Raw genomic sequence first — 72,089 nt, 5'->3', positions numbered from 1 at the left:
TCAGACAATTTATCATTAAGTATATATGCTTCATTATTCTTTGGTATACGTTGGTAACATGTAAAATGCAAAACGTGTTCAAAACACACGTTTAATTTAAGTAAAATGTAAATTTAGATGAAGATTACTAATTAACAAGAATAACAGAATAATTCTAGGATGAAATAATTTGTTGAAATAAATTACAAATCCGTGAATTAAGAATGATATTTTATCACACACGATTTATTTTAAGCTTGGATAAGATTAAACAAACAGAACAATGGAACGATTATAAAAACCGTTTAAATTTTACGAATAATTTGATACTGGATGTAGAAGCTAAGAGGAGAGCTACCGACATTGCTGAATATTTTAGTTGAAGGGTCGCGTTTGCCTGTTTTATTAAGGCCTGAAAAGGTTGCTCGCTCATGCTTAAATTTACAAATGTTTACACGAATTTCAGTGCTTTTAATCTTTTATTATTCACTTTCAAGAAGTTGAAAATGTAGATTATCATATTTTTCTTTTTGATGTTTTATTTTACTATATTTTTACGCCTTTGTCGCACTGATAGCGTTTATGATTCAGTTGTTAAAACATGAAAACGCATATATAAACAGAATTTCGCATTCATAGTATTATTAAAGATATAGGATAGTAGGTGCCCCATGGACCTTTCTCAATAAACATCATGCAACATTTTTTTTCTGTTGGATTAGTATTTCTTAATATTAGTGCGTTCGAACAAATAAAGTTCTCAGTTGAAAACGTTAATGTCGATTGACGTAATTTAATTCTAGAACTTTGTCATAGTTAAATGAACTTTGTTAATTTTTACAAAAGATTTTATATTGATGTACTATTAAAGTAAAGTAACATCCCGTAAATGACCTGCTTCTAGCAAAGGGCTTCTATTAAGGAAAATGATTTGAAAGCTTTATTCCATCAAGATACCGCAGTTTGATTCATTACATAGTACAATATTCAAGTCCCCTTTTTTAATTTAAGTATTTTTACTGGGCTCCATCTCAACTATATACTAGTTCGTGGGTATATATGTATATGTCACCGTAAGATTACAAAATTCGTTAGATTACAATCTGACGCGACAGAATTGTAATTTGTCGAAATATTGAGAACTGTGAAATATGATTGCAATTTAAAGTATTATTCTTCGCTATATTGTAATCTAACGAATTTTGTAATCTTACGGTGACATATATAGCCGAATTTTATTTGACATATGGAGATGTAGGTTTCCTCGAGTTGTTTTTCTTCACCGCTGATTTCAAGATGAATAATAAATTATGAAAATTCAACGGCACTAGTCCGGTGCTGTGCACTGTTTTAGGCCAGTCGACTTCTAAAGACTTTTCATATATTAGCGAGTAACCCTAGCCTCCGATAAGGTGTTGTGTCATTTGGTTCTGTATTATTGATTGTATTGGATTTATTTTATTATATTAAATTATTATTGTAAGTAATTGATCTATAATTTGTACAACTGTCATTAATATTATTTCATATGTCATAGTATTTAATACTGGCATATAACACTAATTCTTATTTTAAAAATGATTGTGCTGTCATTAGAAAACAATTGGATGATTGCAGAGCATTGTAATAAAATATAGATAGTCTGGAGCATTATTATAAAACGTAATTTTATTTGGCCATCCTCACAACAATAACAATAACAGCCTGTAAATTTCCCACTGCTGGGTCAAGGCCTCCTCTCCCTTTGAGGAGAAGATTGGAACGTATTCCACCACGCTTTTCCAATCAGGTTGGTGGAATACACTTGTGGAAAGAATTTCTATGAAGTTAGATACGTGCAGATTTCCTCACGATATTTTCCTTCACCGCCGACCATGAGATGAATTATGAACACAAACAAAGCTCATCAATATTCGTTGGTGCTTGCCTGGGTTTGAACCCGCAATCATCGGTTAAGATGCACGCGTTCTAACCATTAGACCATCTCTGCCCTCACACTCCGAACTACCGAAATTACACATATTAAAAATAGAAAAATAGAATCCTCTTGTACTAAACTTTTTATTAGATTCACTTCTCAAGGGATACTCTTGCAGTAAATCATCTGATTAGCTTTCAGGTGGTTGTAGCGCGGGATAATCTGTTAAAGCCCTACTCTTATGTAACCGTTTTTAACTTGATATATTATTTTAAAAGGGTACGTCAACCTGAACCCTATCCTTTTGTGGGGCAAAGGTAACATTTTTAGCTGACTATATATTACATTGCTTATAATTGGGTATATTTAAATTAACCTATCGAAATAATATTCAGGTACTCATTTTATTGTTTTATTTTGACGTGATTTTAAACATTTTGATATCTTAAAGTGTCTGTAATTAATTCTCAGTATTTCTCAGTATTGTATTGTTCCAGTTTGAGGGGTGAGTGAGCCAGTGTAACTACAGGCATAAGGGACGTAGCATCTTAGTTTGATGTCGGGTATAGTTAATATTTCTTACATCTTCATTGTCTATGGGTGATGGTGACCACTGACCTTCAGGTGGCCCATATGCTCGTCCGCCAACCTATACCATAAAAAAATGTATTTTCATGTTCACTAATGCTACCAATAATTTTCTTAAAGTCTCCTTTGCCCAAAGGAAAGTGTAAAAATTGTAATGAAAATTTGTGTAAGATTTCATTGTTTTTCTTTTATATAATCTTGTTTTTTTTTTTTTTTTGTGATTTGAAAGAACGAAATGATAACCAACGAATTGCAAAACTTTTAAAGCATAGCACTAGCTTATACGAAACTTTTCCAGTTTTGAATGGGATCTTAATTTTTACGTATCTACCCTTTTGCAGCAGCCGTGTTGATTTGTTCATTGGGATTCAAACGGCTTGTCAAACTTTTTTATATCAAACATCGTGGAATACGACTGTGATGTATAGGGATGATTTAGTAAAGTAACAGCCTGTAAATTTCCCACTGCTGGGATAAGGCCTCCTTTTCCATTAAGGAGAGGGCTTGGAACATATTCCACCACGATGTTCCAATGCGGGTTGGTGGAATGCACATGTGGCACAATTTCGATGAAATAAGACACATGCAGGTTTGATGAATTATAAACACAAATTAAGCACGTATATATAGTGGTGCTTGCCTGGGTTTGAACCCGAAATCATCGGTTAAGATGCACGCGTTCTAACCACTGGGCCATCTCAGGTCAGGGATGATTTGCATTGACATAAATATTATTATTTTGAATTATATAGTTACATAAGATTTGTTTTATACATCGAGTCTTTAATTATTAACAAATAAAAGATATGTTGTTACATAAATCATGATATTTGACAAGAATACTACCAACATTTCGCCGTTGAATCGTAATTACGATTATTATCTGGGCCAAAAAACAAGCTTTATGGTCATCAGCGTATTTTTATCCCATTTGCAATTAAAAGGCTAGGCATATATTTTTTAATTTTTATTACCAATATATTTCTTGCTTATTATTTATTGTTAATTAGTTACGAATTTCTCTATTTCATTATGAAAAAACTTTTTACAGTCCAGGCATATCTGTGATGATGAGTCCAGTCTAATCTAACTAGTCCACTTTTTTTTTTTTAATATGAGACAACATCACATACATTACTCTGATCCCAATGTAAGTAGCCAAAGCACTTGTGTTATGGAAATCAGAAGTAACGACGGTACCACAAACACCCAGACCCAAGACAACATAGATAACTAATTGTAAACTACATCGACTCGGCCAGGAATCGAACCCGGGACCTCAGAGTGGCGTACCCATGAAAATCGGTGTACACACCACTCGACCATGGAGGTCGTCAAACTAGTCCACTTGATACTAAATAAGTAGTAAAAGATTGTGATTATTCTACATTTTATGATAACCTTTATTTTCACAAACAAATCCTGTAATCCTTATCATATAGTATTCAAAAAGTGTAAAATATGAAAAATATATTTTTACCGATATTATCGGTAAAGTAAAGCCGTGAAAGCAAAATATTGCGTCGTGAAATGGTAATTTTTATTGCCTCAGGTGTATTTATATTTTAAACCATGTTTTCGGTACGTAAATGCTTTTGTAAGGTACTAGCGATCGGCCCCGGCTTTGCACGTGTGATACTAATGTACCACAAATTTTTTTTATTTACGACATTACATTAGAAACTTCTCAAATTATAAGTATTTGGTAACTATATTGGTCATGTATTATATAAAAAAATCTTTCTTCGTAAAACACTCTATGTGTTAAAAAAAACTGCATTAAAATCCGTTGGGTAATTTGAAAGATTTAAGCATACACAGGGACAGACAGCTGTAAGCGACTTTGTTTTATACTATGTAATGATTAATAATACGTATAGGATTAATTCAAATGGACTTATAACAACACAACAGCGATCTCTTCGTTGTCACATAAAGTACTCAAAAATAAATTTATGACATTTGTAGTTAAAATTTCTTTGATCGTTGATGCAACTAACGTAAATATTCGTTGTGTTATTTTGTTTTTGTGGTTTGCCATGTGAAATCTTTGCCATCAACGTTAACTCTATCTATAGTATAATAGTTACTGCTTCGTTGATTTTGTGGTTGGCTTATAAAGCTGCAGTTCTTGAGTTTCGTGGCTTAACATATACAGTACAGTTAATGGGTTTTATGTCGCCGTGTCGAAGTTTGCGATTGTCAGTGTTGTCTCGCCTCGAAAAGCTAATAATATTCGATGAACGGGTTGGATTGTTCTGCTGGATTACGGAAGCGATCAAATAGTGTAGTTGTTTTTGCGAACATTGTTAAGCAATATAATATCTCATGCACAGTTGGATTGTCCTTAAAGATTAGCTGATTGAATTAAGAACAACTTCATCACCATATCAATGTATGTATTATTAAAGTCCTGGATTTTTTTATTGTTTAGAAAGTTATTGTAATCGGACACTTTGATTAAGTATTACGTATGTATTAATTTTGTATTGTAGTTTCATTAAAAATATATCATAATATATCTTAATATCCACATTTCTGGTCTAGACACTCGATTTCTCAAAACAAATTATGCGAATCACCCACCCTAGTAAAAATGTCATACTAACTCAATATTGTATGTGTTCCCCTTTTGTTTTGAATTACGTAAATTTTAAACTATTCGTACTTAATCGGATCGGTCCACTATTATAGAAACCCTAGGGCTATAACAGACATTTGGGGACTCAATATATTGATGGTACATTTAATGGTAGGGTAGTTTGTTAATGTGAGGCATAATTAATGTATAGATATTTTACCCTTTTAGAATTATGAGTTTTTAAAATCATCACAAATATATGTTCGTATGCTGTTAAATACATACATAGGCTACTTTTTTGCTTAACACATGATATTTGGTTTGGTTCAGGCTTTGGTTCAGGTTGCCTGGAAGAGACCGCTGTGTTAGCGATATGTGATTTATTCACTGGTGTACAATAAAGAATATTTTGATTTGATTTGATATTCAACCCATAAAACGCTAGCGCAGCCGCGGGCGACAACCAGTTGTATATATATATATATATATATATATATATATATATTAAAGCTATATTCCAATATTCATAACAATAGTTACAACGTACTAAATCTCTCAACATAACAAGAAGTTTATAATAGTATATAATGAATAAAATAATATCGTATATAATTAGTAAAACTACAAAAACTACGTCTCCATATTGTCATAAATTGTCAAGAATAGGGAAGTGCCTCTATTTATTATTGACTTGACTTTTATCGATAGTCATTCGATACAACTTTTTATAATGAGTTAAAGTAACCTGTACTATAATTTTTAATTAAAGTAAATAAGTAACGTATATAATGTTGTCTTAAATTTTCGCGATTATTACACATTTAAATAAAACTAATTATGACGGATTTGAATCGCGTATATTAATTATTTTTTAACATCCCGACGTTTCGAGAACTTTGCAGTGTTCGTGGTCACGGGTAGACTAAGATGACATTTGTCTATTTGAAGAACAAAGGAAATATTATTAACAACTACCGCCAACGATTTCTCAATTGATATCTTGAGTAACGTTCCGGTTGCACGCAGAAGGCACTAACTGTATCTTTAGGTCTTGCAGTCTGTTGGATTTGGGATTTTAAATTTTTAATAAGTGGATCCCAGGTGTTAGAAAGTCTCCAACCATCTTCTCTATTGAAGTTCGGATGTTTTTGAATTTTAATAGCCTCGCATATCATTCTAGGAATGAATCTGTGTTCTCTAGCGAGGATCTGTGGTTTATCAAATCGGATAAAATGGTTAGGTTAGGTTAGGTGATTCGAAGTCTACAGTCTGTGAACATGCTCTGGATAACCAGAGCATGTTCACATACTGCAGACTTCGAATCATACTGAATTAGCTTAATTAGGCTGATAAATAGTTGTTAATAATATTTCTTTTGTTCTTCAAATAGACAAATGTCATCTTAGTCTACCCGTGACCACGAACACTGCAAAGTGCTCGAAACGTCGGGATGTTCAAAAAATAATTAATATACACGATTCAAATTCGTTATAATTAGTTTTATTTAAAAGTAACGTATATATTTGTACTTTATTGTAACTGTAGGAAGATGCGATATAATACGATTTACGATTAATGTTATTAGACAATGATCGGTCTTTATATTGATTTAAATAATGTTTATTGTGAATCAAAGTTGTGTCAGGATATCTTGTCAATTTACTTAGTATTATATAAACTTGAAAAATACACCCGTTTTGATTGGAACAAGATTTTAAAGCTAAACTACTCAAATAATCAATAGTTTGTAGTAATTTGGTTTCACTTAAGTAGGATTTTTTTGTAGTTACACTGGCTACATCAAGTAAAGAATACTTTAGAATAATTATTTACCGCCAGCATGTGATGTATTATACAAGTCTAGCACGTGCACTTGTCCGCAGATGAGCTTAAGAGCCTTGATTTAAGACCGTGTAACTATAAATGTAAATAAAATGAAATAATGACTATTTATTTGTATGACAATTGAACAAACGATCGAACTTGAACGACTTCATAGACGATATCACACCTTGGGAATAAACCGATCGACTCCTTTCAAATATGAAATAAAATGATTGTTGATAAAAAAATGTGTATCTGAGTTTCTTTCGTCGGCTCTTTTTAAATCTCAATTGTGGGGTCTGGTTCTATAATGACTAGTGCTAGATTTTTAATGATCGATAAGCAAATGTAGTTATTTGAAGACAGATTTCGATTAAATTTTGTAATGTTATAACGTTAATGATGTTAAGCAAAATATATGGTATATACTTTGCTTGATTAACAGACACAAGTGGCACTGGATTGCTCACGTTGGCCGTTGAAGCAGAAGAGTGGAGTACGCAGATCGGCAAACGCAGCGTAGGTGAGTCGATGACTTAAAGTAGGTGGCGTGACTCGACTGGATGCTAAAGCCGGAAACCGGTCGAAAAGCTGTAGCACACACACACGCATTTGGCTGATGATGATAAAAACATTCATTCATAAAAAAGGCATACATACAGAATGTTATTGAACTATACATATTCCTTAAAGCTGAAATTTATGGTTTAGATGGTACCGCAAAGGCGAAATACTATAAATGAAATGCTTGTTTTCTCTGACAGACTTGTGCTGTATATGTCATTAGAATAATATAAATAACTTTAACATTAATGATTTATAACAATTTATAACATCTATATTTATACAAGCAAAATACCACTGACTGATTTGTCACGAGTTCTCCGAAACTATTCATCATATTGACTTAAAATTTAACACAGTTACTCTTTCGACGTAGATGCTAACTAAGAAGAATTTTGAGACCAATAATAATAATAATTTCGTATGAATTTTGTCAGATTGGACATTAATATTGTATAAAACATATTCCAGCTTAATTACAATCGTCTGTAACCATCTAAATGGCATCTATGTGATTCAAAAAGCGAATGATTACTTAACATAGCCAACCAAAGCATTTCCTGCCGCTATATTTCACCCTAGCTAATGCCGGTATACGTTGAACGGCCTCTTTATTTTTTATTCTTTTGTAAACAATCCGATACGACTCGCTCGCCTCCTATTGTACGTTGATTGGACTATTTCAGAGAGAACCACGTCGGTATCAACAAGAACTTGGCTGTGAAAAGTTTAGAGAACGAAGCTTCTTATCGCATACTTGTAACCTTATCACGATACTCTAGTTAGTGTGTTTGTGTTTTTACAGGAATATATTAGGAATATATCTGTATGTAGAAGTTAACTTCTACATACAGATATTAGATATAGTTAGATATATTATTAAAAAGTTTAATTATGTTTTTTTTTTATTGTAGATGTTGACAAGTATGACGTAGAACATATTACAGCCAAAATCATCATGTCTGATAACGAGTAGATGCCTAACTCTTATAGATATATATCTATATATATGTATCTAACATTATATCACACAGGCGTGCTTCATTTCATTACTGTTCGTATTTTTATAATGCTTAAAAATAAAATGTTTATTATTACTCACAAATCTGTATTAATTTAATTGTGTTTGTAATTTAATACGTAATATCTAGCAAAGCGGAAGGTTGTACAGACAACAAAGCGTCCCGCGACACCTTTATTTTTTAACTCATTCGGATGAATTGTGTAGGCATACGGGATAAACAATGACATATATTTTTTATGTACAAATATATGTACATATGTGAGTTATGTTTAATATGTAGTCACAGAGTTTATAAAAAGCTTCTATTTAAATGCATTAAAATGAATAAAAAATTGAACGGGCTGTTATAATAGAAAGCATTAAATAGTTATTACATTATGATGAGAATATATTATATCGTATGTTGTCCTTTAAGGAGTCTGCCTATCTGGAACCAATACGTAATCAAGTTAGGTATACAACAACAACAACAACAATAGCAGCCTGTAAATTCCCACTGCTGGGCTAAAGGCCTCCTCTCCCTTTGAGGAAAAGGTTTGGAACATATACCACCACGCTGTTCCAATGCGGGTTGGTGGAATAGGTACACATGTGGCAGAATTTCTATGAAATTTGTCACATGCAGGTTTCCGCACGATGTTTTCCTTCACCGCAGAGCACGACATGAATTATAAAGACAAATTAAGCACATGAATCAGCGGTGCTTGCCTGGGTTTGAACCCGCAATCATCGGCTAAGATGCACGCGTTCTAACCACTGAGACATCTCGATTCAGAAGTTAGGCATATCTGAGGCAATATATCAAATTTCGGCTCCGTAGATAAAATAGATAAAAGGAAGTAAACTTATTTAACTTATAAGATTTGAACTAAACAATCTTAGACTTTTTAAGAAAACGTTGGTTTCAAAATAAAAACGACAACAGACCATCAAATAATTTATTAAATATATAATAGATACATTCAGATATTCGGGTACACATAAACGTTTAATTATTACAATAACATGAAACAATTTGACAAAAATGCAATCACTGCTTACATTGAAAACTTTAAAGAAAAAAAACATCGTATTTTTCACATATCTTAAATTTTATGTACAGACGATTAAAATTACACACGTATTAATATAACATATTAGTGTATATTTTATACGAATTTCGTAACGATATGCTATATATTATAACTATATAATAGCGTTTTGTTTCCCGATTTTCTTACACATTATCTATTATAAAGTTAAATTCTACGTATAAATATACAAAGCTTTGGCATTTAGTAACAGATATAGATAGATTATAATATATGAATAGTTTATAAGATGTATCTAATTAAAAATATACGGCTTTAATTATCCATTCCACGAAACGAGCTCCCAAAGGAATTTCCCTAGTGTGTTCATTGGCTAAATCATTTCTTAGGATTGTCTTACATGTTGGATTCATCTAATTTATCTTGAGATGTGAGTGCTTCGCTAGGAGTTCTATTCGTGGAACAGACTACAAATCTTGTTTAAGGGGTGATTAGTTACATAGTTAGACAATGTTGTCTCATTCTTTCGAATGTGTAATAAATGATGATAGAAAGAGATAAGGGATAAAATTGCATTTAACTAAACATCCGCTAAATGACGTTTGACGATCGATTACATACCAGTAAGATTCCGTACCCGTAAAACATTTAACTAATTGATTGTTTAATGATAAAATTAGTATATTTGACAGAAAATATATATTTTTTTGTATTCAAATATTTTAAATATTCCAAGCACTTATTTAATTCATTGCCTATAAATATTTAATAATATAAATATTTTTATTCTATACGGAAGAATATTAGAGGTATATGAATTTATTGATAATATTATTCACAATATTCTGCGGTAATATTACTTAGGTTCATGTACAAAATATTATATACTATTTATATGGTAAATATGATTTTTATTAACGATGCTCAAAATAGATAATGGCGAAATATGAGTGCGATGAAAACTTACCTATGTACTTTTAATACAGTGCGACAGAGAAACAAAATAAGATAATGGTAAATGCAAGAACGAGACAAAAAATACACTAAAGATAATAAAACTTTTATGAGTTATATAGAATTTAATACCAGCTATTTTTTATTTGTACTCAAAATAAATGCCGTCGGACGTATTTTTAATGTATTATAAAATTTCGTTCGTAAAAAATAATAAAATTAAGTCGTTGCAATTATCAAAATTTCATTTAGAAAACATGATTTAGTTATTAAAATAATAAACATATTTATTTTAAATTCATATAGCATTAATATATTATATACAATTACTTATTATTTTAAACATTATTTACTATACACAGATAACCAGGCATCGCTTATTTAATTCTTATTGAACTACATAAATTTGTTTAACACTTAGTTAATTCACCTTTGATAAGGCAAAATAAATAAATCTGAATGTTATCATGAATCTCAATGTAAATGTCATATTATTTTTATTAATTTAAATTCTTAAAAATATTTAGGAAACATTTCAAGGATTAATGCGATAGTCAACATACAATCGTTGATATCTCGAGATGAAAAATATGATATATTATTTTTTCCAATATACCCCACCAATACGTATAGTCTATTTTAATGGCAGAAAGAATATAAACACATCTAAGATTTACGTATTCCTTGGTATTTGCTATCTCTTTACTATTTACCTACAAACACTTTACTTGATGATAAGGCTTTGTGCAAGCCCGCCTGGGTAGGTACCACCCACTCATCAGTTATTCTACCGCGAAATAACAGTACTCGGTATTGTTGTGTTCCGGTTTGAAGGATGAGTGAGCCAGTGTAACTACAGGCACAAGGGACATAACATCTTAGTTCCCAAGGTTGGTGGCATGTTGACGATGTAAGGAATAGGTAATATTTCTTACAGCGTCATTGTCTATGGGTGATGATGACCACTTAACATCAGGTGGCCCATATGCTCGTCCGCCAGCCTATACCTTAAAAAAAAATAACATAATTTCGAAAAGAGCATCGTGTGCGTTCAAAGAGCTATTATTTCGCAATTATGTATATTATAGATTATACAAGCTATCGGCCAATGATGTCGCGTCTTATGCGTCGATTTCACATGTTGTTTGTTTAGCTTTTGTCCTGTTGTGGTGTGAATATACCTGGTAAGGCTCTGTTCAGATTTGCATATTGAGTGAGATAGTGTAATTAGAGGACAAGGCAATCGATCCCGTTGTTTGAAGGACAATTACAGTGTACGAATTTGTTTATAATTTTAACTACAAGGTCTAAAGCATAGGTCATCATCAGGTTGATCATTTGGTAGCACGTTTTTTTTTTTTTTGGGTAAAATTTATAAAGTTATCTTATTCTTTACAACAATCTCTAAAGTCTAAAGTGAAGTTAGTTGTTTCACTTTTCTGTATTAGTTTAAAGTAAGATGAAGATGAAAAGTAAAAGAGAATGTTATCAATGATTTATAATTGAATTTATGTTTATGCGTAATACCGACAAAAGTGTGACAGTTAATTATATACATAGATTTTATATATGGGAAATGTATTAGTCCATTATTGGTGAAGTATTTTTATAAGTTAAGTCTATATTTATAATGCATATAGGTATATAATATGTATTCCAACAATGGAATACAAGTTATACACCGTTGTTCTGACATTACACTGGCTCGCTAACCATATCAACCAGAGCTTCATCTCCCACGGAAGTAAATGAAATTAAAAAAAATATGTTTAATGTTTGTAAATGTGTGATATAAGAAAATACATTATTACACATATGTCCTTAGATTATAAAAGTTGTTGGTACAATTTCTTTGTGTTTTTTATTTCAGGAAAAATAAATACTAATCTTAGATAGAATCATTATATTAAGTCGTATATAATGACATCTGTTAAAATAAACTGCGAGATAAGTTGCGTTAAGTCGTGGATATACGTGAAAAAGCAAAATTTGAGTTAAATTGTTTTTTCTCATTAACTGACTAAATGACTTTAGAAGTCATATAATTAAAAAAGAGGTATTTTTGAAAAAAGTCTGTAAAGTACCTCTTACCTCTTATTTCGTTGTTAGTAGTTTTTTTACTAACCTATCTATCAAAAGTTGTTTTATTTTAATCTGAACATTATATGAGCCGTCGCCTTATTTTTGCAGGAACTAATTTTGATTAATTTGAAACAAATTAAAATCAGCTTCTTCTTATGTGATATACATATACGCCGTAAAATTATGAATATCGTTAGATTATAATCTATCTCGTTCAATTGTAAACCATCGAAAGATTGTGAACGTTTATTCAACTTATAATAAAACATTTATGTTGGAGTTTAAATAATTTAACTGAAATTAATTTCGACTAGTAAAACTATCGAATAATAATGCGTTAAATTGTAGCAGTATTTTATGGTTCACAATTTCTCGTTAGTTCACAATCTCGCGAGATAGATTACAATCTAACGGTACTTACAATTTTACGATGTCATATATTTTCCTATCTATAATGGCAGTATGAGCAAAAATATATCATATTTGTCAGGACAGCGTAGTAGTACTCAAATAACATATCATATGTTATTTAAGGAAACAAATGGTAAGATATTATTATATATTTTCTTATTGTATTATTCTAATGCTAGAGAAAATTATATTTCTGAGTACACATTTATATTTTTTCATAATTATATTTGCCATAACCACAACAAAACTACTTCGAGTATGTATATATATTTTAATGTGTATATACAATGTGATTATATACATAATTATTATTAAAAATGATTTTAAAATCATATGAAATTTTAGTCAAAAAATACAATGTTTCGGAGCGTTAGCTTAGTAAGAATTTAATTATTAAAATATTGAGGAGTAATTAAAATATATTTTTCATTTGTTAAATGCTATATATTGGGTTAAAATATTGTAAATTTCAATAAAAATAAAAAAAATTCATCACTGAAATAAAACCTCTTTGTTGTCAGTATTTACAAATATTTAGATTAGATATATACATAGTTATTTTTCGAACGAAATATCGACCTCATGCTTATATATACACATATATCTTTTTTTTATAATAAATATTTTAAAAGCCAACGTACAAAGGTTTTATGAAATACCTTTCACACTTAATGTATCAGATCATTTATTTCTTAACGCAAATTTTATTATAACCTCAAACTTCACATTATATTCGATCAACACTCATCATGGGTCCATTTGTCATAGAGAAGTCACTCGATTTGATATCGTAGGGGGCGGAGGCGTCTGCATTCGCGTTGTGAAACGTAAGAGCTTCGATATAGGCTGAATTCTGAAAGGTCGGCGTGTTAGCCGAGGAGTCGCTGGTTGACGAAATCGGTGAAGTTTTAACAGTTAATAGATGCGGCAGGGAGAAGGCGGGAGAGGCGGGAGGGGCGTCCTCCTCGGGCAGAGTGCGCAGGCGCGAGAGCCTCCCCCGCCCCCCGCCTCACACAGGGGACTGCTCGCCGCTCGCGCTCCCGCTCGTTATGTAATCCTGCGCACATTTCTTCAAGTAAATACGTATAAAACTTCACGCTAAATTAATAAAGTTAAGAAATTAACATTTTAATAAGAATTCGTAGATTAGATTTAATAGAATTCGCTTTCTCGTAATCAGTTGACGTATAAACAGACTAACTATCAGAATAAATTTCGCGTTTATATTACGAACGCGGATTTAACCATGACACAGAAGATATTACGTCTTAATTTAATTGAAAATAAAAAATGAAAAGCCTTCAATAAAAACAAAAATAAGGGGCAACCATTCCCGAAAAGTACGTTCGTTTAAGGTATCATACTTCATATATTGACTTATTTTCATTTATATTAGAAGTAGATTCCTAAATTAGTATGTTTCAACGGTAAACTTACAGCATGGAGATGTCTCCCATCATGATGAGGTGCAAGTGACATTCTTGGTACCAGAAGCGTAGTCGTGGTCGTCTCTGAAGCTGCCGACTCCCGTTTTGAAGGGTGACTATACAACCTGTTCCATACTCTTTTTATTAATAATATTTGAATAGCTTAAAAATAATAACCAAGCCATTAATAAACAAAACACTTGAAGTTAAAAAAAATACCTAACTCTTTAAGAATTATCCTGAGAATACCGTTTATTATATAGTCTATGTATTGTGATTTATAATAGTTTATTATCAAATTGTAATTAATCTATGGTTGTAGTTTTATTCAATTAGTTGTAGTATTAGTTTTTGAAGTTCAATTATTCAAGCATCTACAAGCAAATTTGAATACGTAACATGCTTACCTGAAATGAAAGTCTTGCATGCAATATTCCGTGTTGCGAAAGTAGAGAGAAGCGCAGGCAGAAAAAAAGTCAATTATAAAAGCATATAACATTGATTTATTTTGTATATTATTTGTAAAGTGTAACAAAGTATAAAGAAATTTCTCTCCAAATCCACATTATGTACATTCTATAATAATTCTCTTCTTAAATGCAAAAAGCCCGTTTTCGAAAGCATCGCTGAAGCTAGCCGGAATGGGGTCCATGAATCTTCATACCGTGAGCCTAATGAGAAAAAATGGCTGATCAAATATGGATTTGGAAATGGACGAATAAATCTACACAACTATTAGTTGAAGAAAAAAAGATCAAGATACATTTATGTCTCGTTTCCAAAATTAAATTATGAGGCCTGATACTAAAGAAAAAAGAAAATCTGAAAGTATGTGACTTTTAGAAATGTTTTTAACTGCTTGTTACTCGTAATTTTCAAAAGATCGGTTACTGATATACAATTTGCTACATACAGGTCCCATGTATTAGACATTCAATGATCAACCCTCATTTGAGAATAATTGGAACAAAATAAAAGACGATGTTTTAAATATTATTCATAAAAGTAACCATTTTTTTCAATATCCTTCTAGGCTAAAACTTCCTCTAATTTTGATGAGACTGTTTTGGAGCTTCGAACATGTTTTTTCCAAGCGATTTGTTGGATACACATACTCGGTATATATTCATTAGGCACGTGTTGGCCTTATGGCCATGATTTTCCTACATCGCTGAGCGTGTGATAAAATATAAACATGATCAAGCATATGGAAATTCAGAGGTGTCTAATCCAACCTAACCACTGGGTCATCTCAGCCCTCTACGCATACTCAATTGAAAATTGAAAGGAGATGAATACAAGCAGATATAAAATAAACAAACGGCGATAGCTCTAAAAGTTCTGATATCATTACAATGCCCAATTGGCATGCATTAAGATGGAATTTTTAATTAAGATCTTAATGGGAATTTATTATAAATTCAAACTATTTATTACTACCTTTTAGAAAATAAGGGATGATTACATGTATTTATAACTTTTAAGATACATTTTCGATTTGAATTTCGATCCAACTTCGACCGAGTAGTAACTTAATAATAATAATAAATAATAAATATTGGAATGTTGTCCATACATTACTCTGATCTCAATGTAAGTAGCCAAAGCACTCGTGTTATGGAAAATCAGAAGTAACGCTGGTACCACAAAAATCCAGACCCAAGACAGCATAGAAAACTAATGAATTTTCTATATTGACTCGGCCGGGATCTGGGACCTCAGAGTGGCGTACCCATGAAAATCGGTGTACACATTACACGACCACGGAGGTCGTAACTGGATCGTTTTTTTTCGATTGCAACAAAGTAACAAATTGTTAGCAGTATTGGTCCCTGTACTATATTTGTTACGAGTTAAATGTTATAATGATTTTTTAATAACCTAAAAATGATTTAATTACCGAAAGTAAAATCTTAAAAGCATGTCAAACATCGTTAGCGCTTATTTAATTTTTTTATTAGATTAGGCGAGGCTTTTTCCGAGGTCCGTGTGAATTTGATTTATTAATGTTTCGTAAACAAAAAAAGTTTTTAGGAAATATATTATGATTCTAAATTATTCTTATATAATTAATGAAATTATTATAATCACTAAAACACAACAACAAATTGTTTAAAATTAGTATCTAAGGTGAATGCAATAATCTAAAATTGTCGAACTAAAAAGCATAGCCAAGTTTGCAGTGGTTCATGCACATGTCAAAAAAAAAGAAATGAAAACATTTTTGTTTACCGTATGCTCTCTGTCCTGGATCTTGGAGACCAGTCCTTTGAATAGGAGGCACCTCTTCGTCGTCCACCGCCAATTGTCCGTCCGGTTTTCCACCTCTCCACGTGGTACCGTATCGCGTGACGCACCTCTGTGTTCATGAAGCAGTAGAACAGAGCTACTGTAAAACCCTTGAAAAAAAATCATATTTAATTCAAAAACACTGGAAAAAAGATATATCGAAAATCGAAAGTATTCAAATAGTCACGCACACTCAAACACGCCATAATTCATTTGGGCTACTAAATAGAACAGACATTTCACCCAAAATTTTCATACTCGTTATTAGATAAATAATATTTACTACTATAAATGCTACTTCGGTACACGTAATCATTATGGGTTTAACATTTTAATGATATTAAAGAGGTAATAAGCTTAATAATGCAGTTTTTTTCTTTCATATATCAAATCAATGATGATAAGCAGAGAGAAAACAGTGTTTAACTAGTATCTCGTTAAACATTCATAAGAGAGGTCGTATATATGTATAACATTTACTTAGTAGGACTTCGAGCTAGTGAGTCTATGAAACAAACGAATTCTCAAAGTATGAGAATGTTAAATGATGAGCAATATTATAACTAGACCATTTTATTGAGATAAATAAATGTAAATTGATATTTTCCTCATAATTTGGATATTTGAACATCTTCGGCACAAATTGGGAACATAAATGTCCTCTATTTCAAACTTTTGTAAACAAATGGTTGACTTTGTAGATCCTTTAGTATATTTAAGATAGCGTTTTCTAATTTAGGGTGTTATTTCTAGATTTCAAAATAAAGCATCATTATAGCTATTCTGAAATATGATGGAATGTAGTGAAGAAACGAATCATATTCTTTTCAAATAAATAAGGCTCTAGTTGATCTAGACCGTTATTATAACTGAAACAGTTAACATTGAGATCTAAATAGTCCTTTAAAAAACGAATTCAACAACAAGGTTTTTGTTAATGGGAATTGAGTTCCCAAGATACTCCAAACGGGCAATTTTATCCGTCCTCAAAAATTGGGGATACCTGATAAACCGAATTCCCATAGGACAGCGTAAAATGCATTAATCGTGTCGACAGCATTTCCAAGTGGATATTTCCACTGTCTGTCACATCAATCAATAAACAATTTCACTTGAATTTTGCAATTATTGGTTTAATTTTTTTTTATCCTTCATTGATAGATTTTAACGACTGATCAGTGAAATGGGTAACAATTTGTTAGGAAGATTCATAAGGTTCATTAATCTCAATATGTGATTGCAATAGTCAAACAAATTATTCACAAATCTAAATCTGAATAGTATTTCAAGGTTTGAAAGCTAAAGGATTTTATCTGAAAAATGGAAATTGTAATATTGGATAAATAATCATTGTCGTGTGCTATCTAAAGCATTATATGTGAAATACGAAACGAGAGAAACGAATTTGACGCCTTTTATAAGTCTGTATTATTTACAAAGATTGTAAATAAGATACAATTAGAGGACATGTGGTCCACAAGATGACGCTAAAGACCATATGAAGTAGGTTTAGTCGGAAAGCAGACCCTGGGTATAGCCGGGTTAAAACATGCACGGCAGACGAAGAAGAAGACTTAGAAATGTGAAGTGTTCTTCACGTCCTCCAGCTCCAATCGTTCCATTTTCCAGATTTCCTTCCGAATAATATTCCAAATAAATAGATAAAATATTCTTACAACAACTACCCTCTTCTCAAATAGGATCGAGCGGAATCACATAAATACGGCAGAACGCTTATTAACGGTTTAATGTTCGGTTGTCTGTCGGTCGATTAGGTTCGAGTCTGTTTGTATCGGTGGTATTTACTGTTCTTGCATACGTACATACTAATTAACCGTCTATGTATTGAAATATTCTTGTAACCGATTAAAGTTATGTAGTGATGGTAATTGTGTTCAATTATAAATAAATAAAGATCTGTAAAGTATAGGTTAGTCATTCGTGTTATTTTTTTTATTTAACGAATCTTAGGGTTTGTTAGAATATATATAGAACGTTATATTTATTTTATATACGGAGAAAATTTATTCAAACGACATTTTAATACTGTATTAATTACATGCATAACTTTCCCACTAAACGACCTGCGTTATCGTTATGAGTTTGAAACATTTTAGTGCGACTATTCACCGAAGCGTTCTAGATCATTAATAAAGTTCTTTGAACTTTCCTATAGGCGGCGACGACTGATAAATTTTGAAAGGTTCATTCCGTTTATTGCATCTAATTTAAATTTTAACGACTAATATAATATTTGGAGAAGGTAAATTCATTAATAGTTGTTCACTTCCAGGCAGGAAATATTATATACATATATATTTGTATTTGGCTAACATGACTTTCAAACGAGAAACTACCTTAGTTTCTTGCCGGTACTGTTGTATGTTCACCTAGTATAGTTTGTTAAATGACGAATCATAAATGCTTGTAAAAGCTTACTCAAATAATGCATATTTTGACATTGAATTTGGCACTCCAACTCACATAAAATTTAAAACAAATGCAAACTTTGTTAACGCAGTGTTGTGGTTCTTACGCTGGTTTCGGCTAAAAGGGGATTAGAATCTTTGTAGGAGTAAAATTGTTTCTCACAAAGTTCAGGCCGATTATCTACCTGAAAAAGTAAATCTTACAATAACGTTTTGGTTTTATCGAAAAATCCCAATAAGCGAACTAAGAGTTTGCGAATTGATCGCTCTGTATAAATTTACTTAAATGCATATTATATTTAACAAAGATTTAAATCGTTAGATGCGCCCCTGCCATAGTATAACCGCTATAAAATGTGTCAATACTCAAATGAGTCAGCTCACTCATTCGCAATCAGTGTTCATTTATACGTAGTGACAGTCAGACGTCATCCATTGTAATTAATGCGCTAATTATAATCCAAAAAAAAATCGCAAAATGCCGTCATGTGCCTTTCGAAGTGTAATCACAACTCAAGAAATACTAATAAAGCCCAGGGTGTAACATTTCACTCGTAACTATTTATATTTATTTTAATATTGAATTTATTTTATTCCGATGTCCGACAAGACCACGAAATGAAAGAAATTGTGCGACAGAGAAAGTAGTATGGCATAATTTATGTAATTAACAGAGATGAAACTATTGTCTCAGTACCATTCTATTAACTAATATAACTAGATACACGGAAGTAGTACGGAAGCGGCTTGGAAAGGGATCATCTATAAATGGACATTAACAGCGGCAATCCTGTGGTAGCGTCGGCATTTTAGGTTTTATAAATATTATATTACAAAAAATGTTTTAAATTGCACCGTAATATATTTTGTAATATTAATCCGTCAAAATATATTTTTGCTCTTAGAAATCTAGTAGCTTAGTAAATTACGGATGTTTTATTAAAAATGGTTCAGTTGTTCAATCAAGAGTAACTTATTTGGTGCTGGATAAAATTTAAATAATTGAAAATACCTTTCTCAAATTACGTTTTTATTATTTAGATTTCCGCAAGACACACGAACGTTAGCTACGAAATTTAGTCAAGTTTGTTCTGCCTAGAACAACCAGCAACTTGGAACCATAAAAAACAATAAAGTCTGTAATTAAATGCTACGCTGATGTACGCCTTCAATATATTCATTAAAATTTTAAGAGAACAAACAGTCAAAAGTACAATAAATTGATTTTATTTCATGGAGAATAAATATTATGCAATAACAATAAAATTATAATACATTTTTTATAGTACAATTATATTTTTTTTTTGTTAAAATGAAAATTGTTTCTTAATAACGTGTAAAAAATAATTTAATAATTTTTAAAATTATTTCCTTTAACAACCTAATTTCTTACATTTTACAATTTGATGATTTTGTTGACCGTACTTCGCACGCATTCGTGTGAGTGCGTAAGCCGTCGTAAGCGACTTGTCAACACACGCATTGTAAAAATTATTCCACAGTTTTTCAAGGTGAGGGCGCATCTAACGATTTAAATCTTTGATATTTAAATGAATATATTCTAAATCTTCTCTTCAAAAGGGAGAGGAGTCTTTTAGCCTAACAGTGGGAAATTTATAGGTTGTTGTTGTTGTTTTTTTTTTGTATATTACATTTGTATTTTTTTTCCCTCATTCAACACTTTTGGAGATCAGAGATCGGTGATACCTATGTAATTTAAGAAGACCGCATGATGATAATAAACGTAATTTTATTGAGGTTTGTAATCTAAGAACAAATTATTTTAAAATTAATTCAATTAAAGTATTTCCGAGGGATTTTGCTGAAATTTTGCACACACTATTGGTGAATTTATGTATTTTAGAAGTTATTCAATTTTATTGGATTTTTCTTTCAAAAAATCTCAATTACAGCCTTTTGGAATTTATGGCATATTCGGTTGCCTCGGACAGAACGTAAAGCCTGTCCTGTGCCTGATCTCTTTCTGTTCGTGTCAGATTTGCTGTCTCGTGTGAGGGAATCACATTCACGTCAAGATTTTCATATAGAAATTAAAAACCCTTTATTAACGGAACCAAACAAACGAATACAATCCATTTCATTTTGAGCGTTAGAACGTCTATTTAGAAACATTTACAGCATTTTATAAATCTTGTCGTGTCAGAAAATAGATGGAGTTTCTTGTTGTTTACATCTAAGACAGATGATCCGATTTAACGAGTATCTCTTTCACTCTATTTAACATCGAACGGTGTTTGTATTTTATTTAGCGGCACTGACAGTACGTTGGTATGATTTAACACGATTGATAATGAACGAACCCATTTATTTGTGTTGAATATTACGGATTTATGTGAGGTAGCTTGAACATATAGTGAACTGAGCCTAATTTTATTACGGTGTGTGTACATTCCGCCGAGCCGAAATTGCCCAGTGGTTGGAACGCGTGCATCTTAACCGATGATTGCGGGTTCCAACCATGAACCACTGAACATTCATGTGCTTAATTTGTCTTTATAATTCATCTCGTGCTCGGCGGTGAAGGAAAACATCGTGTGGAAAAATTCTGCCACTTGTGTATTCCACAGCAGGGGAAAATTTACAGGCTGTTGTTGTTTGTTGTGTGTACATTCAGCTTACCTGTGTAGATAGCATCAATGCTCTTATATAGTCGAAGGCATGTGCGAACCAAGAGTCGTCACTAGGACCGCAGAGCACCAGCAGGTTTGTGATGCCCAACAGCGGAATGAGGACGAGTAAAGCCTTTGTCGCTTTCCTGTATTGTTCCGTTTCTAATGTGTTCGCTGACCGTAGCTTCGTTATTAACACCTAATAAAATAAAATAATTAACTATATTTATTTAATTACAAAAAAAAAAAAACAAAACGTTATCAAATTTAATTATAATCTGTACACTGATTTTAAATTTACAATTTGTATTTAACTGGGCTTTTTCAAGTAACATTGTATATTCACACAACAGTAATTATTGTTTTACGTTTCGAATTGTAAAATTAATTATGATTGACATCAAAGGACTTCTTTGAAGTGGTCATCTGTTATATGTATATCATATAGCTATATCGTGTCCGTTTTATAAATTATATGTAACATTTTTATGTTTTTATTTGATGTATTTTTTATAAAATATGTAAAAATATGAACCCTTAATTAAGTTAATAGAAACAATTACTCGTTCAATTTAGTACTCGAAATAGACAATATGAATAAATCTGCGTATAAAAAAAAAGTCTAAGCACTAGTTACTTGGCGGTAGCTACTCAGGTGTCCATTGTGTCAGTCCATCTGGATAGCTACCCCCAATCATCATTCTACCGCTAACCAGTAATGGAACTTTAAACTAGAACACAACTATATAAACCGTAATTGCTGTGTTCCAGTTTAAAGGGTGACTGAGGCAGTAATTAATACTTATTGAATCAATGTAGGTCTATATTTAGACTTACCCACATTATCCTTATGAGGAAGAACAGGTTGAGAGCAAGTCCAGCAAGAGCGGGAGCCTTATGTATCCAGTCTACTTGGTGTTCGTGGATCCACTGGCACATCTCGTCATTAGCTTCGCCTGAGATCGCCAACTGCTTAATACAAATTAATAGGTCAATTTATTACTGTAGGTAACTCTGGGAATCATATTTATTATACAACTATAGCAAAGGAATTTCGCCTGAGACCACCAACTGTTTCTTATAAGTATATAAATTAATATGTTACTGTAGGTAATGCTGGGAATTATATTTCTTATACAACTATAGCAAAGAAGCTTCACATGAGAATGCCAACTGTTTTATATAAATATGTAAATTAATATATTACCGTAGGTAACTCCGAGAATCATATCTATTATACAACTATAGCAAAAGAGCTTCGCTTGAGATCGCCAACTGTTTCATATAAATATGTAAATTAATATATTACTGTAGGTAATTCTGGGAATCATATCTGTTATACAACTATAGCACAGAATATTTTTGACTAACGCAAGTATTAAATTTTTGAAAAGTTAATAAGGCATTCTTTATTTTATTATACAATAATTTATATTATAATAAATTCATAATTAATATACGACTTAATTTCGTTTCGTATTATTAATTTGTTGATTAAAGTGCTATAAAATGACACTGATATTCCGAAGCTCTGTTATAATTATATTTTCTGATCTTTTATTGGATTGAAAACTGAAATGCAATTAACAGTAATTGATTTATCAAGAAGCTCGGACGTGTAAAAATCCTTTTAGCTTTTGTTTTAACGCTATATTGATTATATTTCTGAGTTTGTAGACATAAAATACTCAGACATATAGAGTTATAAACGATATAGACCAGGAGGCATCAATGCAAATTCCTAGATAATTATACTCCACGTAATATTTAAAGAGCTTATGCAAATGGTTGATATTCTACCATTTCTGACGTATTGTACACAGTTTTAAGTGGAATTAAATACCTTATTCAGAGAAATGAAGCTGAAAATATGTTTACTAATAATAGAACGCTAATTATGTTACAATGCAAAGATGCAACTGCTTCATACTTGTACTTAAATCGTAGCACTGTTTGAAAAATTGTCTCAGGTTATACAAATAAAAAGTTAGCTTACGAGAAAAAAAAATCGTTTATTTTAACGGCCTTAATTATGAGGAGAGATCAACTTTCTGGAAGCGGTTTGGGGGAAAAATCCCATCAAAAATTTACTCTAACTTTGCAGGCAGGCTTATACTCCGCAAAAAGGTATTAAATAATTTCACAAAGTATGATGTTTTAACATAGAATAATTAAAACGATAGAAGCCTTCATATAACATTTATTACATTCCTTTAAAAAATATACAGGTTCAAAGTGAGGTCAACGATTTTCATTTTACATATAAATATTAGCTTAATAACATTCTGAAAATATTCTTTGAAACCGGCTCTTTGTGGAAGATTATCGATATTAAATGCATGGAACGTTAATAATGTAACTATCTAAATTTCACTAAAGCCTACACATACTATACCTATACTAGCTGAAGCAGCGGACTTACCCGCGCTATATTTATAAAACACAAACGTTTGGACGTTTTACCCCCTTTTAACTTAAGGGTAGAGTTTTGTAAAATTAGATGCAATAAACGAATCAAATCATGCGAATGTAGTTCTTAATTCTCCATATAACTATGTTTTTATTTTCAAAAATATTTTGTAGAAACAGTTACTATTGTATAACCTTAATAATCCTACTGGAAAAGCATGTAAGTACATCTAAGTTTACTGTAATGATAACGGTGACAATCACGCTCAAAGAAAATTTCTAAAGGTTTGATCGCGACTGGAATGGAATTCGACTCATTGTTTTCCATTTAATAATATTTTACCAGGCATGGATTACAAACATACATGGTTTGGATGCCTTATACATAGTTTGGATCCAGCTTTATATCGTTTTTTTTTTATTTAACAGAAATGTCAATTTGAATGTCGATGTGAAATGGTCCTTATTTCACATGTCACCGCTTTTTTAGTCAGAGTTCTTACCATAGTATTCACTACACAGCTTATATATGTTATTTTAAAGCCCTTACCCCATCAGGTCCCGTGGATGGCACCACCGTTACGAAGCACCGGGATATCACCCATATTGTGATGAATATGGCTGGCGCTCCTGTATAATGAAATATATTCATTTTTAGTATGAGAGTTTCTGTATGAAATTGATTTTAACTGAGAAAGCGTGTGATCTTAGTTTTCTATTACGAACAAAATAATTCCTTTTCGGAATTTAAACGATATTCATTTATCCTAAATTAAGTAATTAGCGTGATTTATTACAAATATTTAACAAAAAAGAAATACTATTATGCCCAAAAATGTAAATTGAGCTTATGAGTCTACTGAATATTTTTACAAATTGCGATGTTGCTAGGTCATATAAATATTCAGGAACTCAAAACAAAATTGAGATACACCAAAGGCATGGACTACATGTCTGTGGAGATAGAAATATAACAAAAAAGAAAATAATAGAATCCAAAAAAAATACGATACACGATACATATAATCCAAATTATCAGGTCCAAAATTCCAATCTGTTGAGGCATTTAAAAGCTATATATCAGAGGTAGAGATATAGGACAGAGACACCGACACACATACATGAACATTCTAAAAGTATTACAATCCTGTTCGGATACCTAGTAGTTTAATTAAATCGAAGTCGAACTATTAACTATATTTTGATAAACATTATAAAAAATTAATATGATAATCGTTTTAGGATTATAAAGTAGCCGCTGTTTCGGAGATTTTACTCAAATAGACCTCTCTAATGTCGGTTGCTGAAATATTCAATTTTAATTTTACCCTTTGACTTTTTGGCGTCAAAAGCTGACATGGTTGAATGGAATTTCGTTAAATATGCTTTGTTGTTTGAGCTTTTATTAATAAATAACTTATTACGGTGTAAAAATAGTTCACTTCAATCCGAATTATAATTAAAAAGTAGCCGGTGGGTATCACCCACACATCACATTCGCGGATCAGGTACCTATTGTTTAGTTCCGGCTTGAATTGTGAGTAAGGTGTAACAACAGCAGTTTAGACCAACCCGCATTGGAACAGCGTGGTGGAATATGTTCCAAACCTTCTCCTCAAAGGGAGAGGAGGCCTTTAGCCCAGCAGTGGGAATTTACAGGCTGCTGTGGTTGTTTGTTGTTGTAACAACAGGCACAAGGGACACAATATTTTAGTTCTCAAGGTTTGTGGCACATTGCCATTGTGAAGAGTGGTAGATATATCTTACAGTGCCTGTCTATGGGCGATGGTCACCACTTACCATCAGATGACCCATTCGCAAGTTCACCTACCAATATCATAAAGACAATATAATGCTATGCGGTAAAGGAAAACATTATGAGGAAACATGCTCATGTCAGTTGAAATCTGTCACATGTATATCAACTAACACTGGAACACACTGATCGCTTCACCAATGTGGGTTGGAGCAACTTCCAAACCATCTTCTTCAGAAGATGTCTAAACTAAAGTAAAGTAACTAAACTAAGTTTTTGTGAACAAAAACCAGACAGTTTAGCCCATCATTGTGTTATTTGTAGGCCGTAACTAATATCCTATTCTATAAATTTGAAGGGTTTTTATATGTTTATACGCAGATATATAATCCGAGGTCAATAAGAAGATTTTATTGTCCAACAATATATTGTAAGCTGGAACTATATCCAATAATATTTTGAAACATTTCAACTACTAATCCGAGCTTATGTTAGATTATCCAGACGGATTTTGTAGACAGGATACAATTAAAAAATAGAAATATATTTTTGAAAGGGATTTAATATTTCATATTTTTCCAGTCGACTATTTCTTTCTTATAAATCATAAGGGTTTATACCTCTGGAGCACAGGCAAATGGGCCAGCTGATGGTAAGTGATCACCACCGCCCATAGACATTATCGCTTTAAGAAATTTTAACCATTTCTTACATCATCAATGGGTCCCCTATCTTGGGAACTCAGGCATTATGTCCCATGAGCCTGTAGTTACACTTAGTCATCCCTCGAACCGGAAGACAACAATACTGAGTACTCCTTTTTGGCGGAGAATATCTGATTAGAAGACGGGCTTGTGAGATAAAACTATACTACATAACTTTAAATCTGGAATATTCCAGATATATTTCCAATACAATTCACGAATACGGAATAGTTTTAAACTATGTCAAAAGTTTAGCTAGGTACAAATATTATATAGAAAATTTAACATGTTCATATTTCAGTCGAATAATGTAAAAGTACTATTGTCAATATCGAAGTGACGACGTAGTTATTCTAAGTTTTATATCCGAAAATAACTGATATAATATTTGTAGGTATATAATTGAATGTCAAAAGCATGTGGGAAATTCTTAAAGATATGATTTGAAAATCAATCTGGATAATTTAAATTACTGTTGGGATATTTTTTTAAAGTGATCGGTTTTAAAAAATGAAACAGCTAGTCGCTTCGCGCTTTTTCATTTGCGTTGAACGTAAAGCCTCTGCTCGTATCGACTTCTGCCTTGAATTTAGCTGTCAAATAAAATATTTTTTAAATCTGACTGATTTATATTCAGAAAAAGCGCGTTCAAACAATAAAAATCAAACACATTTCTCCGCTTCATTGTAAAGTTTCATAAAGTAGAATATTAAAAACTCGATTAATATAAAAAGCGTGTAAATAGGTTCAAGTAACTAACAGCAATATACAAAAGATAAAAGCCTCCTTCCTGAATATTTATTCCTTCAACTTTTTTGCTTTTATTATTGTTAAATATATCTTCTTATAGAAAAAAATGAAAAGCATAATTATTGGTACTAGAAGTGTCGTGCGTTATGTCAAAATGTAAAATGTCCTTTAAATTAATTAAACCTTTTTAGTCGGAATAAATATAAAATGAAATAAAAAAAATAGAATAACCCATGGTCTTCGTTAGTAATGTCAATGCAAAAAAGGTCAGTAAAGCTAAAAATTATATAATAACATAGCACCTTTCTCTTCTGTAATAGGTTAGCTAAAGGTCAAATTACTATAATAATTTTATGAAATAGCAAACCGCGACGTGGTTTTTGAATAATAACATCAATGTTGCTTTTAATTGATATTAAACGAATAGTTGCGGCGTACTCACCCCAGCCAATTGTTGTGTAGACTTTCAGCTTTATATTTTCCGCGGTGAATGTTTCGACGACCAACATGTATAAATACAGACCTAGAAATAATAATCATTGTAAATATTTCATATGAAATCGTAAAGAATTATATAAAATTTAATTATAAATAAATGAAAAAAGTTTGATAGTGCTTTTTAAAATAATTATTAAACTGTTAAATTAATTTATTGTTTTAAACAATATTTACATATGTGTCGTTTATATTTTGTAGTTTTGTTTAAAAATTTAATTGAATTTAATTGATAATTTTATTACATAATTTAGCGTTTCGGATTTAGTTTAAATTCTAGAAACTTTTTTTTTTAATTTTCGTCTTCTATTAGTATTGGTTTAAACTTATACAGCCAGGATAGAACCATTTTATTTAGTACTAGCGGTCGCCCGCGGCTTCGCCCGCGTAGATAACGGTTCATAATCAGTCTTTTAATATCCCTACTGCTGAGGCACGGTCACATTTGAAGAATTACTGCAACCGGCGCTTGGATCTATTGTGATAAACCTCAAATTCGTGATCACAACACCTCAGCCAGACCAACATCAGCCACGAATCTGATGAGGTTCTTAGGGTCGGAGGCCATTATGCCCTCTAAGGACCGGAGTTAGAACATTTTATAGTTCTATCTTTTATAGTTTAGGCATCATACGCAAAAAATCAACTTTTTTGGTCTTTCCTTTTCGTTGGTTTTTCCTTTTTTGTCCGAAAAACCCAAAATATCTTACGGAACCCTATTGTTTTTTCAAAATAAAATTTAGCCTATGTTATGCGGCATTAATTTAGCTTTCGAATGGTGAAAGAATTTTTAAAATCGGTCCAGTAGTTTTTGAGCCTATTCATTACAACCAAACAAACAAAGTTTTCCTCTTTATAATATTAGTGTAGATTATTTCTTTAAAATCTCGTATCAGTCACATTTAGCATTTTAAAATTCGTATGCATATTTGTTTATAAGAATATTATATGTTGCTTACATATACACAACAAAAAACTAGCTATTGAGCTTACGGGCATATGTTATTCGCAATAACCGTTTACCTTTAGGGTAAATTTAAGCAAAGTACTTGGATATCAATAAGGTAAGATAAGTATTTATGTAAAGGGTTGAATTCAGAAAAGGGCGCTGAATCCCGATTCAAGGTTTTGATAAAAATATCGTTCTCGTGAAATACTACAATAGTATTCATGAGGTATTTCTTTGAATTTTCTCACATATTATAGTTAACTTAATAAATCTTAGGTATTTGTTACGTCCACAGACGCATTAAACAAATCGTTTGAATTAAGGAACATATGCCTTGCTTATATTAATACATATTTTTATTTATATAAAATCAAACTAAATAAAATAAAACGTTTATTTTGTTCTAGAATGTTCTAGACAACAACAACAACAACAGCCTGTAAATTCCCACTGCTGGGCTAAAGGCCTCCTCTCCCTTAGAGGAGAAGGTTTGGAACATATTCCACCACGCTGTTCCAATGCGGGTTGGTGGAAGAATGTTCTAGAACTTGAAAGTAATTACTTTATGTTTGTAAAACATTAATGTTATCTATTTCTGAACTAGAGTTTCACAAGTAAATGTTACCTGCGTATCAATACTCACATATATGTAGGTAGGTAGGTCTTACCTTCGACTAACATCCAAAAGAAGTTCGTCAAATAAAAATAATGCATACATATGACTAATATCATGCAAGATGCTTGATCTTTTTGCGCCTCCTCAGACCAGTTCTGAAACAAAGTTCATTTAATTACAACGAGTACGATCTCTTTAATATTGAACACTCGTTTGTGTAACAAATCTCCGTGGTGAAAAGGTTGCAAGCCTACTGGGTACGTCCTACACGTCATAATTATATTATACCGCCAAACAGCAATGCTTAGTGTCCGGGAAGGGTAAATGAGCATAACGAGGGACATAACATCTTATTTCCCAAGGTTAGTGGCGCATTGGCGATGTAAGGAATGGTTAATATAAATTTATTACAGCGTCAATGACTACGGACGAGGTGTCACCAGAATTTTGCCTGTTTTCCTAAATATATTTAAAAAAAATGCTGCTAATAGTTTGCATAATACAATGCGCATGATTACGACTGTTTCATTTAAATGATACAATTGAAATTTGACATAATTTTTACAGTTATATAGTTTTGTATTGTATATTATGCTTACGTCGTTTTAGTACATGAATTCAAAAAGACTCAGCAAAAAGGTTTATAGAGATTAATTTGAATAAAGCTGTTTAAAAAAAATGTGACAAACGTCAAAGATTTACTTTTGAAAAAAGTTTTTGTAAAGTTTTAATGAATCGTGGTTAAAGCTGACAAAGTTAAGACCGTGAAAGTAGTTCCTTTGCCACGGACGATTATTAAAAAAAAAAGATAAACAAAACAATACTTACTTGTAACGCTAAATTTAACATCCAACTACACGCCGATAGTATATAAGTAGACATAAGATTAGTATGTATTGTGTTACGAAGACATCTCAGGTCTCTGAAACAAACAATATTAATCAGCTAATTACAGACAGTGTATTACATGTAATTAATGCTTAGCGAGATCAATAATCAGTATGAAAATTTATGGTAATTTTCATCTTAACAAATTTGTGGCGCCTTTAATAACCGTACATGGGCCGGGCAGCCAGTCTAACGAAAAGTTGCCAAGGAATACTTCTAGTTTGTCTTTCCAACATTCAGCTGTCAGATAAAATTATGGCGTAATGGTATAGATTTTTTTATACCTATACTTTAAATATTCCTAAATAAATAATCGTATAAGCGAATGATTAAATTAGGTATAGTTAAGTTTACCGTTTGACTTTCGACATAATTATATCTCAGATATATTTATTTAATAAAATTATTATAAAAAATCAACAACTAATTAAATTTTAATGAAGAAATATATTTTTATTATCATTATTTTTTTTATAATTATAATTAGTTGTAATTTTACGGTACATTATTTTCACGTTCAGCTTTATTGTTTTTCAAATGGACCTTTTGTTCTAATTGATAATGAAGTGTAGGGTTTGAGGTTTAGTTTTATAATTTAATAAATTTATTAGCTTTCTTAATACCTCTATTACGACTAAACCTTACGTGAACAATATGAAAAACTTCGATATTGATACCGCCTATGATCAGACGTAAAACCTGGTATGTTTAAAGCCACTACGATTGTCGGTAACAAGACATAAATGAAAAGTACTAGATATATCAATTTCTCTATTAAAATATTTTTCCGTTTCTCAGATTTTATTAACACAAATAAATAACATTTTTATTGATTATCGTTCTTGTTAATGTATAGTTGCTACAAAAGCGAGGTTGTTCGTGTATTAATTTGGGACAAATTATAACACGAACACACTAAAAATTCAGTAGAAACTACTGTAATTATGTCTTGAATATTTCACCGCTAAATATATAATTTCATTGTAAATCATACATAGATCAATGATACATATCGATCTGAAACTTTTAAACGAGGTCTCAATACTAAAATGTATGGATGCCCTCGATAAACGAACTAGTCAACTATAAAATCAATACAAAATAATGTTCCTTGGAAATATAATACAGATAAATTTATTCAATTCTCAACTATAGTTTTCGATTCACTTGTTTCAGCCGCATACAAATTCCATTCTAGAAGTTTCCTCATAATAATAAAACCTTAGATAAAGGGGAACGGCCTCAATAAGAAGCTCGCAACTTTTGTGCTCAACAGTCATTGTTTGTGGATAATGCAAAGATTGTGATTATTTGCCGCATTATGTTGTATGTACAATTGTGATGATTCATACAACGATACCGGAAAGTAAAACAATACCTAAAAGACAAATGGTTTGTAAAATATTCATTACGCTGATTTAAAATTTGTGGACCAGCTCCAACTGTGTTCCATAGACTCTTATTTCTGTGTTTATTAAATTCGTAAGTACATTAAACAGGCATTATATATTTTTTTGCATTTGGTAAGAAAGGCGTATTACCCGATACAAGATTTTGTAGATGATAAAAAAGCGTGGAATTAATACCCATTGATTTCCACGCATGATATTTTACTTTGAATAATTGTATTAACTAACATGACTTTGTATTTTTTAATGTTGTAAAAGAGTAACTACTGAGTTTTTTGCCAGTTCTTCTCGGTAGAATCTACTTTCCGAACCGGTGGTAGCTTCATTTAATTGATAAATGACGATTCAAAAGTTCTTGTAAATGCCTACTTGAATAAAGTTTATTTTGATTTTGATTTGCAAATGTACATATATGTAAATGTTTAAAATATATTCACAATCAACATAAGTGATCTAAGTATCCCCAGGTCTTATATAGGTGTACTATTTTTCCGTCCTAAAGTTAAGGAATAGAATTTACTCAAAGATACCTCTCCGATTTTGCCAATTCAAGTTGAAATTTCCAAAAAATCCTTTTTAGTGAGCGCGTCCGTAGAAGGAGTAAATATTATGTAAACGGACGGTGCCTATTTTAGAACCCTGTCCTATGTAGCGTCATGACCAATATTATTATGCAATAATTTTATTTGATTGATTGATGAATTTATTTTCGATTCTGAACATAATCTGAAGAAATATTATTCCATTTGTCTAAAGAATAACCATGCGAGCCGCCTTTGTTAAATCGTTACAGAATGTCAATATTAATTCGTGTTTTGAACTTTTACTAAGTTTCCAAGATCTCATAATGAGTCAGTCATTTATATCATTTATATATATAAATATAATATGTAGAACTCGAGTGAACCGATCTATTCGCATTGTATATATTTAAATGTAATATAAAACTCAAAAGATCCAAACTGCTAAGTGTAAAAACTTTAAATTTACATTGCTGCATAGTTTTCTGAAGACAATTTAGAGATATACAAATGTTAAACGAAGGTTTCGTAAATGTGTTTTAGTTCTGGCATTTTTCGAAGTGCCCGAACGATTTTCTCTCCGATTACATTAACATAAAAGCTATAGAATATCAAAACATGTACAATATGAAGACATTGTTTACGGACATTGCAATATAATTCAAAAGACAACATTGGCTCCGACCAATCACTTCCAGTCCTTCCGTGAATCCGAAAAAAACAAAATTTACTCTTAAAATGGTGTAATCAATATCAATTTTAATGAATTCAAACTTTACCACATATGTATGATAATTAAGAATTGTCTTTTATACATATAATTAAATTGTAGTGTCTGTTTGTAATTTTAAAATAGCCTCTCAATCTGAATCCTCAATGTATATGTATGTATGTATACACGGTACATATATCAAAATAACATTTTTTAGAATTTGTCTGTCTGTCTGTTTGTTCCGGCTAATCTCTAGAACGGCTAGACCGATTTTGACGGGACTTTCAATGGCAGATAACTGATATAATAAGGAGAAATTTAGGCTAGAAAAATATTTTTTTTTGTTAAATTCGAACGCGTAAAAGGTCGCGGGCACAGCTAGTCTTATAAATGAATTGAGTGAATAGAAAAATGATTGAATGCTATATGAATTTAAATTTGGAAAGAAATTCTATCATCAGGATTTCCGTTAATTGGAGTTCTTCCCATGGGCGTTAGATAGATGAAATAATTTTAGTTGTATAATTACAATTTAACTTTTGAAACGCGATTATCTCGATGGGGGCTTGTAATTGCATTCCGTTCAAACGAGCAGACAGCTCAGTCGTTCAATTCGAATACCTTAAACCGTTAATTAATCTCTCAACAATCACATAATGTTTCTGAAGATGTCATTCAATCATTCTCCTCTGCTGATTCAGTATAAATGTCAACTTGACGTTTTTTAATGATTAACTAAATAAACCGTAAATGATTAAGACATTATACATTAACCCCCAAAACATTTGAAAGAATTTATTGGTGATTGGCTATGAACCTAAAGTACATATTATTATACCTATTCCAAAAAAATAATGCTGGTAATACTTCGTCCTAGGGCGTCTACCTTTAAATAGCATACTTAGTATTTGGTTTCGGTTTGTATAGATAAACCAGTGTTACTACATGCACAAGATACATAGCATCTTAGTCCCCAAGGTTGGCAGTGTATTGACGTTGTAAGGTATGGTTAATATTTCAATGTGCTGTGGTAACATGGGCTTTTCTGCGTGGGCATACCAGTCTTCAAGAAAAAATTGTCTACGGATATCATGAAAATCGTTTAGCAAGGCTGGAAGTGCATGTTTCCAGAGTAAAGAGTTATAGGAACAATTCAAACGGCTCGTCAATCGCCTTAAAGGATATACCTGGTGCATAATAGCGTTTTTATTTAAATATTAACGTAACAATGTCCAAGCTTTATTTTGGTAAACAATTTAAACAAACAAGTGGATAGTTTTATTATTGTGACACACATAATTAAACGGCTAAATGCATGTATAATGTACGTTAAAACTAACATTAATAAAAGTTACGATAAAGTTATATTGGACGAAACATGATTCCACAAGTTTCTAGTGATGTTATGCAAACGAATTTACATTACTTCGGGTTTGTGTTGGAGCTGAGTCAAGCTATTTAACGTTAGCTCGAATTATTAATGAAAACTTCAAACTGTAAATTCAACACATAATAAATATATTTCTAAAAAGCTCTAAACCAATTGGTAAAGTGCCAAAAACAGATTAATCTTAATCAAAGATCGCGAGTTCCAATCTTGGCAAGCCCCGTTGAGTTTAATGTTCATAATTTGTAATATAGGATACTTTTGTTAAACTAAAGCCTGCAACAGGTTTATCTATCTATTAATCTGCATTTGAGCAGCGTGGTTGAATAACGTGGTATAAGCTTCTTAATCGGAGAGAGTCCTCCTCATTTTTTTCAAATAATTTGATTTTAAAAAGTAACTTTAATACGTAAAAAATGCACAATTGAGTATTGGAATGTAATTTTTATCAAGTACTATAACAGTTCATTGTTTTCTGTTATTTTACATATATATACAAATACTATGTACGACGGGGACTTATTTATATGATATTACAAATATATAATACTAGAGTGGAATAGTGAGTCGAGATGGCCCAGTGGTTAGAACGCGTGCATCTTAACCGATGATTGCGGGTTCAAACCCAGGTAAGCACCGCTGATTCATGTGCTTAATTTGTATTTATAATTCATCTCGTGCTCAGCGGTGAAGGAAAACACCGTGTGTATTCCACCAACCCGCATTGGAACAGTGGAGGAATATGTTCTAAACCTTCTCCTCAAAGGGAAAGGAGGCCTTTAGCCCAGCAGTGGGAATTTACAGGCTGTTGTTGTTGTTGTTGTGGAATAGTGGCAAGAATACTAGTATCATTTATTGTGGTAGAATAGATCTTTGTTAGAAGTGTTATAACATCGATTAATTTGTTATATACTAGTATATATGTATGTTTCAATTTTATGTGTTGCACTTGCCAAAAAGACTACCAGATTTTAATACGATGTCTTTAGTTTGTATTGAATTTGTAGGTTTAATAGTGTAAATGAATCTAAGGCTTTCACGTTTCACTTTTAAAATTGAATTTGATGAGACAATAATATTATATATATTTGAAATTTCGACAACGTTGAAGATATTTATTTAATTTAAATAACGCTTTGTCATTTTGATTAATAATTAATTTATTTTAATTAATGTATTTATTTTGTAGTGTTTATGTAAGCCGTCTATATGGTATCGTTGTGATTCGGTTTCAAGAGTGAAGAGTAATTGTAACGTGTAGAAGGTACATAATATTACCTTGGAAATTAAGAATATTCCAAGGTTGGTGGCATGTTGAGATCAATGTGTGGCTCACCCCTTCATTACGAGGCTCATTCAAAATCAAAATCAAATAAACTTTATTCAAGTGGGCTTTTATAAGCACTTTTGAATCGTCATTTAACAATTAAGTGAAGCTACCACCGGTTCGGAAGTACATAGATTCTACCGAGAAGAACCGGCAAGAAACTCAGTAGTTTCTCTTTTTCAATTTTCAAAAAATACAAAATCATGTTATTTAATACAATTATTTGAATATATATATCCTGCCTGGAAGTCAACAGGTATTAATTCCACGCTTTTTTATCATCTACAAAATCTTATATTGATTAATATGCCTTTTTTACCAATGTATTTTTTATATTTGAATTTACGAAACGGCAACGTTAAAAATGTATGTTAGCTTACAATATTAAAACCGATATCGAAGATGGAATTAATATAAATTTTTATAAATAAAATAAAACCGCCTTCAAAAATGAACTAAAAAGAAAAAAATAATCAGTTACATCCATATCCAAGTTACGATTTTTTAATCACCTCTCAAAGTCGGTGCCAACATTGCTAATATAGGTACATAATACATAATACATACATACAAAAACTAAATCTTTTTATTGTATAGATGACACCATTAGACAAACCTTACTATCGATACAAATTAAATTAAATTATTTTATATTTACTTTGTTGGCACCGACTTCAAAAGGTGATTAAAAAATCGTAACTTGGATATGGATGTAACTGATTATTTTTTTCTTTTTAGTTCATTTTTGAAGGCGGTTTTATTTTATTTATAAAAATTTATTTAATGCTTTTCAGTGTTGTTTTGTTATTTATAATTACAATTGGTAGTGTTTGTCATTCACTTTATTATACTCAGTACATTTCGGCTTTCGACTCTAAACATAACTCAACGCCGTTTCAATACGATGTGGACTGCAACAAATTAAGCGTGACCTAAGTTACAATAGCCTAATGTTAACTGCTCATCGCCAATTAGACAATACCATTTTTCCCGATGAAATGCCGTTAATCATTGAGGAATTCTCCTGGTAATCCACCATAGCTAGACTTCATCATAGGCATGTTTACTAACATCAATTGCTCGAAGACTATCTTAAAGAAATCGAACTAAACCCGTAAAATAGTTACTTACTAATAGGTTCTGATTACCAGTTGTGGTCTTCATCATCAGTTCCACTTCATCAAATGTCACTTTTCGTGAGCATATGACCAAGGCACTTTGAATCAAACCGAAATCACTATAGGTCTGCCTATAAAATTTGAGGAGTTCCCTCGATTTCTCCAGGATCCCATCATCAGATCCTGATCTCCTGACAATGGGACCACCTGTAAAACATGCCCTATCAAACAAAAAAAGAATTGTCAAAATCGGCCCAGCCATCTTCGAGTAATTCGGTAACATACATAAAAAATAAAAAAAAAAAAAAAAAAAAAAGGCCCCGACGAATTGAGAACCTCCTCCTTTTTTTGAAGTCGGTTAAAAATAAAAAATAAAATCTAATTTCTATCGAATACAATATCATATTTTACATCATATAAGATTATTATCTCTGTATAATGTATATTAGCATCTATCTATACGATTATCTATAGTTATATATCTAAGTTTAGATTCCTGGCCAACTTTATACGATACCAATTGAATTGATCAAATATATCGTAACGTGAACACCGGCCGTGGGATGTAGCCTCTTGTTCTGCCCATCGGCTTGAGTTTGATTGAGGTCAATCAGGTGTCGGTAAATTGACCCCTAATCAAAGTAGTTTAAGCGAATTAGCGAAATCGTGCAAAGCTACTTCATGTATCTTGACGACCTCCATGGTCGAGTGGTGTGTACACAGGTTTTCATGGGTACGCCACTCTGAGGTCCCGGGTTCGATTCCTGGCCGAGTCAATGTAGATTAACATTAGTTTTCTATGTTGTCTTGGGTCTGGGTGTTTGTGGTACCGTCGTTACTTCTGATTTCCATAACACAAGTGCTTCAGCTACTTACATTGGGATCAGAGTAATGTATGTGATGTTGTCTTATATTTAATTTATTTATCTACTAGCGTTGAGCAAAACGAAATTACAATACTATAAATACAATAAACATTGAATGACTCAATTATTTTATAACTTAAACAACTATATATCCAATATTTCCGTGAACTGTGCAATGTTATTTTCTTTATTTAAAGAGTTTGGTTACACAAATTACTGTGATGCTGAATACGTCTTCCTTTACCAGAAAACTGGGCTTGAGACGTGATCATAGATCATCTTAACCTTACATCCAATTTTATAAGTTTATTAAGAGTCTTAGCACCCGCAGATAAAGGTTGTGCCAAGACGCAGATTATTCCCCGATTCCCCTTCGATAACAATGTAGGTAACAATTTAAAAATAAGAATATCTTAATGTTTAAATATATTAAGGCACTTACTTGAAATAAAGGAAAACAAATACAGCGAGAGATAAGACGGCCAGGCTGAGAGAGTATCCGGCCAAGTATATGAGACTAGCGACGTCCGTCGGCGACACGTTCGCTATCCGCTCCGTGCAGTTGACGTAATTTGAGTAATTATGCCATTCGCCCTGGAGACACAATCTTGAAGCGTTTTCTGTAAAAATACGAACGTTTTAAAACAAATTCGAGTCCAATACTTGTATAAAAGTTTTTGTTATTTTTGTTTTTTCGCTCTTGTATTAAAGTTTTTATTTCTTTTCGGCCTGGATGTAACTGTTTTTAAAGTATCCAAAAATGCGAAATATTTTAGAAAAATATGTATATGTTTCTATAAATCAAAAACATTTTATAATAGTATTATCATTTAAAGTAACAAGACATTTAAATTTGTTCAATAGAATAATGTAAACATCGCTATATTTATGGATGAATATAGTTATAAGAACAATTGTAAATAATAAGTCGTAAATATAATAAATACAATCCAGAAGCTATAAATATACTTGTTATATTATTAAATCATAATATTAAATATTTATTTTATATGATGATGATTAAAATTCTTTAAATCGGAACAATTTACGTTCTATGAATTGGTAGTCGTACTATTTAGTAGTCGGGTTGCATCTAGTGATGAGTCTTTGTGCAGACCGGTCTGAGTTAGTATAACTAACTCAATTATTCGACCAACAAACGTCAATACTCGTATTGTCGTATTCCAGTTCGAAGGATAAACGGTCAGTGGAATTACACGCACTGGGAATGTAATATTATACGTGATGTTGTTCTGACCGATTTTAACCATCCTATTACTTAATACATGTTATAAGTTCACTAGTGTGTAAGATCCACATAAATCGATAGACCGGAAAATTTGACGTTGTAGGTGTTTTCAGAGGCTAGGGAAGTATACCCTATTTCCAATTATACACTCCGGATGGTTTGACAGAAAATCCCGAAAATATGACGTCGGGAGACTTGGGGTTTGAACCCTGAATCTCGGGATCTGCTGCTATGTATGTCACCACTAGACCAATGAAGTAATCGTTAATGTAATCAAAATTATAGATCGTATGTTTGAAAGCGTATTGATAATTTGACTGTGTACATATACAGTGACCAGTGCCATCAGATTGCTTGTTTGAAAATTAGTTTATAAAAGAACATTAAGTAGCTTATACATTAATTGATCACAATCTATACATACATATCTATATGTGTAATGTGCTTATCCGAAAATTACAAACGTGTCGAGAAAGTTACTTTCATTTTAGATACAGAATCATTCTCATCAATCTTGTGCAAAAACATATCCATTGACGTCATAGAAAAATTGCGTTATATTTAATCTTTATATGTAAGTACAAAGTAAATACGTTCCTCAGTTTTATTTTTGTCATATCAAAGCATAAAACTTTGACATTTATTGGTTAAACAAGTTGAAAACGTTTATAATATTTACATTGAAAAGAGATTTTATTGCGATTTTAAAATTCGAAAACATAAATTTAAATTTAAAAAAGAGTATCAGTTAAATGTTAGTAATTATATGTACTCACGCGTGTCATCATATTGGACTCCGTGGAACTCACTAAAACACTTCTGAATCGCCAAAGTGTTCCACGGAGTCGGGTCCCAGCACAACAAGCCATCGTAGTACGCGGGGCAGAAGTTCAAAGATAAATTAAAGTTCTTCGCCAAGCAGTCCTCGTTAGCGTCCTCCCCCACGCCCTCAGCAGCGTCCAAAGTCTGTAGATCCTCCAGTTTGCTGAACTAATATATCGCCTCGGACTAGAAATTTATATAAAAACTTTGGTTTGATCTTTGGTAACGTCACTATCACTTTTCGACAAGTTCCTATCTATTGTTTTGGGAAGTGAGTTCTTCCATCGCGGAGTTATTCAAGTATTTTGCGCACCACGCCTTATTGCATTGGATTCTGCGGAGCTCTCTCGCGTCTCCAGTAAGAATGTTACCATGATAAGGTTGTTTGATCGCGGCTTGTTTTCTAACTTATCAAGCGATAAGACTCTCAGAGCAAACATCGGCAGTCTATAAGAGTATTTATGGATCGTGCAAGGAACTCTAGTTATTCTTTTAATTGCTTTTCAACTCGTCCGTTTAACCTGCAAAGAAAACAAACTGATAATATTCTTGTCAGATAATTTAATAAACAGGATGCATACGATTAATATGTTCTTTTATTGTAGGACGTTTTTGTTTTACGAAAAATCTTAAATACATTAACGTAATTATAAAACAAACTTTGATAATGTTTGAGTGAATATCGCTACTGACGTTTTTTGATAAAAAATAATGATAAATATAATTGATTTATCTATATTAATAATGCAAATGTGAAAGTAACTCTATATATCTCAATATTAAGTGTCCAAGGTAGCTAACATATTTATTTGACTAGTTAAATAGTACTGATGACAAAATAATTTATGTTCACTAATTAATGTTAGTCGTTTTTGAACACGCAATAATAAAATTTGTAATAAATTTAATTTTGTTTTATTTGTCTATCTGTCGTTCTTTACAACCAAACTGCGGAACTCGATAAAATTTGTTATGAAGCAAACTTGAATTCTAAGAAAGGCCATAGGACTTTTTTGCCTGACACATGCCAACCAACATCAAATAACGCGAGTGAAACCGCAGGCGACTATTAGTGAAACATATTTTTTTTATGGTATAGGTTTGCCTACGAGCATATGGGCCACCTGATGGTAAGTGGTCACCATCACCCATGGACAATGACGCTGTAAGAAATATTAACTATTCCTTACATCGTCAATGTGCTACCAACCTTGGGAACTAAGACGCTGTGTCCCTTGTGCCTGTAACTACAGGCACACTGGCTCATTCACCCTTCAAGCCGGAACACAATAATACTGAGTACTGTTATTTGGCGGTAGAATAACTGATGAGTAGGTGGTACCTACCCAGACGGGCTTGCACAAGGCCCTGCCACCAAGTAATATATTGTATGTATCGTTATTTTAGAATTGTTAAAGATAGAAGAAGACATATACGCTATGATTATTGACGGGTTACATGTGAAAACTTGGTATTAGCTTATATTTCAGCAAACGCTGTGAAAACAATTTTGATGGGGATGGTAATAACTAAGTGGAGGCGGAATTAGGTCTCTCGTATGGCAATGATCTGTATGGCGCCATAGTTGGGAATATAACGCCAAATATAAGTACCCCATATAAAGTCACAAGAATTATCTAACAACGACTGAAGCAACTCGTGAATGTTATGTTTACGAGTATATTTATTTTTATTCATTTTCCTAGTTTTTTATGTAAATAACGATTGATATGTGAAAGGATTATCGTTCATAAACATAGTACGAAGTACATTTGTCTGAGAATTGTTATTATGTGTAAAAATTTGAATGTCTTTTTGTGATATTAAAATAACCACTTTTTACTAAATGCATATGTATACACGGTAAATATATCAAAATAACATTAATTACAATTTTTATGTGCCTCTCTGTTTTTTCCGGGTAATATCTAAGAAAGACTAAACCGATTTTGAAGGGGCTTTCGCAGACAGATAGCTGATGTAATATATGATGTTAAATTGAAACGCTAGTAGTCGCGAGCACAGCTAGTAATACTATCAATGTGAAAGTAACTCTGTCTTAATGTTGCTCTTTTACGGATAGAGTACTGAGCTGATTTTGATGAAACTTCGTATGAAGCAAGATTGGACTTCAAGTACAGACATAGATTAGTTGTTTTATACCTAACTTCTGACGTTCATCCCTCTAAAACGAATGAAGCCACGCGAGATTAATTATTCATAATATAATTTAATTATACATCTTTCGTCTTTCAGTAATAGTAGTTTCCTTTTGATACAGTAAGTATATTTAATATTTAAGTACTCCTAAGTATGTCTAGTAATTATTATATTATCTATTTATAAACTACGAATAGTCTTGTTGGTACAAAAGGAACTAAGCCAAGTAAACTTCAATCAATGGTATTTATTATGTTTTTTTTGTAACAGCCTGGTAAATGTCCCACTACTGGGCTAAGGCCTCCTCTTCCATTAAGAAGAGGGGTTGGAACCTCGTCGTGCTGTTTCAATGCGGGTTGGTGGAATGCACATGTGTCAGTACTTCAATGAAATTAGACACATGCAGGTTTCCTCACGATGTTTTCCTTCACCGCCGAGCACGAGATGAATTATAAACACAAATTAAGCACATACATATATATATATAGTGGTGCTTGCCTGGGTTTGAACCCGCAAACATCGGTTAAGATGCACGTGTTTAGAACACTGAACTAGGCCAAATTCTGATTCCAATTTTAAATTTGAATTTCGAAAAAGGTTTTCGTTATTTAATCTGTTGGTTTTCCTTAAAACGTGCCAGCCAAGTCATTACAAGATAAGCATCATAAGCAAAATTGAACAGTCGGAAGTTCGGCTGTATTTGAACACGTGACCTTTGTTTGCAGTCCGCGTTCTACATTCACTCGGCGAAAGATCTTAAGGAGTACTACGAAACTCTTATCGTAATAACAACGAAATATTTTATTTGTACAGTGTGCAATCATCTTTATTTGGCGTCTTAAATCTATTGTCTTTCCTTAACCTATAAAAACGCCACGATAACGTTACAGAATACATATAACGTTATGAGTATAAATTATAATGTTATTTAGAATAGATAAGGGCGATATAATCGGTCAGGGGGACAATTGGTTCCTGCCTCAGTACCGCTCTGATTAAATGATACTGTGAAGTGTGCGTTAATACAAGTGCATTATTTTCATTGCCTTATAAGGAGGATACCATTACAGGGTGACCATTATCGAATACTTATTTCACTCTCAGAGACAAACAGAAACAGTAAAAAACTAAGATGATTCGCGATCAGTCAACTAACTTCCCACTATCAATCAATTTTCCGACCCTATGATATAATTTTAAATTTGATAAGTTTGTCTAATAGTAAACATATTACTCCAGTCATTATAGACATTTGGATATGCAAAAAATCTTAGAAAGTGGAATTACTGAATACGTTGTATCAGGAGCTTAGAAAACCTTAATTTTATATCTCTATAACCATCAACAATCGGTTAAAAATGTATAGGACATCAATTGTAGAGCGTAAATGAAGCGACGAAACAAAATTCAACCCCTCCCTCAAGATGGCGGCGAACGCACGCAGGAAATCGAGGTCGACAATTTCAAGTAAAGCTTTTCTGAGCCTCTCCTATCACATATCCAAAAATCAGCTTTATCGTTTTATTTAACTTTCTTGGCTTGTTTTTAGGGTATAACTGGGCTATGATTATTTTATGCTTTTTTACTAATTAAGGCAATTACACACAACTGAAAAGAGATCAGGTGCTGAATAGTTAACGTGTTTTCACAGATACAGAGTGTTCACTGGCAACTTCCTGATTACTTAACACAAAACTTTTTCCTTTTTTCTTTATCTCAAAATGTACACTTGTATACATTATACATGTATATTTAATGACGAGTATAATGTTGCTGAAGATCTAAGTCGTTAATTAGTAAGGTACACGGCTTTCTTGCTTCGCTTCTTGTTCTATACCGGTGCTAAGCATGCTTGATTATGTAATTTTCAGATTACTGGATATAACGTTATGTAACAATAGCAATTTGTGTCGTGTTTTAATCTTTTATTATGTAAGTTGTATTGGTATTATATATAAACATTAAAGCTTTAACTATATACAAATAGAATGTTAAAATAATTACTGTACAAATCATTTCCTGTTGAATCGCATTTTCAATCCCTTGGGTGAAAAACCCCTGTCACCAGTGGAGGTTATAGGACGAAGTGATACTTTTTATGACGGTTTTTGCGCTATAGATATATGTCGTACACATATTATATGAAAAGTCAAAACCGTCAATTTATTGACGAGCTTAAGTTTTTTTTCTGTTAGTGATAATATTCGAAATATGAATATTTCATATAATATGTTAACAAAAATTATTATGGTTGAATATTGATCACTGAGATAACACTAGTTCCAGAAGCTTCTGAAATTGGTAAATCATCCTAAATGGCATGACAGTTGTCAAAGTTTGTAAATTTTTTTATCCCAATATTCCTCGAGACTTAAGAACTAATTATAGTTGAAGTAATTAAAGGCTATTTTTAAAACTTAAGACAAAATGAAAACGTGACCGTATATAAGTTCTGCGCGGCATAAATTAAGAATGTAAAGAGATGATGTTTGTACGCATTAATATTCGCAAACATAAAAGCAATTAATTTTGCGGCCGGCTGGAGGCGTGGGATGTTGATGGCGATACTCGAAAAATACTCGTAACGATAATATTATTATAACAATTAAACAAATTAATTATTTTGTATATTATTTAAATTAAAGTTAATTATTAAACCATATATCTAATTAACCGGAAATTTGTACATATACATTTTAACACCTGTATTGAAGCACAGTGGTATAGTCAAGTTCAGTAGGTGGCACGCAAGCCCTATTGGATATTTAGTAAGAAAGGTACGCTAAATATGAAATACGAGCTATAGCAATTGACATCGTTATTAAGGAGACTGCAGCAGTTAATTGCATTATTCATTTGACAATAAGAGAAAAGGTATAATGGAAACAAAACAATCAGCATTCAGCTTCGAGCATTCAGGCGCCGTTTGAAATTAAACTTAATTTACGAAAGACTCGAGTAAAGATCTTTTGATTTAGCCTTTCGTTGAAGAACATTTTGTTATTTCCAGCCCTTCGGTTATTTGATTAGGAGAACTCTTGTATCTTATTTTATGAAATAATTCAATATATATATTCTGTATCATATTTTAATGAACGCTTAAAACGTGATATTAATTGGTTTATTAATTATTGCGATCAGGATACATTCTGCTTAATCAATAAGTTAAGCAATACTATATTTATTGTATTATTTTAATAAATGTTTTTAACCAACTTTATAAAAATGAAACGTTAATTCGTTCTGTTTGTTTGTACTTGCGCAATTTTGATTTACCTGTTAAAGATAGATAAAAGTAATTATCTCCAAAATGTTTAAGCATTTTTAACTGTACAATGAATTGACTGTATTGATCTGTTCTAACGTTAGTAAAAGTACACATAATTCAAAAATATGCAATATTTAATCGATATTCAATGTCTATATAATAGATATTAAATAAAAAAAAATCTCGAATAAAAATAATGATTATTTTAAGAATGCGATGAGAATTACAACGAAATGTCTTATTAAAATGTTAACAAAGAAGCTTTTATTAACAGAAAATATACGATTGTACTTCACTGCTTAATTTATGTTTATAATTAATTTCCGGGTCGACGATGAAGGAAAACATCGTGAGGGAACCTGCGTGTGTTTGATAAAATTCTGCCACATGTGGATTAGCATGAAGGAATTCACAAAATTTCTAATTAAGAGTAACATTTGAGGGGCGTTATATTTAAATTAAATACTTTTTAGTTTCGAAGTGTTGTTTTGCAAAAACAAAATGTTACCTTTTGACTTTTCAAACAAAGACACTTACTATACTTGAATTGTTCTGACGTAATACAAATGAGCATATTATACGAGAACGTGACTTCGAATGAGTTTTATAAAAGCATTGCTTACCTGAATTTATAAAATGGTAAGATGTAAGGGTGTCGTTTAGATATGGCATTTTTATTGTTACTAAACGGCAAACGAGCAATACAGCTGCTTAATTTAATCTCATTTAAATCTGCTAAACGATTATGGCAATGTGAGGCATTATCAGTTCTCTTTATTGTTAAAACGTTTTGACTCGTTTAGCTATTTAAAATGTAGCTTCTGTACAGAACCGCAAATGCCACAAGTTCACTTAGTTGTACGCGTAGGAAAATTAGTAATGTCTTGAAAATAAATATGGAATTATTTGTACGGTTTTTGTATTTTTCTTATCCTATAGGTTGGCGGACGAGCGTATGGGCCACCTGATGGTAAGTGGTCAACATCGCCCATAGACAATGACGCTGTAAGAAATATTAACTATTCCTTACATCGTTAATGTGCCACCAACCTTGGGAACTAAGATGTTATGTCCTAATATACCTGTAGTTACACTGGCTCACTCACCCTTCAGACCGGAACACAACAATACTGAGTACTGTTATTTGGCGGTAGTATAACTGATGAGTGGGTGGTACCTACCCAGACGGGCTTGCACGAAGCCCTACCACCAAGTGAATTTTGTATGTAGGTACATAAGCTCTTTCATTTTCTAATTGATACATAAATATAATACAATGATAGCATATACTGTAGCATTACAAATCAGGAAAATCATAACTCTCTATGGCTTATTTTAAGTAAAAGGCGAGTAAAGAAATGTACGCAGCATTGATAAAATTAATTGACTCAAGATCTTAAAAACTCAATGGCATTAATTATAAAGTTGCGCAAAAATTGCGTTATGTAAATCGGCGAAATTGATTTCGAAACTTGGGAAATCAAATTAAAGTAGTATTAAGTAGTTAAGTAGAAAAGTGTTGCATTATAAATAAAGACCAGAGATCTGTAAAATGGCTTAAGTATTTACATACAAAATGCAAATACTTTTTCGTTTTGATGTTTAAAATTGCTATTTCAAATTTAAAGTACAAAATAGTTTTTCATTTTATATTTAAATCATAAATGCAAAATTGTGGTTCAAAAATACTTTTTGAACATATTTTTAGTTTTTTTTTATTTAATAGATTTTCACATACCAAATTGTCAACACGATTTCCTTATATGTGAACATAAGCACGCCGTCTTCTTAAACATATACATTCACTATTGCTTTTCAAAATTTGGTATTTGAGACTTTACTGAAAATATAAATAACAATGACATCCTGTTACTTTAATTAGTAAGAATTAAGATTAATGTGTTTATAATACGTAACACGTAATATACATAGATTTGCAAATTTCGTTTCTCGTGCTTGAGTTACCATTATTGTTTATTGAAAATAATTTGGGGTTTTAATTAAACAATGGTATGAAAAATAAATACTGGTAAATAAAATTCTTAACAAAACGAAAAAAAAGAAAAAAAAAATCGCGACGTTTATTGAGGAAGATGCTGCAAAAATTTTTTTTAAAAACAATGGTTTGGAAATATTCTTTGATATAAATAAAATTTTAACAAAAAGAAAAACCGACTTCAAACAAAACACTATTTTAAAACAAATGAATATGCACGAAAAAGTAATAAAAATAATTGCGTATTCAACATATTTTTTAGAGTCTTCCTAAGTTAAATGAAATGAAAAATATTAGACTACTTAAAAGTCGATTAACGATTATATCATGTAGTTATAGTTATTGGTATATTTGGAGCCGGTGTCAGCCACGATGCCCTTGCCCCAACAATCAAAAGAAAGAAGCGATACGAGCCCCTTGATTGATCCAGTATATTATTGTGTAAAAGGTAATTTGTAAAAAACATATTTGTTAAAGTATTCTCGTATTGTTTTTTGATAGATATACTGTAGGGTTTTATTGGCTGACACCGACTCCAAATATAACAATAATTATAACTACATGATATAATCGTTAATCGACTTTTAAGTAGTCTAATATTTTTCATTTCATTTAACTTAGGAAGACTCTAAAAAATATGTTGAATACGCAATTATTTTTATTACTTTTTCGTGCATATTCATTTGTTTTAAAATAGTGTTTTGTTTGAAGTCGGTTTTTCTTTTTGTTAAAATTTTATTTATTTTTTGATTTTAAGTGAAGCTGATGTTGACTAACTAATTTTTTTTAAAATGGATAGATTAAGCGTTCCGTTCATATGAGTCAGAAACTACTTCGAGGACAATTTCAAAGGAAACTTGCGAATAAAGCAAAAATAGACTTTCGAAAATGCGGATTTAATACGTCACGCGGCGTGAACTACAAGGATCCCTCGAAAGAGCTGTAATCGAACTCAGCAAAAAAACTTTGAAAAAGACCAACTATATTTCGTACATCATATGACATCACATCACATACACAAAATTTGATTAAAGATAGTAAGAAATTCTGCCCCATATCGCACCCTAACTGCGAGTCGTATAGGAGTTCCATCACTACATAATATAAAACAAAGTCGCTTTCTCTGTCCCTATATCTTTAAATCTACGCAACGGATTTTGATGCGGTTTTTTTTAAAAGATAGTGTGATTCAAGGGGAAGGTTTGTGTATATAATACATGAACAATATAGTAAAGAAACACTGATAATTTTGGAAGTTTGCGATGTGATGTCGTATATAAACAAATTCTGTAGTATATTTAGTATCAGTATTGCACCCGTGCGAAGGCGGGGTGGGTAGCTAGTTGATTATAATATTCGACTATGATAATTACATAAACATAACCACATTACGGAAGGTGACTCAAATATCCAAATAACCTATAAATAAAAGATTCGACCGAGTATCGCTAACGTGTTCCTCAGAATTTTTCCGTTCCCTTCCGTTCCGTCACTTTGTCATGGATCCTGTGCTCAGAACCTTACCAAACTTTCACCAAATTACCCTTGAAGTATATATTTTATAATAAAAAAAGAATTATCAAAATTGGTTAACGTGATTTTCAGTTATTCACCTATTTGTCGCGCATATACATAACGCAAATTTAAGACTTATGTCGTTTTCACATGGATACCATCATCGGAAAAAAAAATAAAAAAATGGGACCCCACGGGAAGCACTACCTTTCAAACAAAAAAAAATTATCAAAATCGGTCCACCCAGTGAAAAGTTATGAGGTAACAAACATAAAAAAAAAAAAAAAAAAAAAAAAAAAAAATACAGACGAATTGATAACCTCCTCCTTTTGGAAGTCGGTTGAAAACACCATTCAGCCAAGATTGTTATTAAAGATTTTAAAAAAGACAACTTTAATAATTAGGCCATCAATTTTGTTATTGTTATTGGGTTGTTGGAGTTAGATACATAAAATCAAATTTAACAGATTTCTTTTTGCTTTAAAGTTGTAGGTACTTTAAAGCAAAAATAAATCGGTTGTTAAATCTACAAAACTGCTTCTTTAATATTTATGTATATTATTGACATGACCTTAGAGATGGCGATTTTATTATTTTACAATGCTGGAATACAAAAGTCAATATAAAGCAGCAATGTCGTTTATAAACAGACCCATAATGAAATCACAAGAGGACATCACGTGACTCTGTGACTCTTGACCCAATTTCGTAAGGGCGGTCATTGGTGTGGAGTACGTCTGAATAATATACGAAATAAAAAATATAAAATCTATGTTTTACAAAAATATTATTAAAACATTTTCATTTTTATGTATTCAAAACCTATGTCTGTTTAACTTACCAATATGCTACGCAATAATGCTATGATATATTTAACACTCTGCCCGCGACCTCGAACGTGTTTGAATTTAACAAAAAAAAATTGTAGCTAAAGATACTCCTTATTATATCAGTTGTCTGCCAGTGAAAGTCCTGTCAAAATCGGTCCAGTCGTTTCAGAGATTAGCCAGAACAAACAGACAGACAGACAGACGTACATTGAGTAAAAAAGGGCTATTTTAATATTACAAATAGACACTCCAATTTTATAATATGTATAGATATCGTTTGTATTTTGTTCACATTCATTTGTTTATTTTAACTTCATTTAATTGTTTTTACATACGTGTTCGACAGATCAATGACAGCTGTTCAACTTGCTTTTAACCACAACTTTAAATTACATTAAAATTACTTTATATTGGTAGGTACGGTATTTTAATATGCAATGTAGTATATGAAAATATGAGCTGTATGGCCCAGTGGTTAGAACGAGTGCATCTTAACTGATGATTTCAGGTTCAAACTCAGGCAAGCACCACTATACATATGTGCTTAATTAGTGTTTATAATTCATCTCGTGCTCGGCGGTGAAGGAAAACAACCTGAGGAAACCTGCATGTGTCTAATTTCATCGAAATTCTGCCACATATGCATACCACCAAGCCGTGTTGAAACAGCGTGTTGGAATATCCCCTCTCCTTAATGGGAGAGGAGGCCTTAGCCCAGCAGTGGGAAATTTACTAAAAACGAGCTGTTACTTTACTTTACTTTATATGAAAATATTATCCCTGATTCAATCCTCGGTCAGGCGTAAAGGTCTGTCGATAAATTATTTTATCAGCGTTTCAAAGTTAGAACGTTGGCAGGAAAGCAGATGCAGTCGTTTGTCGCTTTTGCGGTCCTGTCCTGTAGATTTGCTTTCTCATCAGATTATGAAAGTCGGGAATAGTGAGAGCACGTATGTTCGGGCGCTATGTCCCGCGCAGTCGGCTAATCTCGAGAATTGCATGAGTGTGTATAGGTGATTTTTGAAAGGAATTTTGCACTTTTGAAATTTTGAATTTTCCGGTACAATATTGGATATTTCTGTCTTGCAATTCCCAAAACCCGATGTAACAATAATGGTACGAGTATAATCGCACTGTCGTGCCTCGGCAAAGGTTTAGAAATATGACATCGAGGAAACAGAGGGTGCAATGTGGTTCACTGAAGCAAATGTATTATTTACATTAGAATTATTTACAATAAGGCAATCGAGCTGAGATGGCCCAGTGGTTATAACGCGTGCATCTTAACCGATGATTGCGGGTTCAAACCCAGGCAAGTACCGCTGATTCATGTGCTTAATTTGTCTATATAATTCATATCGTTAAAGATTACCAGTCCAATGAAACCTACGATCACTTCTAGTCTATAAATACTGCACATATTGACCTAATACCTGTACATATATACGTATAACATTATTATATTCAGGTATGTACATACGTATATATAATATCAAAGTATAAGCAAGGACGTTATCCGTTATTAAATAACCTTTATTATGTACGCTCACCGCTCAAAGCTATCGTAATAAAGTTAGCCTTTACAACTCTTAGCATAGATATAAGATTTATTTTATACTGAACAAAGTTTGCTCTGATCCGCATATATCGAAAATAACTTATAAATATGACAAGGTAACTTTCGCATTAGTACCTGAAACTTTAAGTAATAAATGTATTTTTTGCAATGCGCAACTTAAAAGCAAATTAATATACGAACATGCATAAAATTTACATCAGAAGATGCAATGCGTTTTGGAGAAGGTATGTAACATTAGTTAAAAAATAATTGCGCTTTTCCCTTTAATTAACGTACCTTTGAATTGCCACGTTAAAGTATTCAATAATATATAAAGCTAATACCGGTAAATAATATAGATTCTGCTAAGAATTATGTATTATTACCATTTAACAAAGAATCAATTTTAAGGTAAAAAAAAAATTACTGGCCGGGTGGACGGTGGCGGCGGCATATAACTATGGCATAAAAACAAATTCGCAGTCAAACGTGCGAACAGTCAGTCAGTATATAATGAAATTATATCAAAGCAAAACCTGTCATAGTTTTGGAAATTTGTACCTACCACTAGCATTATTTAATAATTGTAAAATAATTAAAGAATTAGTTTTTTTCTTTTAAATAATCAATCTGAATGATATAAAACTGTCAAATTAGTATAGTAATTATATTATTTTATTTCAGTTTATGGACTTCGAATAGGGATGTAGTATAAATATATTCAATATTTTGTGAGTTAAAGGTCATTATGTCAACGAATTTGCAGAGAAAATCGTCGGTCCGGGCGCGTTCACAGTAAACGCTGCCAAAACTATAGATTTTGACCTTTAATACATTTTTGTAAATTATATCGTCTTTTGTCTCGTAAATTCACTCATTTTAACTTTAATATTTAAATGCTGACTAAGAATTGGATTAAAAGTACATTAAAATGTATTTAAATTATCTATTTTAAAACCCTCTTCAAATCTCTCAAGTTTTAACCTAAAGTTATTTAAATATTCGGTTTGAGAGATCCTTAATGACAAATTCTCTTTCTCTGAAAAGTTTCTAGTTGTTATTTTGTATAACTTCTAAGCAGCTGGTGTTACCATGTAATAAAGTTATATGAATGAGAAATATGTATACTTTATGTGCCAGTGACAAATTGGCATACTCTTTATATTATAATATACAAAATATAGCGATACTTTTTTTTAAATTTTCTAACTTAACTCAAATTCCGTAATTAAATATAGTGAGTATTTCATTTAATTATTGATTATCAAATTCAACATTACCCCGGTTCTTTTAAATGCAAAAAAATTTACAGTCAAAAGTATTTTTTTAATACTTTTTATTTTATTTATAGTATAGCTATTTAATAAGATTAATTAATGTTGCCACTAGTTCGGAATGAGGTTATCGGTAAACAGCAAGTAACTGACATACGAAGTTGGCAACTAAAACGATGCGGATTTGTCGCCTTGATTGATTTAATTCCTTCTCAGTTTAAATTACTTTGCCAAAGTGAATTAGTTGTACTACAGATTTAGTTTTGTATGACTTTTTTCGAAGAAAGAGAATATTAGCAAGTATTAAATTTGCCAGATAGAATGCATAGATTATCAAAAAGGCTTCACTTACTATTGTTTGATATACAGGTCATTAATATTCAAATATATTTTTTAATAAGGAAAAGTATATGTATATCACCGTGGTCTTCCTGCTTGTCTAACAAAATCAACCCAGATACGGACCTCGATGTTGCCTTCCTTACCCGGGCAACTTCCTCAACGGTAGCCATTAACACACGTAATTGTTGTTTTTACTGTTACTTTCGACTACTAGATGGCGTTGGGTCGAATCTTTAATAATTCTACATCGCGATGGCAAGATTTGCTAATGGTTTTATATAATACATTGAAAAGCATCTAGTGAGCTTCCTACCGACTTCGTTCTGAACTGAGCTGCGATCTCATAGGAAACACACACAGGACGAACTTTAAATCAGAGCCCAGCGCTCAACCTCAGGGCTGCGGACATTGGTACTCGCCCGAAAGTCCGGTGGCGCTGTAAAGGCCAGAAGGGCAAACAGCAATAGTTCAGGCAAAAAAAAAATCTAGTGAGCTAATTATCAGTTTCTACTTAACAATCAAAGAAGTCAACATAACAAATTAATTAGTACCTATGTAATATTATTATAAAATGTATTTAATAGTTAATGCTTGTCACAATTCGAATGTATATCTCACTTAAAAATAAATAAATCAATTACAGTACTACTCAGTAGAATCTCTTCGATTCCGAAATTAATTCGACTTCCTGATCAATGAAGTATATTTTGATACAAGGTAGATTGATTGGACCTAAATATAGCTTGCGTGCAAAAGCCATACCATTAGTAAATAGCTAGGTTCCAATACAAAATACGTTTCACGCTGAAAGTGATGAAAACTAAAAATACTCAAATAGACAACGTTAGAGCACTTTCATGTTTTTATTTAATATTTTATCTATAGGAAGTGAAGGTTATGTAGTGCATGTATTTATTGATTTTAAAGAGAATAATTAAATAAATTGAAAGTTTTAAAAATGTGTGAAAATTACTTTCTCGGCGCTCATAAAAATTTCTAAAACATCTGCAGATGGCGGTGACATCTTTTGTACTCCACGCTGTAGATAAGTTCGACTTGTATATAGTCTTATATAACTTATAGATATACTTTGAAATATGCTTCAAAACTATTTCTTTGGTAACAAAGAGTGGATGTTTATTTAGTTATTTTATTTGGTTCTTCAACACTGTGCACAATGATTATAATAATATGATATAACAAAAGTAAAATTTTATTCTAAATGTCACAATTACTTATAGAAGAAAACAGCATGCACAAAAAGAAAACAATCAACATCTTAACGTAATTGGAATATTACTGAAATACATATTAATTAAAAGGACATAAAATAAGTATATATATGAGAAAGGATGTATCACCTCAGACATCATCATTTTTGTTGCCCACTGCGATCTTTTTCATGTGCGCAAAAGACGTAACATTTAGATCAACACTGTTTTGATATTCATCATAAGCTTTATACATCTGTGAAAGTGGGCTATATAGTTTCAGATTTGTGTAAAAAGGTGTCTTACATAAAATCTTTATTTCGAAATAAATTAGCTCTGTTATCGCTATTACACACTTTAATTCAATTAACGTAAATATATTTACGGTTGCCAGCATAACTGCTGAGCTAATGCAAGTTTTATGGCTTTAATTATACTAATTTCTGTTTCTACTTAACACTCAAAGCAATAGTCGACACAATAAATTACTTCGTAACTAAGTAATAGGCTAGTTGTAGCATGTACGGTCCGAATAATTCTATTTGATGTTGGAGTTACTTACCTACTCGCTAGGCCCTTTACTGCTTTTTATAGAGCTATAAAAATAACAATGCTTTATAAGGTTGTGGATCTTCTATATATATTTATAGATATCCTATACTTTAATTAATTATTTGGCTTATGTACAAATGTATAGGTAAAAAAGATATTGCCATAAGTTAGCATCTGTTTCTACTTTTCTACGGTAAAAAAAATATATTGTCGATAATTCGATTGATATTCACGGGATGAAAAATGTTCAGTGTATAAATAAAGTTAGCAAAAACGTTTTTTTTTATTTTCATTTGATCCTGTTTCATATTAAAAGGATTTATGAAAATATTTAAGTGTCTGTAATGTACCTGTACCTAACTTCTGTGCTAAAAATATAAAAAAAAATCATATCAATTATACCTATATTTTTTTAAAAGATACATATTCAAACAAACACTCCGTCATGAAATCATTAAAACGGTGTAGTATGAAAGTAAACAAGCACAGTATGTCCAAATAAAACAATATTCACAATTAAGGAAAAGAAAATTCCATCTTGTATATTTTAGGAACAATTATAACATTAATAAAATATAAATTAGTGTCTTAATTTCTTGAATTAAGGAGACCAATTCAAATTTCACTTTGGATCTGCGAACACAGCTTGAGATTCACCTGTTCCAACCGCTTGGCTTAGCTATATGTCGCAATATGAAGCAAAAATGAATCTTTGGGTACAAAATCGCGATTTTGGGTCATAAAGTTATAAGCCTCTACTCAACATTTGAGCGTATTGCGACGGAAACGTCCTCAAACGATCGAGAAACACTCGTGAAATGTACTTAATGTAATTTACGTTTCTGTGTACGAAAAAAATCGATACTTCAACAAGTTATTTGCGCAATCCCAGAATGTTTCACTGAGTTCATATTTGTTGAGAGTACGTCAGTGAGAACGTTAAGTTTCCTTTGCGAAACGTGACTGCTTTAAGATGTCCGTGCTTAAGAACCTCTTATGTTTTCAGATTTAGCTTAATTAAATTACAAACACGCCCCTTGCTTGTATGGCTGAAAGTAAAAAGCTTTTTTTTAATTTTTCTATTTATCAGATTAATATTAAGAAGGCGAAAGTGTCTGTTTGTTTCATACGTTTTATCTCGCTTAACAACGCTTTTCTTTTTTTAAATATAGGACAAGATGACATTCATTCCTCTGATCCAAATGTAAGTAGCTAAAGCACTCGCTTGTATTATGGAAAATTAGAAGTAACGACGGTACTTTCAAGACCAAGACAACACAGATAATAAAAATTTCAACAAAAAGAAAAACCGGTTACAAACAAAACACTATTTAAAAACAAATGAATATGCACTAAAAAGTAATAAAAAAATTGCGTATTCAACATATTTTTAGAGTCCTCCTAAGTAAAATGAAATGAAAAATATTAGACTACTTAAAAGTCGATTTACGATTATATAATGTAGTTATAGTTATTGTTATATTTGGAGCCGGTGTCAGCCAAGAAAACCCTACAGTATGGGACCACACAGGAAGCACTACCTTTCAAACAAAAAAAATGAAAATTGGTCCACCCAGTCAAAAGTTATGAGGTAACAAACATAAAAAATACAGACGAATTGATAACCTCCTCCTTTTTGAAATCGGTTGAAAACTAATGAACTCTTTCTACATCGACTCGGCCGACTTTCGGTATTTTTCGAATAGTATTGTACGCTTTGAATTGTACAATTTTTACCAAAATAAGTTATAATTATAGTTTTGGGTAAGTTGGATGAGAAAGAGAAGGATTTTGATGTCAGATAAAATTGTGCGCTGTGCTTTAGTGGCAAAATCAGCGTGAACCAATAAAGTATTATGTATTACTCAATAAACGTTTCATATACCCTTATTCAACTGTGTGGGAGGCTGGGACGAGTAGTTTTATAAAACCAAGGTAAAACTACGATTGTATTTTTAATTTAATTTATACTTTAGTATAATGTTTGTTTTGTTTACAAAGGCTTCACTTCCGCTCGATATTAGAATACGTCAGCTAGTTCATTACGCATGCTATTTACTTACGGAACTTTAGAGATGAGCTAAGTTGAGTCCTAGTAAACAGAGTATAGTCCGCAGAATATTCTATATTCAAATAAATTAAAAAAATGAAATAGTTGTATGATTTAATGCTTCAGTTCTTATGTTGAATACTTATATATTTTTTAAATTATTACAATGATATAAATTGAAAAAAAAAACACAATTGAATATTTATTTATTTTTACTATATTGATGGCGTTAGACTACCTGACGGTAAGTCACCAACGATCATGGACAATATCGCTGTAAGAACTATTTACCATTTCTTACATCGGAAATGCGCACCAACCTTGGGAATTGAAGGCGTTATTTCCATTGTATCCGTGGTTACACTGACTCACTCCCCCTTTAAATCGGTACACAACAATACTGAGTACCGTTGTTTAGCGGTAGATTGTCTGATGAGTGGATGGTACCTACCCAGACGGACTACACAAAGCCCTACTGCCAAGTATTAAATAGTAATTAGAAATATTTTTCGGACTTGACAAATATGACGGATTTAAGTAAAATAAGAATTACTTGAAAATATTATTCTATAGAAACGGAAAGAAAATCAGTAGTAAATTCGACTCATATGTGAGCAACCGAAATATTTATACCTAAACGTTTAAATAGAGTAGCTTAATACAAAATATTTATGTAATGCTTATCAGTAGTTGACCAACACATCCCCAAGTTAAATCAAATTATATTCAAAACTATGGAAATACAGCCAGTATAGGTCGTTCAATTCGTTACTGCGCAACAGGTCACGCTGTCTTTAAAATCGTTTACCACAGATTTGCATATTATGTAAGTTCAATTACAATGGATTAATTTAAATTTAACTAGCGGACCATCTCGAGTTCGCACGGACGGACATAAGTTTTCTTTTTTTTAAATTCAAAATCAAAATAAACTTTATTCAAGTAGGCTTTTACAAGCACTTTTGAATCGTCTTTTAACAATTAAGTGCTACCACCAGTTTGGAAAGTAGATTCTACCGAGAAGAAACGGCAAGAAAAGTAGTAGTTACTCTTTTTCAATATTTAACAAAATATAGTCATATTAGTTAAATACAATTACATATGTATGTAATGTATCCTGCCTGGCAGTCAACAGGAATTAACTCCATGCTTTTTTATCTTCTATAAATAAATCTTGTATCTGTTCAGTAGTTCTGAAGATTTTCGCGAACATACAGACAGATAGACGCGGCCGCTTGACTTTTTTTTATAATGTGTAGTGATGAAATTATATCGCTAATAAATAAAAGCTATTAGATACGATATGAAAGATTTTGCACGCGCTCAGCAAATATTTTAAACAGATATATATTTTTATATATTCTCAGTTCAACGCCAAGCAATCTCTCTCTTAGCTCGTATTTGCTTACTTAGTGTTTATATATCTTATTGCGCGCTCACTTCACTTCTTTTTTCTTTTATATGGTATTTTAAACATCTTAAAAGGCATGTGTACTTGAGTGCACTATTTGCCTTTACAAAGTTTTAAGAAGATTTTCTTTTAAGAAAAATGCACAAAAATCTTTGGTGTAAATTGTATACTACTGTAGATTTGTATCCAGACATTTTAATACAATAAGTTTTGTGTAATGTGTGGAATAAAAATACCGAGTAGGACTCGCATACGTAGGTTTACGTACCATTATATGTACATAAAATTTTGTCAAAGCATCAAAAAGTTTAATTACGATTTATTTCTTTTTTTATTCTACATGCTGGCAACGTGAGCATGATATAGAAGAACACGTGACAATCTAAAAATGTCATAGTTGCTGTGAATATCGAAAAATATATTACCAACGTGAACGACTAGACTTATATTTCCAATATCATCATGTCTGAATGCCTTTTTTAATCGTGACTTTTAATTTTTAATAGAGCAAGTTAATAAACTGTGATGTCTAATTCAAGAAACGAACACCGCGCTCCAGGAAGATTGTATTCACTTTGTGAATTCGGAAACTGAGTGTTATTAGCTTAGCTTTCCTCCTCTTTAGATGATTCCTCCTCGTGTGACAATGATTGTCAGCGTTTCTTTCAATAAGATCTATGTTATTGTGAATATGCGTTACATATTTGTAAACAACATGTAAGAAGTAATATCCACTTAGTTAAAAACATCCTGACGGAAGTCTCGAGTTCCGAGTTTAAGTTTTAGCAATCGAGCAGTATCGATATCAGTTAGTTGTCTAGCTTTTCTAATCACGTAGGCTGCGGGGAAGAGTTTCCCTCTTCCACTTATCGGGGACGATAAATTAGGATTCCACTGAAGTTATGAGCCTACTTATAATGAAAATTATATATGTTATTTTGATTGTTTTAGTCGTTTGAGTCGAGACGGCCCAATGGTTAGAACGCATGCATCTTAACCGATGATTGCGGGTTCAAACCCAGGCAAGCACCGCTGATTCCTGCGCTTAATTTGTCTTTATAATTCATCTCGTGCTCAGCGGTGAAGGAAAACATCGTGAGGAAACCTGTATGTGACAATTTTCATAGAAATTCTGCCACATGTGTAATCCACTAACCCGCATTGGAACAGCGTGGTGAAATATGTTCCAAACCTTCTCCTCAAAGAGAGAGGAGGCCTTTCGCCCAGCAGTGGGAATTTCCAGGCTGTTATTGTTGATTGTTTTAAGTTATTAATAAGCAGTAATATGCAGTCGGAATGTACATACATTCCGACTGCATAATACTTAGTATACTACAAGTTGGGTAAGAACATTTTCCGTCTGAACGTGAAGGTCGAAAGAAGGGGGTACAGAACTGGCACGTTTTATTGAACAGAAGATAGCTGTGGATTGGCAATTGATTGGCATTGATTGGATTGATAAAATATTACAACATAATGTCTGCTTTAGAAAGTTTTCAAGTAAAACGTTAAGTCCAACTCTTTTAAATTTTTGAAATAATATTTTAAAAAGTCTTTATAAACGATTTCTTTGAACATTTGAAAGTTATTTTCTTATAATAATTGAATAATACATAACATCTAAATAATAACGATGCCGGAAAATGACATCAAATTACACTTCGACAAAGCTAAAGTCGCAGACAGCTGAGTCTACAGCAATCGACCTCACATCATTTTTATATTTGATAGACATAGCAATCCCAAATACATAATGTTTTATTGACAATATCATTCAAAAGAAAAACTACCTAAATACATGGACTAAAGAGACAAAATAGCCCAAATGTGGAAATTGTCATCCCAATATTGAAAAATATATCTTTTGTTGTATCTTTTGATCTGAATTTGAGTTGAGTATATATTTTATTGCCCTTTCATAAAAAGGCGTAATGATCTGAAATAGATTTTTTATTAAAATAATATGGATGTTACATAGAGCCGAGATGGCCCAGTGGTAAGAAAGCGTTCATCTTAACCGATGATTGCGGGTAAAAACCCAGGCAAGCACCACTGAATATTTGTGTTTATAATTCATCTCATGCTTGGCGACGAAGGAAAACATTGTGAGGAAACCTGCATGTGTCTAATTTCGTAGAAGTTCTGCCACATGTGTATTCCATCATCACGCATTGGAACAGAGTGGTGAAATATGTTGCAGACCTTCTCCTCAAAGGGAGAGGAGGGCGTAACCCAGCGGTGGGCAATTTACAGGCTATTGTTGTTGTTGTTGGATGTCACAAAAGTGGCTATTATTGATTCTCCAATAGAAAAATCCCCAGATAAATACATCAATCACTTAACCTACCGCCAAAAATATCCTCCTTCAAACAGCTGTCGTAAACAATGTGGCACGTGTTGTTTACGAATATGTTATGTGCAAAAAGTTTTTCAGTGATACATTCAGTCCCTGTATAAATACGCATTACACAAATACAATATATTATTGAAAGATGTAAAACATCATAACATCGAGTAAGTTGTTTGCCTAAAATCACACTTGACTTAGGCTCAACGCAAGCTAGTGCAATCGGCTTTAAGACGAGTTATTTCAAAGAATTTTGAAAATATTTAACGAGACATAAAGCTTCCAGTTAAACTGCTTGAAATTTAAATTATTATTGACACTACCAGTAATAAAATATAATTTCAGTATTTACAAATGACAAGAAATTTACATAGTGATCGTGACTGAGTTTTATAGCATAAGAGATATGATATTGTTCGAATATAAAACCAACCAATTACATTATTATTAATAATATCAGTTATACATATTTCTTTGAGAATACTGTTGTTCCAAATATATTGTCATTTCATTCACTTCATTTTTTAAGCCTATATAAATATATCTGTAATATTACTGAAATTATGTGAAATATTTTCATAAAATAAATCGGTAACATTGAAACCGGAAACCGGTATTGTATCGTTAATCTTCGGCCCATCCCAGGGCTGAGTCACTATATCCATCATAATTTGTCTTTAATGTCATAACCTGTTCGGTATGACGAGTTCAATCTATTCATCGTTAACTTTTATCTGAGTTCAAAAAACGGTAATGTGATATATTGAGTTGGGAATAATTATGAAGTTTTCCCGAGTAGAATATATTTTACTCTAAGCGGAAGGAATTTTATAAGGCTTTTTTGATCTTTGTCTGTTAAAACATTACTTTTAATTCGATTTATTTGAATCAAATAGAAGCCGGTTTTAAAGAAAATTTGATCCCAATAAAGACAAAAAAGGTTACATATCATACAAGGTCTACTAAAACCTTAATAAAAAAAACGTATTTATTGCGGCTCGATGAGGGGAAGTCCCTGAAAACTTAGTTGAAACATTTCACCAATCCCAACGATTATATTTGATCAACTAATTTAATAAATGGGGAAGTATTATTATAGGTTTTGCTTAAATCAACTTGGTGGTAGAGCTATTTGCAAGCCTGTCTGAGTTAGTACCAACGGCTGATCAGACCTTCTTCTGCCAAAAATTATTTAGTATTGTTGCGTTCCAGATTGCAGGGAAGGTGGGCCAGTGTATCTATAGGCAATAAAAAAGATGAATTGATTTTAACACTTTTAATATAAATACGAAAATACAATGCTACCTTATTACTCGTTACCCTGTCATCATAAATACAATACATGTATATGCAAATGTTAACAATATAAACCTAGTCATTAGTGTTATGTAATGGCTTATATCACCGCTAAAGAGCAAAAAGGCCCTCATTAAGCTGGATACCTTCTCTTTGTGTTCAACACAATATAGTAATTATTTAGTATTGTAATCGTGATTACGTTTTATTTATATATGAGATTTGTATATTTTACGAATATTAAAAGGTAATGGATAAATATTCTAAATGGCGTAAGTCCATGTTTCGTCTGTGGAGTTTTGCCGTTTTGATAATAATTCAAGTCGTAATGTTTTGTTTCATGACGGCAAGACTATTACAGATAAACAAAAAGTTTCTCCGAGTGATTTGTAGATTTCAAAACGACGTCCACGACGGCGTTTATCTATCTTTTTGTATGAGTTTAAAAGGAATGAGTTATTTTATATCGTGAGAAATGAAAATTTAAGTTTAACTTTATTATGGAGCAATATAGGCGATATTACCATATATTAATTACTGATGTAGATGATGATTATATTCTAGATGAATTAAAATGGAATGACTTTGCTCGGATAAAATAAACAAAAAAAAAAAAACAAATATAAATATACTAACAACCGTATTCCTCTACGAAACCGCATTGGCACAGCGTGGTGGAATATGTTCCAAACTCTTTCTTCGATAGGAGAGGAGGCCTTAGCCCAGCAGTGGGAAATTTACGGGGTGTTACATTACTTACTTACTTTAGGTGCATAAACAGGAAACAATCAAAACCTACACTAAAATTACGGACTTACAAATTTGAGCTACATCAATCCTAAGCATGTGTACACGGCTTGCTCGCAACAATTATATTAATACAGTCTGGTCTTTCACACAACAATTGGGAATAGTTTTTTTATAGTAGACCTGTACGAAATTATTAATGTAGATGTAATATTCTTTTGGTAATTAAAATAGCTAGAAATAGAGTAGGGATTTTTCTTAATGGTAGATGGCAACCCCGTCCTACGTCATCACGGCACATCAAACATTATAAAGATCGATTTTCAATTAATTTTTAACGTCCTTGCGAAGGTAATTGAATCTAGAGAATAATTAAAAGCGAAGATTGTCTGATATAATTATTACACACCTCTATGTGTGCTTATACATAATATGTACCATCTATGTAGGGGCAATACCCCTTCATTTGAGGCAATTATATCATTTTCGGGGTTTGTGCTTCGACGAGGATAAATTTATTATAGAAATGAATTCAAATATAGCTAACAATAATTATGTTTGCATAATATAATTATTTAATGATTCAAAATTTAAATAAATAATTGTTCTTAAAATATAAATCATATTTCAAAATAACTAATTGTGTATACCATTCCAGTTTTTTTTAAATTAAAACTAAATTAACATAGTCTTACATAGAAAAACTTAGTTAATTAGTTAATTATTTTATTTGCCAATTGATCACCGGCGACAAAATTTTATTATTATTTAATTTACCAGCACTTACAACATCATTTCACATCTAGGGCAATAAAACGTGGTGTCCCTTGTGTGTTTTTCCTGGATAACTTAACCTTTCAACCGAAACATATACATAGTAGGTATAGTAGAATATATGATGATTAAAAAGTCTTTCCAACAAACGAGAAAGTACAACAATGTACAAAACATAAAAATAAAACAAGTATAAAAACACAAATTTAAAATGTCAAATCCTGTATAACTTATTATATTTTCTTAATTATTAACAGTTAAGAAATAAAAACAACAGCAGCGTAACACTTCTAGTATTATTTATATCTGGTAACTGAAGCTATTAAGGGTTGAGTGTCAAATTGATCCGGTAATAATATTAGGGGGAAATGAATTGCCATTTCCTGATTATACTTTATGAATGCTGTATAAGCTTATTAGTCGGACTGAGTGATCGGAGTTTGTCTGAATTTGATAGATATATGCGGCGTAATTAATAACATGCAAATTCTATTTTTAAAATAAAAATCTATTATGCATCACAAAGAGGTTTTATATTTATAATCTATACTTATAATGAAATTCGAGTGTCTGTTTGTAAAATGAAAATAGCCCTTTTTTACTCAATGGATATGTATGTATACACGGTGCATACACCAAAATAACATTTTTTACAATCTTGTCGGTCTGTCTATCTGTTTGTTTCGGCTAAGCCCCGGAACGGCTGGACCAACTTTGATGGGACTTTCACTGGCAGATAACTTAACAGATTTAATAAACTTAGGCTACAATAATTCTCTTTTTGTTAAATTCAAGCGCGTACAAGGTCGCGGGCATAGCTTGCTTTTTATTATAATAAGTTATCAATTGTATTGACGATGATGATGATGATGATTCATGGGTAAGGTTTCCATCCGTAAAGGAGATTAGAGTATAGATTATAGCAAATATTGTGCGAATATTAAATATACTCTATCATATTCCAATGACTGACAAGGTTTAAGGAGTAGGAACGACGTATGTAGCAAGTGTTTTTTGATTAAATGGGCGACAACACTGCCAAATTAAAGAGTTCAAGTTTATTATTAGAATTGGTTTATAGAGTGATACTTCCCTTATATTGACATTTGTTATTTGATATAGTTAAGGCATTAAAGTTAGGACTTACTAAAACAGATTAAGTCAGTAACAGCGGTTATCTCATCTTGGTAATAAGCAACATTAACTTTATACCTGCTTGGAAAATAGATTGGTATATGACGACTTCCGTGGTCGAGTGGTGTGTACACCGGTTTTCATGGGTACCCCAATCCGAGGTCTCGGGTTCGACTCCCGGGCGAGTCGATGTAGATTACCATTAGTTTTCTATGTTGTCTTGAGTCTGGGTGTTTGTGGCTACTTACATTGGGATCGGAGTAATGTATGTGATGTTGTCTCATATTTATTTATTATATTTATATTATACATAGCTTAGTCACTGAAGTAAAGTTTCATTAAAAAAAGAGCGAGTCTTATAGACGTCACATATGATGTGCAAAAACGGACATCTCATCTCGGTAATTAGCTACTTTAACATTATACCTTCTCGGAAAATGGGTTGGTATCACCAGGAGGCAAAATCTATAAAGCACCGCGAGCGTTCATTGGTAAAATCAATTAGCGTACTTACGCCCTTCTTAACATACAATACAGGAGTGCCAGAGATAAGATGATATTATTTTTAATTTATCATTATGCATATATATCAATTATGTTAAATTTAAAATAACAATCAATCTACCACAAAAGAAAAACTCAAATAACCATTAATAATCACATTACACATTAATAATCATATTCGCGATCTAATGTGTCAGCCGCAAAACTCCCGCCCTTTTTTTATTAAGGGAAGTTGTCCGACTTGATGCAGATGTTGGTTGTTTATTCCAACAATATAATTAATACATTTTCATAACATTTTTCGCAATGCAAGTAATTGGTAAAAGTTATTACATGGCCCATTTCGCCTATACCTTTGTTCGTAGACAATGGTTTTATACGCGATAGCCGGTCGCTACATTTGTAATACACGGCCAGTTATATGATCTCACCTGTTTGTTGTTACAATAGCACTGGCTTACTCACAATTCTCATGCAAATTGATGGAAAGCTTTGCTGTTTGGTCGCACAATAGCCGGAGAATAAGTGCTATGTAATGAGATGCTACATATCTGTTATCTCTAAGTAGTTTTTTTTTTTAATATATGTATATTAATAATTAATGTTTTGCTTTCAATATGCTGAAATACGGAATTGGTATTAATGTAAATATTTAGATATCACATATTTTTTTAATTTTCTAATGATGATGATTTAATTTTAATTTATAATTTTTTTTTTACATTTTATTAGCTATCGGCTGCTGCTTTAGTCGCGTTTTGGATAAACATTGTTGGATAACATAATGTATACTATGTTCTGACCTTTGTAGTTATATGTAGATTAAACTAAATCAATACTACTACCACTAATAATAATATTACTTGGTGGTAGGGCCTTGTGCAAGCCCGCCTGGGTAGGTACCACCCACTCATCAGATATTCTACCGCTAAATAACAATATGCAATATTGTTGTGTTCCGGTTTGAAGGTTGAGTGAGCCAGTGTAACTACAGGTACAAGGGACATAGCATTTTAGTTCCCAAGGTTGGTGGCACATTGACGATGTAAGGAATAGTTAATATTTCTTACAGCGTCATTGTCTATGGGTGATGATTACCACTTACCATCAGGTGGCTCATATGCTCGTACGCCAACCTATTCCATAAAAAAAAAATTGTAATAATAATAAATGAAAATAGCTTAAATAAGAAGAATATTCTGTTTATATTCGTAATGTTGGGTATGTCTTGCAAATTGAATTTTGAAGTCGTCGTGGATATTGAAACGGTTTTCATTCTTCAAAATAAGTTATTCGGACTATTTTTAATCTCACAGCTTGAATATTTTTACGTATGTTTTCAACATATCTGTATTATATTCAGTACGTCCCAATATATACCTAAATTATGATGTAGTTTCACATTAATCTGATACAAATATTGATAAACAATTATGACATAGAGATGTGATGTATGCTCATATTACCAAGTTGTAAAGCCTATTTGAACGAGGTATGTTTTGATTTTGATTTAATAATAATTCGTATTTGGAATATGGATGACGTCAATGTATTGGTTTTGAATCAAACGATAGAAAATAGGTTTTAGTGTACGTTCATTCGGAAAGTTCCACGAACTCATAGTTTATTCCATTGCAAAATATTATATTACATTGCCCCGATTTATTTTAGATTCAATTGTGAAATAGCTTAAGGCTAATTACACAGCATATTATCTAGTCAATATAAAAGGCATAGGGACTTTATAATTTTTACATCGTCAATGTCAAAAATATTTATTGAATATAGAAGCTATACTTGCTTATTGATAGTCAAAGATACCAAATTCTTCAGTTTTTTTTATATATTTTCTTTTGTTTTTTTAAAAAGCATGGAGTCGATAATCTCATTTCCAAGGTGTGCAATCAACCAAGAAGTTATTACTTTTATAATACCTTTGATCTTAATCTTCTTCTTAAATTTATTAAAAGACCCCATGTTTATTGTGTTCATTAATAAAGTTAATAATATTTGTAATAAAATCACCCCTAAATTATTATTCTCACTGTGTTGTTAGCTATACACTAAAAAAAATACCAATGTGATATTTCAAAAAACAACAATCTATGAAATTTTTCATGCATTAATAATACAAATGTTTTGTAAAACATTTATATTTTTTGAAAAGTGTTTATTGGTGTTTGCATAATAAAGAAGTCCAATTACGTTTCGAGTAATAAATGCAGATTTTTGAAATTTGACGTTGACAAATTAAGTATAGGAGAAAGATGATGGATTCTTCGCTTCTCGCTGAGTTTCTTTCACCTGTTCTTCTCAGGTCAGGGTATTTTCCTCACCAAATCTGTGGTAGTGCTTAATTTGATAATCAATACTTATTCACTTACTAAAGTGTGATGCCACCAAAATAAATAATAGAATTGGTTTTGATTTGATTTTGACTCAGTTCATTATTAATAAAATTCTTTATACAAATGAAAATGATTTATAGAGGCCAACGTGAAGATAAAATCTAAAGGCCTCGTTTCCTCCCACAAGTAAACAGTGAATGTTTTAGCTTCCCTTGAAGAGCCTTTACATTAACATTTCGTCCCATCGTAATTGCGTATAGTAAATAGTTTGAATATATATATTTTTTATTTCGATTTTCGCAAACATAAATATAGATTCCGCAAAAAAATCCTTCCATTATGGTGGACAAAAATGTGACAGAATCTCTGACACCGGCAGGTTTCCTCACGACGTTTTATTTAACTGCCAAGCACAAAATAATTTATCAACAAAAATTAAGCACGTGTCAAGTTAGTAGAGTTCGCACGTAATTGAACACGTGATATTAGTTTAAACGGCTATAATTATTCCTTTTGTAATGAATCTTTAAATTAAAAAAAATTATATTTATAATATTTTTACCTTTATAATTTTTTTAAAGTATTTATAACTACCCTTTGTAAAACGAAAGATTTCAAAAATGTAAATTTAATTATGATTACTTAAAGATATGAACGCTTTAAAAAGTATATATATTTTTATACTCTAATGAACCCACTTATTGTCTATCTTTAGTTTGTGTTATTATAATATATTAAAATTAAATCCTAGAATTCTCCTTTGAGATTAATAACATATGTAGAACTTTGTGCGTTCAGATGTCTTTCATGTCATTGTTACAATTAAATGAGTGGGTGCTATTCAATTCAACTTATCTTTGAAATAAATTAGGTAGAAATATTAAAAGTAAAGTATAGTAACACCCTGTAAATTTCCCACTGCTGGGCTAAGGCCTCCTCTCCCATTAAGGAGAAGGCTTGGAATATATTCCACTACGCTGTTCCAATGCGGGTTGGTGGAATGCACAGGTGGCAGAATTTCTATGAAATTAGACATGCAGGTTTCCTCACGATGTTTTCCTTCACCACCGAGCACGAGATGAAATATAAACAAATTACGCACATATTTATAGTGGTGCTTGCCTGGGTTTGAACTCGAAATCATCGGTTAATTTGATATTTTTTTCTAACAAGGTCGTAAGACAACGGATCAGTAATAAAATACTGATCTTTGAATACTCATAATTTATTTCGTACCACTGATAACTATACAAAGAAACCTTTCACATTATTTTACTGAAAGAAGGAATGTATGTTCCAAAATGGAGTTCAACAGATTTAGCAGTCTTGGCTTTGCGCTGATAGTCAAAATACAAGTGACTTTACAAGTATATATATTTTAATCAATAAACCGATGTAAAATGTAGATTTATAATTTCGGTCCCTTTAATCATTCACAATTAAAATGATTAAACGGGAATCCAGCGGAGGGCGGTATCTGAAGCAGTGCCGCGGACATAGCAATTTGTCAACGCTCAAACGTTAACCCTTTCTTTATCGTATTTTAGCTAATATATATTGTATATATGTTTTTGCGAGAAAGGACTTATAATTATTTTGAAAATTTAATCGAGCTTTTGCCCTTGAATGGCTTGTAATTTTAAAAGCATAATAATACTATCAATATTACTAAAATATAGTAAATTAAAAATTTGTTTTTTTTTTATCTTTTTATTAATATTAACTTTGATTAAGACCAAGGTCAACACATGCATGACGTGTCAGAAGCGATACACGTGTGGTCACTTAGTCAAAAATACATAAGTATTTTTCAACTCATGTGTTTTAGTTGCCAAACGTATAATGACCTATAACTGCAGGACTAGTCCATAAATTAGAGACAACTCTGATAAAATCAAAAACAAAGTTATCCGGATAACAACCGACATAGCTTCCATCATTAGCTGACTGAAGTAGGAGTGGTCTGGTTACGTACGTCGAGGAAACGATGGCCGTTGTGGCAGAAGAGTCTCGGGGGTACTTTGCATTGACAAACGTAGCTTAGGACGTATTAAATGGTCAATGACCTGAAAAAATTGGCGGATGACTAGTTACGGAAAGCAGAGATCATAGAAATTTATCGCAGTTTGGAAGAATGCCCAGCAATTAAATATAATAGTGTTAGTAGACAATATTTATCTAAAATAAATATTTGTGACAACGTCTAGTGTAACTACAGGCCAAGGGACATAACAGCTTAGCCAAGGTTGGTGGTACATTGACGATGTAAGGAATAGTTAATATTTCTTACAGCGTCATTGTATATGGGTGATGGTGACCACTTACCATCAGGGGCATCAGGTGGCCCATATGCTCGTACGCCAACCTATACCATAAAAAAGTCTACTGATTTTTTATAATGTAATACAATTTTCTAAAATTAATTCGAATAAGCACCAATTCTGAAATGTCATAAGGCAAAAATATCACACATCAAATTTAAATCATATAACGCAAATTATAAATTTCAATTCCATACGCAGTGTTTTAGCACCATTTGTTATATGGCTTTAGCGTTGTTAGTTAATTCAGGGGTGAAACTCGTGAAAACATTTATCTTAAGCACGAATTTCCAATTTCCGCTTCAAGAATCCCATTTTCGGGAGGTAATTACCATTTACATATTATAGCGTATATATAGATGTAAGAGAACTGGCGTGATACAGATAACTCAGGCTTTTTTGACGTTAATGTGTCTTATTGTAAGCGCTACAGCAGATATTTTAAAATAACACGTAGGCAGTGTATAAAACGGCCTTAAATAAATGCAAAACAGAATTACGCGAATATTATTATCTCTGAATATGTTTTACTTTTATTTATTAGAATAATTTTATCAACGATATATGTAGCGCTATAGCTGGTGTCAAAAAGCGATAGGTTGAAGGGTGAGTAAGTTACTTTTACTGTAGCCACAAGAGACATAACAACTTAGTTCCCAAGGTTGGTGGTGCATTAGCGATGTAAGAGATGGTTAATCTATAGTCGGTGGCGACCACTTATCATCAGGTGGTACATTTGAATATCCATCAAGCCAAGCAGAAAGTTGTTATATATACTGTTAATTCATATTCTGACTTTTTTTTAAAACCCTAATCTTCTTAAGCTCGAATAGAATTCGGAATAGTAATTTTCATGGAAACGGGTTAGTTTTTTTTTGTTCCCATAATACATAAAAGTGGAATTTCACAGAACGGGCTATTCCATTGAAGGTTTCAGTGTGTTTTAGCTTTGAAATATTTGCTTTGGTGTTTTAATATTTGCTCGTTGGCGTAAAGGATTTTTTGTATAAAAAGTCATGATATTTTAAGAATGCAATATTAGTGCTACAGAATACATAATATTTGAAATGTAAAATTTTTAAGTCTCACGCTTTTGTTAGAAATGGTGGTGTTGTTTAGGCAACATTTACCAAATTGTACTTTTGTCAGTAATGAAAGCAAAGTTTTGCAATCTAAGACATATCTTAAAGAGTTTGATTTGTACAACTTTTTTATTCACAAACCAATGACAAACAAGTGAAACAACAACTCTAGATATATTTAGTTTCGATCTGCAATTTTTCCGAGAGTCGAGTTTCCTTCGGTATTTTTTGTCTGCTACTAAAAATTACGGTAATCAGACATTCATTTATGAAAATGTCTGATTACCGTAATTTTTCCGTATACCTAGCCGTACATAAACAACGCGTGGCTTTTTTTAAGATAAATGATATATGTATATACATACGTCGAAGCACCAAAAAGGTTCATTAGGATTTTTTTTGTCATATACTGGCAACTTTTTTACTCTTTTTTATGCTATGTATCTAAATATATATAAAGTTCGAATTTATAATTAAATGAACTCATTCGTAGGTTATAAGAGATTATCGTTACAAGGAAAACTCTTACTATTAAAAAGAATGTCTATTCAAAATTCCTCTCCAATTGGGACACTCTTTGATTCCCTAATCTAATTTAATGAATTTCTCATTCGCTTTGTAATGAGAAATTTAATCAGTGGAATAAGGTTTTTTTCGCAATATCTAAATAGTTCGTATACAATTTTAACCTTTTTGGATACATATTTACATTTTTCAGTTAGGTACTTCTAAATTATAAATCATGACGCGAAATGTCACCTTATGTATGTTCTAATTTGATACTGTATTATTTATGTTTGTGTGTTTCTTTGTTTCGGTTTGTTATTATATAGGCATTATGTACGATGTGGATTTAGTATGATCTCATATAATTTGAGAAAAAATAAGATATCGTTTCGAAATCAATTTTATCTGATGCAATGCGATATGAGTATTATGAATACCTTTTAAGGATTCTTATTACCCTTGAATCGACCGTTATTTAATATTAAATAAATAAATAAATACTATTAAAATTAGACGAATACAGGTAATACTCATTACGGACGTTAAATGGGAAGTAAAAGCGTTAACATAAAAAAGCTACTCGTTAAAAACAATTTTTTATATTTTAACGCTAGTCGTTCCAATGTACTGGTAAAGTATTATATACCATACAGTGGAGGCTTCTAAATTATATTTTATTTTTGCTATAAATTTGCCATATAATATATGAAATCGTTGTTCTATATCAAACATACAACCATTAATGTTAGGCTAACGCACATAATAGGTTTTTAATAACTTATTACTTACATATTTAAATTACGTAAAGGTGCAACCACTAAATACTCGCCATGCCTAGCTTTACAGATGATATTTATGTCTATCTATAATAGGAAATAATTGTATGTAAATGTAATACATTATACAAGTAAACTTAAAATATAGTTTTGAATTTTTTAGCGAAACTTAACTTTAAAGTTGAACAAGAATTCCTGCGAGTTTTCTCCCCCATCTTGAAATAGGTAAATTTTATTTTGACTTACTAATTTTTTTTCATATTTTACTTTAATATAATGACTGATAGACTTTTAGCGTTGCAATAATGAGTACAATTATCCGAGCGGTTTTTGGTAAACCAGAACAAGCTTTGTAATATACTATTTTAGAATGCAAT

The 72,089-nt window shown here is 31.7% G+C and overlaps 1 protein-coding gene across 1 annotated transcript; it reads right to left on the bottom strand.

Moving 5' to 3' along the window:
* Nucleotides 1-13,452: 13,452 nt before the first annotated feature.
* Nucleotides 13,453-40,149, bottom strand: LOC124537556 (diuretic hormone receptor). Its single transcript, XM_047114430.1, has 12 exons — nt 40,081-40,149; nt 39,664-39,877; nt 38,081-38,258; nt 30,239-30,332; nt 29,463-29,565; nt 27,793-27,873; nt 24,691-24,770; nt 22,569-22,700; nt 21,742-21,930; nt 16,616-16,782; nt 14,394-14,508; nt 13,453-14,013 (listed from the first exon to the last, which is right to left on the bottom strand). Exons 1-12 carry the CDS (start codon nt 40,147-40,149, stop codon nt 13,966-13,968), a joined length of 1,470 nt encoding a protein of 489 aa, XP_046970386.1. The 3' UTR covers nt 13,453-13,965.
* Between the last annotated feature and the right edge of the window lie 31,940 nt (nt 40,150-72,089).

Source organism: Vanessa cardui, chromosome 18, assembly GCF_905220365.1.
Source record: "Vanessa cardui chromosome 18, ilVanCard2.1, whole genome shotgun sequence".
NCBI classification, from domain to species: Eukaryota; Metazoa; Arthropoda; class Insecta; order Lepidoptera; family Nymphalidae; genus Vanessa; species Vanessa cardui.
This window is presented reverse-complemented; position numbering and strand designations above follow the sequence as displayed.

Bases quoted from the DNA above. Each gene is read 5' to 3' on its own strand.
- LOC124537556 (XM_047114430.1), bottom strand. From the start codon at position 40,149: ATGTTTGCTCTGAGAGTCTTATCGCTTGATAAGTTAGAAAACAAGCCG. The intron at 39,878-40,080 runs GTAACATTCTTA...GCGATATATTAG, and splicing joins GATCAAACAACCTTATCATG to TTCAGCAAACTGGAGGATCT. The intron at 14,509-16,615 runs GTAAACAAAAAT...AGTATGGAACAG, and splicing joins TCCAGGACAGAGAGCATACG to GTTGTATAGTCACCCTTCAA.